At 42.6% G+C, this 70,006-nt stretch overlaps 2 protein-coding genes and 2 long non-coding RNA genes across 8 annotated transcripts; all 4 read right to left on the reverse strand.

Annotated features, from left to right (window-relative positions):
* Positions 1-21,094: 21,094 nt before the first annotated feature.
* Positions 21,095-22,924, reverse strand: LOC136538517 (uncharacterized). The gene is made up of 3 exons (XR_010779359.1): positions 22,841-22,924; positions 22,073-22,678; positions 21,095-21,988 (listed from the first exon to the last, which is right to left on the reverse strand). It is a non-coding gene; the product is annotated as an uncharacterized lncRNA (long non-coding RNA).
* A 90-nt stretch (positions 22,925-23,014) lies between these two features.
* Positions 23,015-24,216, reverse strand: LOC136538518 (uncharacterized). 2 transcript variants are annotated; one of them, XM_066530479.1, is made up of 5 exons: positions 24,115-24,216; positions 23,875-24,042; positions 23,733-23,795; positions 23,505-23,591; positions 23,015-23,221 (listed from the first exon to the last, which is right to left on the reverse strand). In XM_066530479.1, exons 2-5 carry the CDS (start codon positions 23,981-23,983, stop codon positions 23,094-23,096), a joined length of 387 nt encoding a protein of 128 aa, XP_066386576.1. In that variant the 5' UTR covers positions 23,984-24,042; positions 24,115-24,216; the 3' UTR covers positions 23,015-23,093. The 2 variants fall into 2 exon arrangements, with proteins under 2 accessions (XP_066386576.1, XP_066386575.1); XM_066530478.1 differs by having other exon boundaries at positions 23,709-23,795.
* A 3,151-nt stretch (positions 24,217-27,367) lies between these two features.
* On the reverse strand, positions 27,368-46,774 carry LOC136538519 (uncharacterized). 2 transcript variants are annotated; one of them, XR_010779360.1, is made up of 5 exons: positions 46,529-46,774; positions 30,105-30,229; positions 27,985-28,878; positions 27,752-27,807; positions 27,368-27,558 (listed from the first exon to the last, which is right to left on the reverse strand). It is a non-coding gene; the product is annotated as an uncharacterized lncRNA (long non-coding RNA). The 2 variants fall into 2 exon arrangements; XR_010779361.1 differs by lacking the exon at positions 46,529-46,774 and adding an exon at positions 30,528-30,816.
* A 5,254-nt stretch (positions 46,775-52,028) lies between these two features.
* Positions 52,029-56,399, reverse strand: LOC136538520 (uncharacterized). 3 transcript variants are annotated; one of them, XM_066530482.1, is made up of 7 exons: positions 56,149-56,399; positions 54,428-54,495; positions 54,246-54,347; positions 53,739-54,164; positions 53,542-53,646; positions 53,273-53,444; positions 52,029-52,257 (listed from the first exon to the last, which is right to left on the reverse strand). In XM_066530482.1, the coding sequence occupies exons 4-6, from the start codon at positions 53,988-53,990 to the stop codon at positions 53,301-53,303; spliced, it is 501 nt and encodes a 166-aa protein (XP_066386579.1). In that variant the 5' UTR covers positions 53,991-54,164; positions 54,246-54,347; positions 54,428-54,495; positions 56,149-56,399; the 3' UTR covers positions 52,029-52,257; positions 53,273-53,300. The 3 variants fall into 3 exon arrangements, with proteins under 3 accessions (XP_066386579.1, XP_066386577.1, XP_066386578.1); XM_066530480.1 differs by having other exon boundaries at positions 53,273-53,450; XM_066530481.1 differs by having other exon boundaries at positions 53,273-53,450; positions 54,417-54,495.
* Between the last annotated feature and the right edge of the window lie 13,607 nt (positions 56,400-70,006).

Here is a 70,006-nt window from a genome sequence, read left to right on the forward strand (position 1 = left end):
TTATTTGCTGTTTACGGGTGCGGCCGGCCAGTCATTTATATAGCAGCTTGCAGAGTAGCAGTAGCTATAGACATGCTTGCCAGAGTCATTGTTTTCTTTTGTCTAAAACATTCTGGATTCATCACAATGCTATAGACATGCCTGCCAGAGTCATTGGTGGTTGACCCTATCGTCGCGTCAACATCCATCATCACCTCAAGTTTTTCCGATACAAAATTTGGAATACTCACTGACACAGTGAATTGCTGAATCTCTGCACATCACAATCGCCCATGTCGTGAGCATATTTGTGTAAACTTGTAATCCTCTTCTTGCGAAGAAAAAGAATTGAACGTTGTCCATCGCACCACTCGCGAGCTTCTCATGTGTGCGCATCGGAGAATGGATGGACCAATTACACGTGAGATATCAAAAAGCAATATGTTTTTTCGTGATTTCACTGTAATTTGGCAGCGTATTTTTTTTTCTTCCATAGCTCACCATCATAAAAGCTGTTGGATTTGATCCACGACTGTTAAAATCAGCACATTCTGTTTGTTTCTTGGCCTTTTGTCAACATCGATGGTGGTACCAAAACTTTTTGGCTAGGAGCACGGCAAAAGAGCGCCACAACAATGTTAGAGATATTGTGAGAAGATAGGATGAGATGGCAAAGCATAGAGTACAGGAGAAGGTGTAGTGGTGTGAGCGTCCAAAGTGTTTTGGTAAATTTTTTTTGGTGTGTTAAGATATTGGTATCTGGCTTGGGTAGCTATTTTATATATACATGCAATCCCTTCTTTTGAACTCTGTTTAGCTTGGATAGCTAACCTAAACGCTAAATAGTAAACAATCGATCACCTTTTATTTAGCGTCTAGACCGTTTAGACAGTGTTTAAACGGAGTTAAACGACATAAACTAGTTTTGAATAGTAACATTAAAATATACATTTATATATGAAGAAGTCAAATATGCTAGAAAGTATACATATTTATGTATGTAAAAATAAGTATTCTGACAAATATTTTTTTGGAACAAAATTAAATTAAATCTCAATCCATCTCATATACTTACTAAGTTAGTTGCCAGTTGCCAATGGGGGTAGTTGTAATCCCCTATTGACTAAATGGTGAATTAAAGGACAGTTTATCTCATTTAATCACGTTTAATTCAATTCTGTTTAGATCGTTTAGACAACTTTTTCATGGTTTAAATGGGTTTAAACAGTCCAACCGTTTTTCACCGTTTAGAGTCTAAACAAGGTGGTTGGCTTTCGTTTACTGTCCAAACGACTTGAACAGACTAACGGCTGTTTAGGTAAACAGTGTATTATATGCTAACTTTTTATTTAGATATTTTCCAACATATATGAAAAATCAAATAACTACTTTTATTTAGGTGTATGCAATGCAAGTTAGTAATTTTTTAATTTTGTAATTCTGAATTTAACTATATACTAATAAGTATGGACTCTTTGGTTAAACCTAGACCGTTAGACCATCATAAAATTCAACCGTTCATACTCTTGTTTTTTATTAGTCTCGTAATTTTTAGGCCAGCTCACGAACACGAGGGCTCCTTTTAACACTATTGTATTAATATGAATAGATAGATAGATCAGATCCTTTTCAAAAGAAATATATATCAACTTGACTAAAGAAGGATATATTTTGTAGAATTGTCCGAGGCCGCCGTGTGTTGTCCCATAAAAAAAAGAATGGCAAAAGAACAGGACACTTCAACTTGCATTGTTTGAATAATTAGTTAGAAATCGTATGCTGTATTACACAAGACAAGACATCCGTGAGACAAAGCCACTAATGATACATTCCCCCCCCCCCCCCCCCCCCCCCATCAGAAAACACCTGACCCAAGCACTACTCAATCTGTTGACTTGAAAAATAAGCGTAACTGTATCAGTGGCATTAGTTTTAATCGAATATAATGCTAAACATCTACGGAGTATTTCTCCAGAATCGTTGTGTCGTCACAATTGATCCTTGGAGGTACTGAATCAAGACTGACCCGGCCGTTACGGTCCTAGGTGTGTGAACTGACTTGTTCAAGCCAAATATATAAGCATTTCTTCAGATCATGTGAACATCATAGATTTACGGCGCATAGTAAAAAATACTGTAGTAGGCAGGACTCCATTTAGAATAGTGCAACTTGGCACCGCATGCAGAAAGCGGGTGAAGCTTTGTTTGAACCAGAACTTATCAACTGCAACTATACAGCCAGCTGCTGGTTGTGGGTAAACTTACAGCCAATTTATCAGTCTGTTTATACAGTAGTTAGCACTACTTCAACAACATTTTTCAGCGAACGAACAATGTTTTCCTCTCACAACAAATCAGCATAAGCCAAGTTTCAGCGAAATGAACAGTAGCTGGCTATAAGATTTCTTAGTTCTTGTGTATAAGCTGGCTATAAGTTTACAGCCCGCTGTTGACTGTGTAATTTGGCTATTTAATTGATATGTATATGATCAGCCAAATTATTTTAGTGGTAGCTGGTGGTTAGGTTTAACAGTCAAATTTTCTTTAAGGATTGTAACAGGTTGGAGGAACGGTCAACTTTGATATTTGTGGGGCAGGAAGCGAGATATATGAGATAATTGAGAAGCAACTTGTTATTTTTCATCAAGCCAAATGACCAGCGTATACCTTGCTTCCGTGGAGAGGATTCCCAGTACGTGATTGATGATGAATGGAGGCTCAGCCAGTAATAATCATGGTAAGAAACCAGGATCGTGCGTATGAACGAATCTTCATGACGTGCTTACTGATCCCTGACGTACGAGTTTATTTTGTTTGGTTCTAGTGGAGTAGGAGCTGGAAGTATTAGTCATAGAAAATAGGGAGATTATTTGTTTGGCCGGGTGAAGGGAAAAGGACTTCTACTCGATCGTACTAGATCGAGGATGATATCATGTTCATTATAAATATAGTGGGCAAACGGCCGATTGTCTCTCTAGCCAATCGACATCTACTATTTTTCATCGTTATTTTTCTTTCTTCTACCATTGGGACAATAGTACATGCCGAACCCTAATCTCTATTAGGGATGGGCTTTGTTGTGGTACCTCCAAATGACTATGAGTCATTCATTTAATAAGATTAGATGGTTAGGATGATCTTTGCCGTTTTGCGCTGAAAAACGGTCAGCTCTCCTTCACTGAAAGCAAGGAATCATTTGCTAGTTTGTCATGGATTTGCTATTTTGCACTGAAAAACAGTCGGCTCTCCTCCATGAAAGCAAGGAACCCCTTTGCTAGTTTGTCCTAGAAAGTAGTCGTCCATCGTCGCGAAAGAACGATGTTTATCGTGGTGTCGCGTGATCAACTTTTTGCGGCAATCCAATTGGCGACTCCGCTGGGGACGAAATTCTTCATCGACAAACAAGAGGCCGATTTTAACATTGATTCAGCCATCTATCAAGATGGCACGAGCAATTTGATCAAGGCCAATATCCAAGTTTGGTTAAATATTCAACACATCGATTTCAAGGCCGGTTTCGTACCCTAGGTTCGTTGGACTGACGCTTTCTTCAGCTAATATCACCGGCCAGTGCTTTTGATCTGCTTTTGGTTCTAAATATTGAACACATCGACTTCAAGTTTGCTTTCTTCAGCAAATATAACTGAAGTGTTGGCTTTAGTTCTAATACGTACGCAACAACCTTGTTATCAAACAGTAGCACATAGTACTCCACCTTCGCCACCTATAGTTACCGGTTCCAAATGCGTATTTAATATATCTCTGCAGCATTCGTCGCATGCTCAACCCTCTTTGCCAGGGTTACAATTACATACATATGTTCCATATGTGCCACAATCTAATTGTCTCTAGCTCTCTTTATTTATTCCATGCTATATCACCTTATTTAATGCTATGACACTCTCATGATACTTCCATTGAAATTGGCCTAATAAAAATAATGTATCAAGAAAAGTCAAAACAACTTATAATTTGGAATAGAGGGAATACTAATCTAATCTCTCTTGGAGATCTCAATTCCTAAATCCTAACATAGTGCTCTCATATGTGAAAGATAGATTCTTCCTAATTATTGTATTCTAAATTGCTTTGTTTTAAGTTAAACTTTCTGCTTTCACGACAATAGCTTAAAGCGGTTGCGGAACTGATAAATCTCCATGCCTAGGGCCATTATCTAAGTGCCTAAACAACTCATGACAGGCCCACTTACTGATAGTCAACTACTTCACATTTGGTGTACAAAAGAACCAAATAGTTATTTAATCTATACTCACATTTAGTCAACTACTTCACAGTTGGTTTCTTCCTACCTGAACTTGCTTGGTGTTTGTACGGTCACCTAAAAATGCAATACTACAGATTCTGGCACTTGGCAATCTGTTAGGGTTTTGAGCAGGATGTGCATAGCTGCATAACACCTTTCTATATGCTGTCAATCAATCAATCAATTGTGTTTATTGATGTTAGTTTAAAGAGAATTTGTGTGAATCAGTAAATCTCCCAATGTTTCTCTTTGGTAAATACTGCAAGTCTGCAACAGGGATTTTTTGTGCTCCTGGCTTTTATTTTGGGGGAATATCCTCTAGGTGCATTAACACCCCGATGTTGATTCTCACTCGAACACTTCGTTAACATTCACATGACAGCCTAGAATCCCTGGGACTGGAATCTCCTACATATCGTGGACATTCTTAAATTGAGTTCATATATAATTAAACTGTATTTTTTTTCATTTTAGTAGTTTCAACATTGAGGAAATAACTAGATAACTCGAAGTATCAGATTGCACACCCAGTTTCTATGTGGGACTGATATACAGACCATTGTGGTCACTTATTACAAGAAATGCCAAACCTTTCATCTTCCAAATTAACAAATGTGTTTACAGCAAACTAACTGATGAAAGTCTGTGCTCATAGTTTTTCTGGACTAGATTTCTATAAACCAGCAACCCCCTAGTGTATACCATTCTTCAGCACTAATCTCAAGTGTTGTTAAATATGTGGACCATGGGCTGCGTGTGCTTTTCCTTTATGTTACCCTAGTACTACAACCATCAATTTTACATAGGCCTTGTTTAGTTCCCTTCAAAGTTCCAAGTTTTTTCACTCTCTCTCCATCACATCAATTTTTGGACGCTTGCATGGAGCATTAAATGTAGGTAAAAAAAATAACTAATTGCACAGTTTAGTTGGAAATCACAAGATGAATCTTTTGAGCTTAGTTGGTCCACGATTGGACAATATTTACCAAATAAGACGAAAGTGCTACTATTCATCGGGTTGAAATTTTCTTCAATCTAAACAAGGCCATAGATGAAATTTGAAAGTTCATGTCGATCGGTCACTTCGTGTTAGTGTTACTCATGCAGCTACTTTGCTATGTAGTTTAGTATCCAATTTTTTATGCCCCGTACTAGAGGTCATAGCTTTTCATCTTCTGTTACCCGTTTAGTCCATGTAGTGTTAGTCAGGCAGCTGCTTTGCTACTATCAAGGACAAAAATGACCTCTCTGAATAGTGAATACATTGTGTTCATAACCTGACCATGCTAATCTCATTCTCATATACTAACATTATTTGGTTCGTGGTTGTTGACCTGTGGTGCTGTGGGGTGTACGACCCCGGATACCCACGGCAGGCCACATGGGCTGCGCCCCTAGGGGTGGCCCAGCCCACAAGACGAAGCCTTGCGGGGCACGACTCTGCTCGGCGCCTCCCGCAAGACACCGGGAAAATATCCAGAAGATACTACGAGATCTGTTAGGATATGTATGATCCCAAGATTCCTGTAATCAGTTATTACTTTCCGGTTATCTCTCAGATCTAACCGACTTGTAATCCTGCCTCCCGAACTATATAAGGCGGGCAGTGACCCCCTCTAAAATCACGGCATATCATACGATAGCTAATACAAACCAACAGACCACAGGAGTAGGGTATTACGTCATACTGATGGCCTGAACCTATCTAACTCGTGTGTCTCTGTTGCCTTATTGTTCTTGATCTCACGCTCCTCTGTCGATCAATCTACCTTCGTGGGATACCCCTCGGAGGACTGCCGACGATATTCTGTCGACGGTTGGCGCGCTGGGTAGGGGGCGTGCGCTTGATCCATGGCGAGCCAGATGGACCTCAAATCAACAGCGCGTTCTCGTCATCAATCTCATGGAGATCCATGCCGGTCCACGACGACGATTCATCGCTGGCTACTTCAGCCCCCGCAACAGCAGATCCGATCTCGGAACCACCTCCGAGGTCGTCTTCACCAACAACTCACCGCCTGTCAGGTGCTCACCGCCAACGCCGACCAGATAACGCCATACGTCGCCGACCAGACATTCTGTCTAAAGCTAAGTCACGCTTTAATATTTTCCTAAATATTCTCCAATCTCCGTATGTCGCCATGATGTTTCTCCGAACTGTTTTCTCCATGTCTACTCTCCAAACGATTTTCTGAACCTCCGAACAGTCATATTGATGCTCGGACACCTCTAGAGATGGCCATGTCTCCAGCTTCTCCCTACACGTGCACGAGCGTCTGCCCTCTGCGTTATGGGTGGTCGGTAGCGGCTCCTTGGTGACGCCTGTTTCTCCTACACGTGCATGGGCTCCGCGCTCGATGTTATGGACTATGGGCTAGCTAGGGCTGGAGACTCAGCTACACACTAACTGTTCGGGCGGTTTATATTAAACATAAATATATTTTCATGCCAATTGATCGCTGAACTGCATACGCCGTTTCATCACCATTGCTGATTTTTCTCCAGAGTTCATTTATTTTTACATCATGTACAACCCGTTCTATATGTTTGTAATGCAGGATCATCGTCCAGGTGATCGGACCACCTGGTGCTCGGACTTCTCCACCGATCAACTGGTCAGACCACTTGGTTCATGGACTCCGTCGCCGACCAGTTGATTGGACTGTTCGCCGGTCGCTTCTACTCAATGCTCACTTCACAGCCGACCAGTTGATCGGACTGTTCGCCGGTCGCTTCTACTCAATGCCCACTTCACAGCCGACCAGTTGACCAGACTGTTCGTCGCTCATGCTTCATCGCTAGCTACGCCGGTTACTCCTCGGCACACGGATACTTCGTGCTCGAGGACTAAGTGGGCACACTTCACCGCACGGATGTCATCAGCTACGTTGGTGCTCGGACCTCGCCGCCTACGCCGGGGACTCCTCGGTGCTCGGACCTCGCCGCCTACACCAAGGACTCCTCAGTGCTCGGACATCGCCAGCTTCGCCGGGGACTCCTCGGTGCTCGGACATCGCCGCCTACGCCGGGGACTCCTCGGTGCTCGATCATCGCCGGCGACGCCGGGGACTCCTTGCTCCTCGGTGCTCGAACATCGCCAAGATCACCGGGGACTCCTCGCTCCTAGGTGCTCGGTCATCGCTGGCGACGCCGGGGACTCCTCGCTCCTCGGTGCTCGGACATCGCCGCCTACGCCGGGGACTCCTCGCTCCTCGGTGCTCGGTCATTGCCAGCGACACCGAGGACTCCTTGGTGCTCGGTCATCGCCAGCGACACCGGGGACTCCTCGGTGCTCGGACATCACCAGCGACGCTGAGGACTTCTTGCTCCTTGGTGCTCGGTCATCACCAGCGACGCCAGGGACTCCTCGGTGCTCGGTCATCGCCAGCGACGCCGGGGACTCCTCGCTCCTCGGTGCTTGATCATCGCTAGCGACGCCGGGGACTCCTCGCTCCTCGGTGCTCGGTCATCGCCAGCGGCGCCGGGGACTCCTCGCTCCTTGGTGCTCGGTCATCACCAGCGACACCGGGGACTCCTCGCTCCTCGGTGCTCGGTCATCGCCAGCGACACCGGGGACTCCTCGCTCCTACATCGCCGCCTACGCCGGGGACTCCTCGCTCCTCGATGCTCGGTCATCGCCAGTGACGCCGGGGACTCCTCGCTCCTGGGTGCTCGGACCTCACCAGCGACGCCGGGGACTCCTCGCTCCTCGGTTCTCGATCATCGCCAGCGACGCCGATGACTCCTCGCTCCTCGGTGCTCAGTCATCACCAGCGACGCCGGGGACTCGCTCCTCGGTGCTCGGTCATCGCCAGCGACGTCGGGGACTCCTCGCTCCTCGGTGCTCGAACCTCGCCAGCGACGCTGGGGACTCCTCGCTCCTCGGTGGTCGGTCATCACCTGCGACTCTAGGGACTCCTCGCTCCTCGGTGCTCGGTCATCACCAGCGACACCGGGGACTCCTCGCTCCTCGGTGCTCGGTCATCGCCAGCGACACCGAGGACTCCTCGCTCCTACATCGCCGCCTACGCCGGGGACTCCTCGCTCCTCGATGCTCGGTCATCGCCAGCGACACCGGAGACTCCTCGCTCCTGGGTGCTCGGACCTCACCAGCGACGCCGGGGACTCCTCGCTCCTCGGTTCTCGGTCATCGCCAGCGACGCCGGGGACTCCTCGCTCCTCGGTGCTCGGTCATCGCCAGTGACGCCGGGGACTCCTCGCTCCTCGGTGCTCGGTCATCACCAGCGACGCCGGGGACTCGCTCCTCGGTGCTCGGTCATCGCCAGCGACGTCGGGGACTCCTCGCTCCTCGGTGCTCGGACCTCGCCAGCGACGCCGGGGACTCCTCGCTCCTCGGTGCTCGGTCATCGCCTACGACTCCAGGGACTCCTCACTCCTCGGTGCTCGGTCATCGCCAGCGACGCCGGGGACTCCTCGCTCCTCGGTGCTCGGACATCGCCAGCTACGCCAGGGACTCCCTTGGTGGTCGGATCTTGCTACGTCTCGTCGGTGTGCTATCAAGCTGCTCCATGCTGTTCGGATTAGGTGCTGATCTTGGGCAGCACGTCTGGGGTCTTGATACGCACATGTCGGACGACATCGGAGAGCTTTCAGACTTCTTTTTCTTTGACCCTGCTATAAGATTCATTCTTCATCTTCCTGGAGGCTCGGGGACTAAGTGGGCACACTTCACATTGCGGTGAATGTTCTTGTTCTTATCTCGAGGCTACGCCCGGGGATTGGCTGCCTGCTCGGTTGGTCTTCTACTTTCTGACCCTGGCACCACGTGACTACATCACCTACTGTCAGGCTCAGGGACTAGCTGTGGGGGTATGGCCCCCGGATACCCATGACAGACCACATGGGCTGCGCCCCTAGGGGTGGCCTAGCCCACAAGATCCAGGCGTGCACGGCGCTGCTCGGTGTGCACCGCAAGACATTGTATAGTACCAAATAGGATACATCACGATCCATCAAGATCTATCTACTACATCTCAATACAATACACCAAAGACACAGGACGTAGGGTATTACGTCATACCGACGGCCGAACCTGTCTAAATCTTGTGTCTTGGTGCATGTATTATCATCTCGCTCCTGATCTCGCTCACCTCTACGACAAATCTACCATCGTGGGATACCCCTCGGTGGACTGCCGAGCATCTTTTGTCGATAGTTGGTGCGCCAGGTAGGGGTCGAACCTACGGCCTTCTGCTTAGGAAACAGACCCTGGCACCACATGACTACATCATCTGCTGTCAGGCTCGGGGACTAAGTGCTAGGCTTAAATTACTGAACTTTAGTTTTTATTGTTTCTTTGTTCTTGACTTATATTTGGATGAAGCCATTTCTCTTTAGTACTATCATCTTAAGGAACTAACTGGAATGGTTGTCCTCCCACAGTACGTGATGGTTGTTCTCAAGGGTTCGGTGCCTATGCCATTTGGAGGTACCCAGGAGCCCGCAGCTTACGGTGAGCTGGTTTCCATTGGAGGCCTAAACCCTGATGTGAATAAGAAGCTGAGTGCTGGCATTGCTTCTATCCTGGAGTCAAAGCTGTCCGTACCCAAGTCGCGCTTCTACCTCAAGTTCTATGACTCAAAGGTAAGCAGCCACTTGTACTTGGTTACCATATGTAGTTTGGCTGTGGCACGACATAACAAGAAGTCTGATACTCTGTGGGTTACTTCTAAGATCTGTTACATCCCAACAACCTGTATCATATGCATTCTGTACCGTCTTTAGAGACCCACTTGTACTTGGTGCCATCGAGCTAGTAGTTTCTTTCTTATGTTCTTTGTTAGTATATGGCCATGATAAGTAGCAATTCGGTACATTTGGATTCCGCAAACCCAAAATTCTGATCCATGTTCCTTCTCTCTTCAACAGATCGTTCTTATGTATAGAAGCAGTGGAAGATGATGCCCTACCGATCAGAAGGCGAAACATCTTATCTAACTCGAAGCAACCTGGCATTAGTTGAGCAAATATACTATGCTTTTCATCTAGTCAACTACTTAGACGAAATCAATAATATTTATATCCTGTAGTGAAAGAGTATAGACTTGTTGATTGTGCAGGTTTACAATGTTTACAGGCATGTAACTTTGCTTCTTTTGGAAGCAGTGTTTATATGCATCTAAAATGGAGTGATTCCTACTTTTGTAATAATACATTATACTGAAGCATAGTAACTTTATCTGATCATGGATCTATGTTTCAGGTTCATGAATGAATCTATTTGTATGAGAAATGTGCACAATGATGTTACTTTTGTATTAATTTGCAACCAAATGGCCTTTTATTTTTTTAAATGCATTTAAATGATCTCATCAAACCATCAGTCGCTAAAAACATTTGTAACTTCAAATTGTCTGTTGCTATAGAGTACTAGAAGGCTGTCTGACGCTAAAGAGTAGCAGCAGACTATCTGTCGCTAAAAAAATTCAGGGCAATGGACTGTCTGACGCTAAAGATTTTTAGCGACAGGACTTACAGCGTCTGCAGAAGTCTGTCGCTATAACTTTTTAGCGTCAGATTGTCTGTCGCTATAGCCGCTTTTAGCGTCAGACCGTCCATCGATAATCTTGGTGTTGTGGTGTAGTGAACTTGCATTGTTTGAATAATTAGTTAGAAATCGTATGCTGTATTACACAAGACAAGACATCCGTGAGACAAAGCCACTAATCGTATGCTGCACTACTCAATCTGTTGACTTGAAAAATAAGCGTAACTGTAACATCAGTGGCATTAGTTTTAATCGAATATAATGCTAAACATCTACGGAGTATTTCTCCAGAATCGTTGTGTCGTCACAATTGATCCTTGGAGGTACTGAATCAAGACTGACCCGGCCGTTACGGTCCTAGGTGTATGAACTGACTTGTTCAAGCCAAATATATAAGCATTTCTTCAGATCATGTGAACATCATAGATTTACGGCGCATAGTAAAAAATACTGTAGTAGGCAGGACTCCATTTAGAATAGTGCAACTTGGCACCGCATGCAGAAAGCGGGTGAAGCTTTGTTTGAACCAGAACTTATCAACTGCAACTATACAGCCAGCTGCTGGTTGTAGGTAAACTTACAGCCAATTTATCAGTCCATTTATACAGTAGTTAGCACTACTTCAACAGCATTTTTCAGCGAACGAACAATATTTTCCTCTCACAACAAATCAGCATAAGCCAAGTTTTGGCGAAATGAACAGTAGCTGGCTATAAGATTTCTTGGTTCTTGTGTATAAGCTGGCTATAAGTTTACAGCCCGCTGTTGACTGTGTAATTTGGCTATTTAATTGATATGTATATGATCAGCCAAATTATTTTAGTGGTAGCTGGTGGTTAGGTTTAACAGTCAAATTTTCTTTAAGGATTGTAACAGGTTGGAGGAACGGTCAACTTTGATATTTGTGGGGCTGGAAGCGAGATATATGAGGAGATCATTGAGAAGCAACTTGTTATTTTTCATCAAGCCAAATGACCAGCGTATACCTTGCTTCCGTGGAGAGGATTCCCAGTACGTGATTGATGATGAATGGAGGCTCAGCCAGTAATAATCATGGTAAGAAACCAGGATCGTGCGTATGAACGAATCTTCATGACGTGCTTACTGATCCCTGACGTACGAGTTTATTTTGTTTGGTTCTAGTGGAGTAGGAGCTGGAAGTATTAGTCATAGAAAATAGGGAGATTATTTGTTTGGCCGGGTGAAGGGAAAAGGACTTCTACTCGATCGTACTAGATCGAGGATGATATCATGTTCATTATAAATATAGTGGGCAAACGGCCGATTGTCTCTCTAGCCAATCGACATCTACTATTTTTCATCGTTATTTTTCTTTCTTCTACCTTGGGACAATAGTACATGCCGAACCCTAATCTCTATTAGGGATGGGCTTTGTTGTGGTACCTCCAAATACTATGAGTCATTCATTTAATAAGATTATATGGTTAGGATGATCTTTACCATTTTGTGCTGAAAAACGGCCAGCTCTCCTCCACGAAAGCAAGGAATCATTTGCTAGTTTGTCATGGATTTGCTATTTTGCGTTGAAAAACGGACGGCTCTCCTCCATGAAAGCAAGGAACCCCTTTGCTAGTTTGTCCTAGAAAGTAGTCGTCCATCGTCGCGAAAGAACGATGTTTATCGTGGTGTCGCGTGATCAACTTTTTGCGGCAATCCAATTGGCGACTCCGCTGGGGACGAAATTCTTCATCGACAAACAAGAGGCCGATTTTAACATTGATTCAGCCATCTATCAAGATGGCACGAGCAATTTGATCAAGGCCAATATCCAAGTTTGGTTAAATATTCAACACATCGATTTCAAGGCCGGTTTCGTACCCTAGGTTCGTTGGACTGACGCTTTCTTCAGCTAATATCACCGGCCAGTGCTTTTGATCTGCTTTTGGTTCTAAATATTGAACACATCGACTTCAAGTTTGCTTTCTTCAGCAAATATAACTGAAGTGTTGGCTTTAGTTCTAATACGTACGCAACAACCTTGTTATCAAACAGTAGCACATAGTACTCCACCTTCGCCACCTATAGTTACCGGTTCCAAATGCGTATTTAATATATCTCTGCAGCATTCGTCGCATGCTCAACCCTCTTTGCCAGGGTTACAATTACATACATATGTTCCATATGTGCCACAATCTAATTGTCTCTAGCTCTCTTTATTTATTCCATGCTATATCACCTTATTTAATGCTATGACACTCTCATGATACTTCCATTGAAATTGGCCTAATAAAAATAATGTATCAAGAAAAGTCAAAACAACTTATAATTTGGAATAGAGGGAATACTAATATAATCTCTCTTGGAGATCTCAATCCCTAAATCCTAACATAGTGCTCTCATATGTGAAAGAGAGATACTCTCACCGTTTTAAAATAAGTGTGTATTTTACTTCTCGAGGGGTCAAACCTTTTTAAGATTAACAAAAAAATCATATTTATTATTTGTAGTAAGTATGGAATAAATTTTTATTATAATAAATTTATCTAGAGATACAAATATTGATAGTATTTCTATATACCTGGTCAAATCTAAAAAGGTTTAACTTCTCGGAAAACAAGATGTAGACTTCTTTTTAGGATGGAGAGAGTAAACATCATCGTGTTGCTTTTTTTATATTCCCGTGTTTTCCATAAAATTCAACTAAGAGGCAGTTTGAATCCTTTCATTTGGAGGAATTAGAATCTACTTAATAAACTAGGCTATTTGACTTGGAATTTAACATTCAACTACTTTTTAAAGTTCACATATAAGCCTATTTCAAATTCATAGGGTGAAAGATGAAAATTGATTTTGTAGATCACCATGCTATATTTTTACTTTGCAACTTATAACACGCTCTTCAACTCGCTCCCCTACGATAGAAATGCAACACATAAGTATCTCTTTTGTATAGCCAACAATAATATATAAATATAATCCATATATAATTATATTAGCTTAATTAATACTCCCTCTGGTTTCCTAAAGCAAGTCGTTTTTGGATAGCGACACGATCTCTAAAAAGCAACTTTGACCATTACTTTTTGCTATAAAATATTTATAAAATATAGTCAATATATACTTTTATGAAACTATATTTCGAGATGAATCTACTTACATCGATTTCATATTTTCAAGCTCAACCTAAAAATTTTAATTGTAGTTAAAGTTTAAAATATTTAACTTAAGATAACCTTAAAACGACAACCTTTAGAAAACCAGAGAGAGTACGTGTCTAAATTAGGATTCTTAAAATGTATTCAATTCCAACTATCTAAACGGTCCAGTATCTATTAACTTCTTGTACGTTGCAAATTCCCACGTACCAAACATACCTTTAAGACTCTGCTGCCTACACCTTATACGTACTACTGGTGTATACAGATTTTTGGAGATGTGTATATGAATAGTTGATTTTTTTTTTACAATACTACTGTGATACTCTCTCTACTTATTAGGAACTAATATCTCAAATAAATATGAGCCATTAAATTTTTTAGTTTTTAAAATTAGTAAAATAATTAACTTAAGGAAAGAAAAACGAAATATTGTCAAATCTCCTCGGGAGACGCAACTAGCGCGAGCCCCTTCCTTCTTTACCGTACATAGCCTTCCTTCATTTTTTTCCCTTGTCCTTCTTTTCCGTGTGCACCTTTCTTTTTCCTTTTATAAATTTTAATTTATTTTGACAAATATTATATACATTGGAATACTTATGTATATTTTTAACGATTTCATCATGTATAAAATGTGATAATATTTTTGTATTAAAATTGGTTAAATTCTTTTATGATATACAATCATATTAAAGTCGTACACTAGTCATGTTACTACTCAGTTACAACTTAGTGTATTTTGTAGTTATAATATATTTTTTGTAGAGAGGAACAGTTATATTGTCTCAAAATGTGTTTGTGTCAATCCAGATTAGATTTTTGTGATTGTTTGACAATAGAAAGAATTGTTTTTTTGTTAATTGTCGTTTTTGTCCATACAAATCATGTTTTTGTCATTGCCTGACTATAGAAAAATTTATGAATTGTTAATTGTCTCTTTGTCAATGCAAGTCAGATTTTTGCCTGACTATAAAAAGATTGTTATTTCTTAGTTATCTTTGTGTCAATATATATTTATCATCGTGTAACTATAGGAAGAATTATGCATTGATAATTGTCTATATGTCAATATGTCAGGGTTATGATACCCCGGTATTTCAAGACACCGATTAGATTGCAGCTCGAGCAGCCCACGCTGGCCTAACTAGCAGGAGCCCAGCAATCGCAGCTCGCCAAAACTATAAAGGCCCTGGGCCAAGCATCAAGTCACAAGGTCAGCCACAACCCCTTCTTCCTTCCACTGAACGCAACGCAACACAGCACGACCTCTCCTCCATCCCGACCCCTGGGAAGGAATGGGGAGAGGTAGAGCTACATCAGATACGACAACCCTGACAGGGGCAGGCGTACCTCACTCACTCTGCTAGGACTGAGGTGATAGCTATCCCTTCAGTTAGGACAGACGTCATGTCTGCGCCACGCTGCACAGACAAGACAACACCGCCAGGCGGTGACGACCGATACGGCGACCCACCGTCCAAATACGGTCAGACAAGACAACCGTATGACCCTACCCACTACGGGATGGGCGTACAACCCCGGCCTTGACTTCCAAGACCGGCCAAGCCACCAAGGACCTCGAACCCGTGGCTCGGGATCGAGGCCACCGGCACCACGACTAGCAAAGGTGACTAACGACCCAAGGGCGGCTACCTGCTCCCCACTGTCGCCACGACGCCACCGGGAGAATAGGAGATGATGATGAAGGCCACGAGAAGCACCACCGTGCTAATAGTGCCGTTACAACCGGCACTGTAACATCACGCCACGACGTGGGCACAAGAACATGACAACAACCACACCTGGATGTACGCTAACGGCATGACAAGACGGCCTTCTTTGCAAGCCAAGTTTACTAGTTTTCCCCTCTCTCGGGCTTACGATCACTCAGTCAAGAGAACCCATCTCTATTTGTAACCTGGCCCCCAGACTCTATCTAAGGGTGGCCATGCCTCCCATCCAAGGGGACGGACTCTCAAGATTTCATTCGGGCAGTCCCTCACCTCACTTCTCCTACCTCTCACCCTCTTCTTACACACCCCATTGTAAGAATTTCATAGCATTCAACCGATGAACACACACTCGATCTTCACTGAGACTAGACATAGGGCTCTAGCCTGGACAAAGGTTGAAAGGAAAAGCACCTCGAGCACATGTCAATTGTTGGGAAGATCACTTGTTTCATGGTCATCAAAGAAGCAAAATAGTGTTGCATTATCAACCACCGAAGCTGAATACATATCCGCCGGTAGTTGTTGTGCACAAATACTTTGGATGAAGGCCACTTTGAGTGACTTTGGAATCAAGTTCAAGAAAGTGTCATTGCTATGTGACAATAAGAGTGCAATCAAGTTGACCAACAATCCGGTTCAACTTGCAAGAACAAAGCACATTGATGTCCGCCACCATTTCATAAGAGATCACCAACAAAAAGGGGACATTTGCATTGAGAGTGTTGGCACCGAAGATCAACTTGCCGATATATTCACCAAGCCATTGGATGAGAAAATGTTTTGCAAGCTAAGGAATGAGTTGAACATATTGGATTTCTCAAATATGTGTTGATGCATCCCCACTTATATGACATGCCTCTCCTTCGAGTAATCCAGATAAAAGTTGATTGGCATGGCATACATCCTTACTAAGGACATGTTTAGTGCATCTAGACATCTTTCACATTTAATAGGCTCATTCATGAAAATCAAATGAATTTGATGATTATATGGTACCACTATTGATTCTATGCTTATTTTGATCTAGTGGTAGCATATGACATGTTTGTGGGCTTGTAAACCTAGTGTTTGATCTAGAAAATGAGTTCTAAGTGTTTAACTCAACATGGTACAAGATAACCCTTATTTGGAGGTATGAAGAAGCTTGTCCTTGGATCAAACCGAGTTAAATATCTTGGGTAAATGATCTAGATTGGACCAAATTTGGGAAAATGATCCTCACCCCATTGATTGACATTGATAATCCTAACCTATCTATATTTTAAGCCTTTGTGGTCATTGATGAGAAAGGGGAAGAAAAACAAAGATATTAGTGATATTAGTACATGGGGAGAAAAATAAAGATATTAGTGTACTAATATAATGAAAGACAACAAAGTGGGAAAACTTAACATAAGGGGAGAGATATGACAAAGGAAAGGGATCAATTAAAATTTTGAGCACACAAGTAGGGCGAGCAAGCTCATGAACTTGTATGGTGCATTTGAATGTGCATTTCATATGTTTGCTTGCATGGCACAAGTTTTAAATTTCAATATCCATGCTTGTGTGGTGTATGCTAGTTGTAGGTTTGAATGATGAAATGGAAATCTAGCATGCATAAGTTTATCTAGTGATTTCATTTCCAAGTGTTTCCAAGTGGTATCGAGCTAACCATAGTGCTAAGGATGGTATAATGGTGCACTCCGATTGGTATCACGCTTCAAAGGTCCATCTTTTATACCTTAGCATCATTTGGTAGACATTGTCTCCTATATTTCCTATCTAAGCATATGTGCAAGCTACGATCCAAACTCTTAGCACATATGTAGAGGGAGCAATTGCTACTATTTGGGGTTCATGAGACTTGTCCATATCCTTTTACAAATGGTAAAAATGCTTGGGCAAGCAACATGGATTCAATTGAATTTCAATTCATATCTTTGTGAAAGGGTTGTCATCAATTACCAAAAAGGGGAGATTGAAAGCTCTAGTTTGGTTTTGGTAAATTGATGAAACCCTAAGTGCTAACCTAGTTTATCAGGTGATCATGAGATAGGTAGCACATTCCAAGTGGTGAAGCAAATGAAGATCATGACATGATGATGGTGATGCCATGGTGATGATCAAGTGCTTGGACTTGAAAAGAAGAAAGAGAAAAACAAAAGGCTCAAGGCAAAGGTATAAATGGTAGGAGCCATTTTGTTTTGGTGATCTAGACACTTAGCGAGTGTGATCACATTTAGGTTCGATAGTCGTACTATTAAGAGGGGTGAAACTCGTATCGAAATGCGGTTATCAAAGTGCCACTAGATGCTCTAACTCATTGCATATGCATTTAGGATCTAGTGGAGTGCTAACACCCTTGAAAAATGTTTGTGAAAATATGCTAACACATGTGCACAAGGTGATACACTTGGTGGTTGGCACATTTGAGCAAGGGTTAGGAACTTCACCGGTGGAGTGTCCGCCCGTAGAGTGCGGATAGTCTGACGGTGCCACCGGCGCCCTAGATAGAAAAGATGGAGGTCACTGTAAGTGACCGGACGCTGGTCTCGGTTGGACTGGGGCGTCCGGTCAGTGACAGCAAAGGGCGCGCAGCGTCGGTCTTTGACCGAACGCTGGGTCACTCAGTGACCGGACGCTGACAGGGTGTGTCTGTCCTACTGATGTGGCAGTGGACAGAGGAGTCACCAAGTGACTAGACGCTGGGTGTGTCCGGTCAAGCATGACCGAACGTGTCTGGTCGTGAAAAGTCATCTCTAGATGCTTATTGGAAACGACCAGACGCTGGGGTTCAGCGTCCAGTTACTTTGAGCTACTGCGTCCGGTCGTCACTTAACCATTGAGATCGGGCGATCAACATTTGAAGAGAGGGGACACCTAGCACGCATCGCGTGACTGGACTCTGAGGTCCAGCATCTGGTCGATATGACCGGAGCGTTCGGTCACCCCGTGTTGTGCCCAGTAAAGGGGTACAACAGCTCTATTTCGTGGGGGCTTGTATTTAAGCCCCATGGCTGGCTCAAGCTCATTCTCTTGGCCAATTGCATTAACATAGCAACCTTGTGAGCTTAGCCAAAGCCCTCCCACTCATCTCCATCATAGATTCAACATCTTTGTGAGATTGGGAGAGAATCCAAGTGCATTGCTTGAGTGTTTGCATCTAGAGGCACTTGGTGTTCATGTTTCGCTATGGGATTCGCTTGTTACTCTTGGTGGTTGCTGCCACCTAGATGGCTTGGAGCAGCGAGGATTGTCGAGCGGAGGTTGGTGATTGTCTCCGGCTCCGATCGTGGTGATTGTGAGGGGTTCTTGACCTTTCCCCGGTGGAGAGCCAAAAGGTACTCTAGTGGATTGCTCGTGGCTTGTGTGATCCTCATCTTGTGTTGGTTGTGCGGCACCCTATTGAGGGTTTGGCGTGTGATGCCAATTAGCTCATGAACCTCCAAGTGAGTGAATCGCCACAACGAGGAGTAGCTTGCCGGCAAGCAAGTGAACCTCGGTAAAAATCATTGTGTTCATCATTTGATTCCAAGGTGATTGGTCTTCATTGGTATTCATTCTTGTGATTGATTGGCTCCTTCTTCGACATGGCGGTATAAACAAATTGCTCACTCTCTTTACATTACCGCAAACTAGTTGTTAAGCTCTTTAGTGTAGCTAGTTGTGAGAGCTTGTTAGTTTGGTTAGTGTGGCTCTTTAGTTAGCTTTTGAGAGCACACTAACTTAGTGTAGTGTCATAGCTATTGTGTGGATAGAAACTATATAAACTAGAATTGTGGTAGGTGGCTTGCATTTTTAGTAGGCTAGTGCAACACTTGCTTCGCCTTATAATTGTCTAAGCGGTTTGTTAAGTGTTGTTGTAGAAATTTTTAATAGGCTATTCACCCCCCTCTAGCCATTAGGACCTTTCAGAGTGTCAGACAAAAAGGGCGGTGACTGGGAAGTTTATGATTTAAGTCAATGCCTGACCCTTTCACTGTCTGGAATGGAGAGAAATGATTCACTCCTAATTGCCGCTTCTTACTTCTGGTCCAACACCTTGAATGCTTTCATCTTTGGTCACGGTCCAATGACTATTACCTTGGCCGATGTTTATATGTTGACTGGCCTTGGAATAATAGGACTAATGCAGCCATATGAACTCTTAGGTGCTAGGTCAAAGAAACGAGCCAAAATATCGGACTGCACAGGATGGGCAAGCTACATTTAGAACCACATCGGGAATGAATCGACTGTTAGTGAAAGAGAACATGTGGCTTTTATGAACATGTGGCTAGAAAGATTCATCTTCTATGGTTCATCTTGTGGTCTGACTTACAGTCATAAACTCATGGTAGAGCATCTAGCAGTAATCGTTGAGATTCCTCTTGGAAAGTATCTATTGGGATAAACTTAACATTTGATGCATCAGGTGGCCACTCAGCTACTGAAGAATGAAGCAGTGCACACCATCAGCGACCCTTGGTGGTTAATAAAGATGTGGTTAAATTTGTATATACATAAGATTGTAAAGCCAAATCTCCAGAATTTGAGCTTTCCCTCCTCCAACTTTGGTGAGGAATACAGAGGCGAAGAAGGAAGAACCCGTCAGTGCATGAACTCTGTTGAAGCTGCATCGGCCATAACAATCGTTGTCGATGTTGGCCATCTCTTCAAGAAGTTTTATAGAGGGTTTGGTGTAGATATTCTGACTTGGGTACCCTATGATGAGGATGAGAACAATGAGTTGGTCTTCCCATTCAAATTTTGATTTGAATCAGGCTGCTCAGACGACAGCTGCAATTTCAATTTCTTCATCAAACCTTGCGTTCTTCAAGCCAAATTTTGTCATGGCCGTGGCAAAATGTCTACCGATTCTTTCCTTCTAGGAAACCTTCTAATCTATGAGTTTTACAACCCTTCTTTCGTAGCTCGTCAGTTTGGGCTTGTGCCCACCGGGCTATTTTTCAAAGATATACTAAAACCGAGAGAAGGCATTAGTGAGGCAATAGAAGCTTCTAGGGTTTGTCAGTTAGGATCATATCTTCCTTCCCTCTATTTGCATGAATGGACGAGAGCCTCTTTCACTTTCCATTTATATGATCTCTAGTGGCAAGAATGGCACTCCCACCTGTTCTGCGGGCCAGTTCATCCTAGTTGCATAGCTCTGGATGAAGATTTTGCTTCTGACAGTGAGGTTACTAGCTAACTCCTTTTCTTCCATAAAGATCATCTACTAAAGTCCCTATGTCAACTTATCTAACAACACTCCCTTGTAGAATGCTAAATTCAATCCCTCAGTTGTGGACAGAAAAGGGCATGCCATAGAGTATTATTCGCCATGTCCAATCTCGAGACTGGGATCAACTGCACCTCCGCTGAAGAAGCTAATGAAAACCCAGGTTGCTTCTACAATTGTAACATACCAATCTTCAAAACGCAAGGGAGCCCAAGGGACAATTATTGGGAAAAGACTTTGCAGAAGGAAACCATCAACTGCTCAGGTAAAACAATTCATCCTTTTCTCAAAATGATATTCAATTTATAATCCTCTTTTCTCATAGTTATCAACCATTGCATCCCAATCTGCTCTGGGTGCGGAACTATTGTCCCAGGCATTTAAATCAGCATCGACTAAACCTTCATCGGTCGATCCTCAAAAGGAGCCAATTTCGGTTGAACCAACCGATGCTTCTAAGACTACAGAAGATGAGAACGCTTCCACTTCACTTCCTAATGTTGCCAAGGTATCTCCTCAAAACTCTTAATTCTTATTCAATTTCTACCGCATCAGCGTTCGAGCTTGACCACAACCTCATGAGCTCTAGTGGTGTCTCATGAGTTGAAAGATGAATCTTTCCACCCCGACAACAGAATCCGGGCGGTTCACCCTCAAATTTCTTTGCGTTGCAGTGCTCGCAGTTTGGCACCGATGGTAGCATGTGCGACTCTGGCGGGACATTAGTGTAAACCTTGTTGTATGGATCCGGGACATCAGGCTCACTATTGTCTTGCTCATCTGTGTCGAGATTGTGCTCGACGTCGGCTCCCTCCTCGTCATCTTCTAACAAAATGTTGTTTGTGTTACGCGTTGAAAGAAAGTCTGTGACAGAATGTTTTGACTATTACGTGGTGTACCTTGTCCGGTGAAAAAGTATGCCTCGTCCTCTTCCTCATCCTCCTCAAATATGACATCCTCATCATAGTCTGTGCAACACGTCCATATATGATGAGAGAAACATAATGGCATACAAAAAAGGGATAAATTTAATGAAGAAAATACCATCCTCGACCATAGAGTCTGGCGTATGAGCTTGTGCACTGGATGGAGGCATTGAAGAGGTACTATCAACTACAGACGGTTGTGTCTGTGTACCTGTGCAATTATTAGGTGGTGGAATTGGAGGTTCCTAGGTGACACCACCTGTAGTAAGAAAAGTTATGAGTTTTTGGAATAGAAGAGCGAAGGTGAAAGTACCAACAATATATAGTGATCAAGGCTAATTACCGTTATAAACCACACTCGGTTGAGTTAGGTCGTTCGAATCATTGCACTTTCCATCTGCACACCATCTATCCCTTCTTCCAATGTTTGCTTCAAAAGCCTAATTGCGACAAGATAGAAGGGCATTTCTCTCTCCAGTGGTCACTCGCTGCCTATGTATGGTCTGTGCCGTAGCCAATTTAGGGGTCTAGACTTTTGGATTATGAACTACAGATGGCGCAATGTCAACAGGCGTGCCCCTCAATTCGGGTATTTCCATATAGTGTGAAGGCGCTTCAGGCGATTGAGGTGAAGAAGGGAAAATAAGCTGAGGGTTAAAGCGAGGGCTCTCCATGGCGATTGAATCCGGATGCAGATTGTTGGCTCGGCGTTCTCTCATCATCGTATTGTATTTTTTATTGATCTCTTTTCGTTTCAACTTCTTCTCTTGTGGAGTCATTTGCAATTTCCTTGCAGTATTTTTTGTCGCATACAACTCACGCCGCCTCTTGTTTATTTGCGCCTTTTATTCAGGAGACATTGCAGACCTTCGTGCTCTATCTAGCTCATGCTTACGCTCTTTTGGACATGTGACAAAATTGTCTATGGAAGGGGATGCATTTACAACACCTATTTATTAATAAAACAATGTTCGGTCTCAATGTTTAATCGATGAACAACACACAATAATTGAAATTGTATAATAATGAATTTACGCAACAATGACAGCTACGATGGTGTTCAAACTCTTTTTGTAATTAAAAACAAAGCCACCATTCTATAAAGGCATACCTGTTTCTCGAAAAGTATCGATATCCGTCTTAGTTAAATTGTTGTCAATATCATCAGGTGCTCCAATGGTTAAAGGGACAGCACCATCTAAAAATTTATTCATATAATAAGTATCCTACAACACCACGATAAGATATTGCTATGGAGAAATCAATATTATTTACACACCTGTTGGCTGGGCAGTCTCCTTTGGAGTCATTTGTAGCATCATTCCTGTATTTTTTGGTGTATTTTTTGTTGCATACAATTCACGTCATCTCTTATTCTGTAGCGCCCTTTGTTCAGTAGCTATTGCAGCATATCGTGCTCTGTCACGATCACGCTTACGCTCATTTGGACACATGACAAGCTGGTTGATGGGACTGGGTGCATATCCTGAACCTATATATCATGGAATGACACTTTAATCAACGCACATCAGGATGGTGTCTAAGCACAATCGGAATAAACAAACACAGGCATGATTCACCAGAATTCCAAGCAATGGATACAAAAGTGTACCCGTTTGAATGTCATCCACATAACCAGTGCCACCAATGTTGCTTAAAGGTACCAGATCATCTACAAATATAACCATACAATACAAATTGAACCATTCCATAAGCAAACTATGTCACTTACAGTTGCCACACCAATAAATACTTTTAATCTGCTAATAAGTAACCTGATAATTGTTGCAAGCCATTACTATAAGTTGATTGCCTATGGAGCCGGTCACTGTTTTCGTCCATTTCATTTGTTGTATTCCCATCTGCAAGTTCAAACATAGTTGATTGTTATTAATTAATCCATACAATAAGCAAACTATGTCAACACGTTAATTGCAGTCGTCGCACCAATAAATACTTTTATTAACAGAATAAGTAACCTAATAATTCATTGGCGCCATTACTGTTGGTTGAGTGCATATGGAGTTTGTCACTATTTTCGTCCATTCCATTTGTTGTATTCCCATCTGTAAGTTTGAACATAGTATAAATAAATTGTTATTAAACACATGGCTTTTAAAGTGACACTCAGCAACACCACCATACCTGTTGAATGAACAGCCTCATTGTTATGGGAATCAACACGACCTTGGTTATTCATCTTATACCTCTCATGACGTTTCTTGTTTCTTTCACTCCTCTTTTCATCAGACATTGTTGCAAACCGTTCTCTATCCCTCTGCCTCTTCTGCTCATTAGGTCACGTATGATTCCCTTCAATAAATTTTTGTGAGTTGCAAATATATGAACATAGAATATGTAGAGATATTTTAAAAGTTTATTTACCTCTATGTGTTGTATTTGTAAGGTCCCCCAAAGGTACCCAATCACCGATTGGCATTGGCGTGTCCATAACACTACCTATCACTTTTAGCAATGTTGTGCCTGTGAAATAATATGCCCAATAAATCTTATTATTGTCAAAAAAAAAGTTAAATAGGTCGATAATATGTAACCTGAACGAACTGAATAACACTACGAATAAAGCTGGAGTATGCACAATGGAAAAGATGGTCATGATCGGATCACCAAGACCAATAGGCCACATAGATTGCCATCAATGTATTCAAAGTGCACATATGAAAAATGAATCTTGATTTCAAACTACATTCACAATTATCCTTGCAAGATAGCATGTTCACATTTTCATAGTACAGTCATGTATAAATTCAAAAAATGTGGAATGGCACATTGCTAAGAAAAGCATACTATCAGCCTGTGCATCCACCAATTTATTTACAATATATGCCAAGCACTCAAGAAGAATAGTAAAGTGCCTGCAACGGTAGGGCCAAGCTACTAAAAAATCATCAGGACCTACGAAGTGACTACTGAAAGTTTCACTATGTTTCAGAGTTTCTGCCCTGGTCTCTCATTCAGGTAACATCAATTATCAAAACAGTTACTTTAGTACAAAAACCTTGATACGGTTGATCCAAATGATTTGAACCGAAAGCATGCACAATTAAACCTTTTTTAAGTTCACAATTGCTTACTCAATTTACTGGATATCAAAATCTTTTGTCCACAAAAATTATTTTGGTTGTATTCTGAAACATTCTCCTAACAGCATGATTTTGATTTTCCTTGGCTCTTCATTTTCTCATCCAAAACCAACGTTTAAATAATGTTGAAAGTTTTGTGCTTTTCGTGTTTGTGTAAGCCAAATCATTGTATATTGATCAGTTGAGCATCCGAAGCTACCTACAGCAATCTCTGCTCTTCTGAACCTTGCAATCTCTGTTCCTGTGCTGTTTATCTGAAATTTGGAGATACCTAGACTTGTAATTAGTAATAACTAGTCATATGATTAAATGATTTGAATATGAAAATCAACTATCAATATGAAAATCAACTATCAAACCAATCCTGGTTATAATTGCCGGATAATGAACATTAGATAGGAGTGAAAACAATATATTTTTACAAATAATGTCAGTACGTTGCACGGATCCTGTAAATTTTATCTACACCTATAACGATGCATGTGCTTATAGCTTAGACAATAGAAATTTACAAATCTAATTTTATTTTAAAAATATAAAGCCCGTCTCATGATCTTTATGACCTATGTCGTATAGATTAGTTTATACAAAGCTAATAAAATTAGTTTCTCTTTTTTCCATACTATTTGTATCACCTGTATCATTCAACGCGGACTCCGCAACAGAGCCAAAGCGAGGTGGTGTAGTTTTTTTTACGAACTCTACACTGTCCGTGGATGGACGACGACGCGGGCTGGGGCTTGCCTATGCAGGCCTTGTGCATCACGGCGCTGTGTTCATGCAGGGCTTGCCCATCGTCGTCGACACGGACTCGACCAACGCACGCCGCCACCACCCATATATGTCTTGCCCAGCGATGGAGCCTCTCAACAGCTTAGCAAAGAATTCACAGATGGTTGCAAGTTCTGACTTCTGAGGCACAACCATTGCATATGCTTACCATTACATTACATAATCTGAAATTTGGTAGTTTGAGTACTTGCAAATCATGTTTTATGTGGTCAAATACTCAAATGCAATGGCTCCAAGCCTCCAATCAAGAGACCGGCTGTAACAAATATGCAACTCTGAATATGTTTTAAACAGGACAAGCAAGAAACAATGAAGCAATCAAAATTTCATATGGCCGCCGTGGAAGTACCTGCGGAGCAGCGGTAGGTCCTTACGGATGAATCGGTCGGTTTCAACATTGACGACAGTGGCGGATTCAACGGTGGGGGGGGGGGCTCGAGCCCCCCCCTACCAATGCTGGAGCCCTGGAGCGCCCTTGGAGCCCCCATGAATTTTTAGGCAAAGTTCTATCATGTAGGTGGGGCTGAGACTTAAGATCGAGCAGCAGTCAGAGGTACGTTGCTGTCGCACTTTTGTTCAGCCCCCCCTAAAAATTTTTCTAGATCCACCGCTGTTGATGACAAGCCGCGCGTCGCTCTGTGTGGAGCAGTGGCAGGTCCTTATGAATGAAGCGACCAGTGTCGACGTTTACAAAGCATCGCTCCGGTGGATCTCGTATCTACGGAGGAAGGTGATGAAGGACAGGTAAAGGAAGAAGGGGAAGGAGAGGTATGCTCTATGAAGGACAAGTAAAGGAAGGGGAAGTAGAGGTGGCGTGATATACGGGTTTTCTTTTAGGATACAGAATTTGACCAAGGAACGAGCGGAGCTATATGGAGAGGCAATGACTATACCCTTACATATTTTTTAGGATACGGAATTTGACCCAGGAACAAGCGGAATACGACGTAGGCAAGGGGAGGGGCAAACCAATGGAGCGATGATTGTCGCACGAAATGGTGGTCTTACTTTCTTTCTTTTTAGTTGTCAACCTCGACGTCCTTGTCTAGCCTCCATGGCTCCACCTCGCCCGTTGCACGTGCGGCGGCCGGTGGGGGCTCGGGACTGGCGGAGCAGGGAAATAGGGAGGGCGACGTCGGGGGCCTTGGTGTGGGCGGTGGCATGGTGTGGCCTGGTGAAACGACGAGGTGAGCGATGGGCGCACACAAAGCGAGGAGACGGGAACGGGGAGGTCGTGGTGGCGGAAAACTGGTGCGGAGCGCCACCAGTCGGGAGGGGGCCGCATGCGTCGCCACCGGCCAAAGGAGTGGGCCGCGCGCACCACTGTCATCATGAATCACAAGGTGAGAAGAGGGTTGCGGCTAGGGATTGAGGGAGGTAAGGCGCTGGGCGACTGGGCAAGGATTGTGTGTCGAGGCCCTAGGGGCGGGTCGCCTGTCGCGTGCGGTCTGCAAGTTTCCTACAGAGGGTGACGTTGCTTGCGTGACTTCCGTGAGTTTCCTTCTGACTCGATCGCGGGGAAGCGATCGCACCACGAGGCAGACCGACGTAGAAGATTAGGACGCGGGTATCGCAAGGGGAGGGGCGGATCGACGGAGCGATGATTATCGCACGAAACGGTGGTCTTTCTTTCTTTTTTAGTTGTAAGAGAATATGAGTGGTAGCCATAAGAAAGTTTTTGAAGGTATAATGCGCATCACTTATTGTCATTGACTTATTGCACATATGGCTACTATGCTTATACATAAAGGATTTGTTTGGTACCCTGATCTGACTTGGAGCACAAATATTTTAAAGCATGGAGATAAACATGTAGTGTACACAGGAGTGACAACGTTTAAAAGTCCACAAACGTGTTGCCATGTCCTGTTGGTGCACTGAATATAGCATCGTTCATGTTGCAAAATGATGAGCCATTTTTGTTCATCCATATCTGTAGCATTAGGAATAGGGTCATTTTGATATTATTATCCATATTTGAAGCATTAGAAAGAGAGCTATTTTCATATTGGTTCCAAATATGCATACTTGTTAACAGGCAAAGAAGTTGTTTACTATGGCACTGTGTAAGCAGAGTCAAATAAGAAGAAAAACAATAAGTGATAATGTAGGAAATATGAGTGGACCTTTGGTTACTTCTGCTGCTGGTTGGATATGGTGTTTAGGTTCTACGCTCGTGGCTCTGCAAATGATGTATGACACGATGAAATATATAGGTAAAAAAATTCCTTTTGGCTATGGATCTATAAATGATATGTAAAATTAAGAACCTCCACATAGAAGTAAATATGTTTCTTTGTGTATATGTTTGCCTGTACCATAGGATGCAGTTGTGTATTATAACGTTTGAGGATCTTACTTCTTCGTGGGGGATTCTGTGACGGAGGCATGGTTTTTTTAGGGCGCGGTTTGGGTAGCCTTTGTTGTATACATTTCTTCAGCGCTTCCTTTGTCCTGCATAGTGGAAATAGGATGTTTAGATTAAGTGCAGACCATATAAAAACACAGAAAAGGAGAAGGAAAAAACTCTAAAGCGGTCACATCTAAATAGGCACATTATTGTTGGACAGCAAATGTGCTGAACTTTGAAAAAACAATAGTGTGGGAGTTGATTGGATTACCTGTTCACTGTTAGATATGATAAGTACTACCATTTGTACTCTCCTGTAAATATAGGAGACAGGGTTTTCTAAATGGTTAGCTTTCTGAAGGCATTCCACGTAGATTCGTTGTATGTATGGGACTATCAGTGGTTCTCTTTAACAATATGTGGTTGCCAAATAGAAGCTATTTAGTTTTTTGTGCACAGATCGAATCATTAACAATCTGTCTTAACATGAAATTGTAGACAGTCTGTATCGAAATTCCAGCAGAATCGATTGTATCGTTGATAGAAATCATTTGGCTGGTTTTTTGCAAAATGACCTTAACCATCTCTTATGCCAAGTACAGGTGCTGGAGTAGCTGCAATCTGTCTGGTTGTTTCAGCAGCAGAAGCTTTGCAGTGGAAGGAATTTAGCAAATAAATTGTGCCACAAAGTAAAAACACAAAGGAATTAGCAAAATAGGCCTCACTCATGCCAATATTCATAAGAGTTTGGTAACCCTCTTTTTTCGCTACCTAGGTAGTGAGTGACCTGTAAGGAGATAAAGCAGGACAACAAAAAATCATACAACTTCAATAGCAAGCATTGCAGCAAGTTCTTCGACCTTGTCTGAACGCTCATTCATTGTTGCCTTTGAAAATCTTAACCTACAGGAATTGACGAACTAACAAATATTTAGATGTTGCAGGCATAAGTGACGACAAAAATAACAGATGTAAGAATTACTACTCTATATTAGCAAAAAGACTATTGCTACTATTCTGAATGATAGAAAGTTTGGTGATCTAGGGCATGTTATCTATTACAGGACATAAATCAAAATGTGCAGTCATTTATGAAAATAAGCCTAGCATTTCGGTAAGCAGCACATTGGAAGTCTAAAGTTGGGATATTTTGTTGTGTTCATAAGGAAACAAAGGTGACACTTCAAGAGTTCAAATCCAATCTTCCTTTTTTGAACTGACTGATTAACATACGGATAGTTTGCAATAATGTGTAGCAGGATGGGTAATGTCTGAGACAGTTGACAGGTCACAATAGGTATGAATCAGTGAACTAATATGGTGGTTTTGCTCTGCATAGTTGAACTCTAGAAAGATCTACTTTAGGTGGTTATACCTTACTCTACGTCTTCATGAAGGCACTGCATACGTCTCTAAAATTAAATCTTAGATATGGCCTTTGTTAAACTGTCATAGTCACATTTGTATCAAACACATCAAGTCGATGAAGGGAAATGGAAAAGGCCGTTGTAACCTTGACCTGAAACTTTTTTTTGTACCAAAAGAAACACAGAAAATTCGGAACATAACTCTCACACAAGCAAATATAGCATTAACACTAATTACATGAAGGTAAGTGCATATCGACAGGCTGTAGGGTCTGTCATGGGCAGAATGATGTATATTAATTATTGATTTAGAAGATAGGTATGTCGAGCTGTCTCGCTAAAAAAAGGAACAGAATTACGCAGAGTGACTAAAGAGGTAAAATACGAAGATAGACAAAGAAGTAATTGTCCTCCTGATGCCTGCAAGTAGCATGAAGGCAACACATTTGAAAACTGAGACAGAAATACCAAACATTTATCTGAGTTTGGTTACTGCCATTTCCTATGATATATAACTATCCTACGAACACCATGGGGAGATGATTTATGTCATGACAAACAGAACGAACCCGTGACGGGTTCCCAACCCATAGCTCTTACGAAATTCAACAATTATTTTGTCGGCAGTTTCACATGCACTTCTAATCATGTCTATTCTAACCTCGAAGGAACGATGCCAGGTTCATTCTAATTATAGATAGCTGAGAAATGAAGCTGGCAACACATGCTATAGGTTTTCATTCTTCATAATAAATTGGTCACCTTTAATTTTTGAAACTGTGTAGGCACCGGTAGATTAGTTATTCCAGTCAAGAGTCACTCCCAGTTCGTAGTTACGTCAACTTCCATCTCAGCGAGTAGTTTTGATGACAACAATACAGGTAGTACTGCAATATTCATACTGAGCAGATAAGGATCATGTTGCAACATTAATAGCAAATAACTGTACAAACCATTGAAAGCATGCCAAAATGGGTACACTAAATTGCAATGGACAACAAACGATTAGAGCGACCATTTCTATATTCTAATTTTTTTTTTGTTGGAGCATTTCCATTGCATTTACCTATGTCAGAAAAACCTGCTGTGAAATTAAATGGAACAAAATTGAGTTAGGAAAAAAGGAAAACACGCCTAAAAGTAAAGTTGATAAAGCAAGGCACGATTGAGAACCAAGAGGAGCACCTGACATGGCATCATTTCGTTCCCCATCCACACCTCGATTCAGAACCAAGAGGAGCACCTGACATGGCATCATTTCATTCCCCATCCACACCTCTGCTGGACCCATGCTCGGTTTCAACTTCATGTTCTAGACCCATGCCGTTGTCCATGAGCACACATAGTTCAGATACATCGATTCAACCAAGAAATTGGCAAAAAATTTGTGGGAAATTTTTCCAAAGGAATCCCCAAAGCAGGGGCAGGACAACAGGCCAGCCGACTGCAGGAAACAGGGCCAGAGGCACCGCACGCGGAGGCTGCCTGTTGCTATCGTCCGCCTACTGCCTCCTCGCGCTGACCAGGCGCGCATAGCGCACTGGCGGACAGGGGCCAGCGGGCAAACGCAGGCACGCAGCGCAAGCAGCCACACGTTGTAGGCCAGCCACGGCAGCATAGATGCCTGCCGCAACCCGCACGCCGGCAACTGCCTGTCCACGAGGGAGAAGAGAAGGGGGTGACGTACCGCCAAATCGAGATGACGAGCTGAGACGACGCTGCCACCGTTGGCAGCGACAAAGGAGCAGCTTGGGTTTCGTCGAGCACACGCGGACCGACGGGAGGAGGCAGCGAGGGGGAGGAGGAGGAGGCGGACCGAGGGGACACGTGCCGGCGACCAAGGGCGTGAGGGGGAGGAGGAGGAGGCGGAGGGGAGCGCGTGATGCCGTATCGCAGGGGGAGGGGCGGACCGACGATTGTCGCACGGAATGGTGGTCTTACTTTCTTTCTTTTTAGTCGTATATGTATAGGAGATCATGGTGCCCTAGTTCGAGCCCCTCTCAGGTGGCTTAGAATTTTTTTATGTTTTCTTCCTGTGACTACTGTGGCAAGAAGGGCAACCGTGGTTAGATATAATTAGACCGAAATTGATGGGGACACGAAAATAGGCCGGATTTAGCGCACATAAAACCGAAACACAGAAGGAGATTAGAGCTGGACAAAAAAACGTATAGCAGAAATTTTGCCTCTTTAGTATTAGGTAGGTGGTAGATATAGATAAGCTGTCTTATTTCTATGTTTATTTTTTTCAATTTAAATTAGGATTCCTATTCATGTTGTTCAAGATCAAAGAGATCTATTTGATTAGTATTCGTAGCTATCTAGGACTTCATGTTACCTTATCTATGTGCTTATATCATATATAATATGGGAGACTTGACAATTTTCAAATTTATAGAGTTATTTAGGGAGTGCCGGACAAAAAATATGTGAAGAGAAATTTTGCCGTTTTAATATTAGATATAGATAACTTAAAATTATATAAGACGGCGGATGATCTTTCCTCCTATGAGATGGGCAAGCTTACAATGTCTCATGTAGGTCTCGATCGGACTCCAGTCGTACATCCATCGACTGATGATTGACGCCAGTTCATCACTCTCCTTAATTGCAATTCTGTCCGCACACGCTAACTGCTCACCACGCCAGATAGCAAGCCATATCATCACATTTGAAACCATCCAATCATGTGGCCATGTGGGGTCTTCCATTGGAAAATATTATATTTCCTTTTCTTGGCACCGCGCCGAACAAAATCTTGAGTACGTAATGCATGCTTGGTTGCTTCTCCTCTCCTACGTTTCTTGACTGCCGTTTCATAGCGTGCAACTTACAGCGCACGCAATCCATATCTGAAAATCTGTTGTACGTATATATACATGCAATCTGGCTGCATGCGTATCGTAGATTTGCCTCACCTTTAATTTTATTGTTTGTATGTATATTTGTACTAATAAATATATCTCAGCACTCAAACAGAGAGACCAGGTAGCATTAATCAACTTGGACTCAAGCTGGTGCAGTATAAAGCAGTCAGTCAAACGTGCTCCCTTCAATTTTAACGTGCTGACTTTCCAATGGACACACGCCTGCGTACTAATTACTCCCTACCCCCAGAAAGAATGTAATTATCATATTTCGAGAAGTCAAACATGTTCAACTTTAACTAAAATTATATGAAAAAGTACTAACACTAATGAGACAAAATAAGTATTATTAGATTAGTTATAGAATATAGTCCCTCCATACTAAAAAAATAAAGTCGTTTTGGACAAGGCTTAGGTAAAACATTGAGAATATAAATCATGAATAATTTTTAAGTTGTTAGAGTTTGGAAATGTGAAAACCATATGTATAGATTTGTCTTGAAAAATACTTTCACAAAAATTTACATATATCACTTTTTGATAAATATCTTTATAAACATAAGTAGTCAAAGTTATGCTTTGGAGACCATGTCGCTATCCAAAAAGACTTCATTTTTTAGTATGGATGGAGTATTTTCATAATAAATTTATTTCGAGACATAAATGCTAATAATATTTGATATAAACTCGGTCAAAATTGGGTTAGTTTGACTCACACGTTTCCCATAATTACATTCTTTTATGAACAGAGGGAGTAATCCAATTAATGGATCACGGCGAAATTCTGTGAAAACCAGACAACAATTTCTTGGAGTCGCTGGAGACGACAGACTGATCGAACAACAAACATGGCTTGCCTATACAGAAAACATGTATTGTTGTATCATGCTCGTCTCGCTCAGCAGATCGAACCTCCTGCAACGCGTGTATGCACATAATCATTCTTATAGATGAGTGCCTGTGCGTTGCAACATGTGCAACATAAACTGAATGAGATGTTTGTTAGCCAAGTCAAAATCAAAATTATATCAATTCAATTTTTCACGTGTATTATACTATGATAATGTCTAGAAACACATTCATTATCGTAATGAATCTAAAATAAAAGCTAGGCTTAGAGCTTGTTGTCTGAAAGTTACGACAAACATCAGTTGCCTCAAAGGCTAAAAAATTATTGCTAGGCATCGAATTAAATGTATCCATGCTCTGCCTTGCCCAAAACATGTATACTCGGAATTACAATATCCTAGCCCGCATGAGGCATGACAACAATTCATTTTTGTCAACACACAACGCGAAGGACGACGAACGAGATTTGGATCACGATCATGATCATTGCATGGTGATATTCTAATAAATTCTTTTCTCTTCCCATAATTCTCTTTCCGTTTTATTCCATTTTATTTACTTGCCTTCCGGTGTCTCCAAGCGGTGATTATGTGCCGGCCGGTGGACGTTAACATTTCCCTTATTGTTGATTTTTTCCGTGATCTGTGCTTTCTGGATTTGCTGAAAAGATAAGAATATCGCGGCTGCATGTTGGAGCGGGGTGCACGTGCATGCATCCATGCATGGAAAGACATGAAGGAACCTGTGAGGGAGAAGTGCGGGATAGAGCCAGGCAAAGCAGCCATGCAGGGGTTGGGGGGATTTCCTTTTCTGCGTCGGGTAGTCATGGATCGTAAGGAGATTTTTTTATGCCGGATAGTCATGGATCGCATGAGTGTTTTGATCCTGCCGGGTAGATGTTGACAATCCGTATGTTTTAGTTGTAGAGATTTCTTCTCTTGCTTGTCCATTATGCTAATCAATCAATATCACTACCTAATGAAGCAATCAATTATCGGCCAAACACTTCTTAATAATATTATTCTGTAGCCAAATTAATCAAACTAAAACACCCATCACCAAAATAATTTGTAAGTCAAATTTGGTAGGTTGGTGTATACCTTAATGTGATCCTATTGGCGTATTTAAGCCGAGATGTCCCACAGAACATCTTACAAGGAACACACCTACATCTATAAGATTTGGTGATCACTCTCATGAAAGGTCCTGGAGTTTGACTTGTATGCTCAAACCAGAGGGATGCCTTTTGCAACCTAGTATTAGTAAGGGACTTAGGTGAAACTTATTTCGCACAAAATGGTCAACTCAAGGCATAGTCCATTGTTCAGTTGTGAGAAAGTGTAACCTCTATTCTAGGTGATAGTCTCCATCAAAACTATTGTGAAACGACACCTATACGCGAACGGACGTCTACAGACGAACAGGCGTCTCTTCACGAGTGATCTCATCCATCAAGCACAGGATTAGTGGATAGGATTAGACAGTTAGTTGTAGTCCCAAAGGGCATGTCTTTTGGAAACAGTCGTGACTCTTCGTGGTACCCCTTCACTTGTATAAATATATTTTAGAGATCAATGAAAGGAACAGTTCTCCCAAAATCTTGTTCATTTACATTCACGCTTTAACACGTTATCAGCACTGGAATGCTCTCTCTCTCCTCTCGAAAGGGGACGAACAGAAACCTTCGCAAAGAAGGAGACTTCTCCATCCACGATGAACAAGATCAGAAGGAGAAGAACGGAGGATGAACAATAGGATTTGTTGATTTCCTTCGGTGTCTCATTTCTGCAATGATCAAGAACTACACCACGGACACCGTGTTCTCCACGGCCATGATCATTGTGGTCCGTTCGGACCCGTGCACCAACGCTGTGAGATCAAGCATGGTCGCTGCCTTGTTGTCAATGCCACGAGCACGTAGCGGTTGTGCGCTGTCTGTGGTGGCCGGCACCATGCCTTGCGCCTCCATCGGTACGGAGGCAGCCGGCAGCGGTGCTCTGCTCGCACGCCCACAGTTGCGGCGGCAAAGCCAACGGTCGGCGCTAGGTTGCCCCGTGCCTGCGGCCAGCGGCTTCGGCTAGGACAGCACGCGACCCCTGCGCTCGTCGTCGCACCCGGCGGCCCGTGGTCGGCAGCGTCCGCGTCTCCATGGTCGGCGGTCCTGCGGTAGGCGGCCTCGAAGCCTCGTGGCTGACCAGCCCAAGCCGACGGGCCCCAGCCCACAACAGCACCCCAACGTCTGGTGCTCCCACGGCTGGTGTCCTGCTTCTCGGCGGTGGCCGGCCTTCTCAAGACCACGCGGCCAGGCGGCACGTGCCAGTGGCTCCCATGCCCGCGGCCTCACGCCGGTGGCAGGCGGCCCCCGCGCCAGCGGCTAGGCGGCTCCTATCGACTTGGCGTGCACCTCGCTGCGGCCTCACGCCGATGGCCGGAGGCTAGCCTGGTAGCTGGCCAACGGTGTCCGCCTCAAGGACCGAGCGACGGTTTTCTCTCGAGGAGAAACCGTCCGTGTGTTTGGATATGGTTATGCACTTTTGCAGAAAAGATCTTGCATTTTCTGTAAAATAAATAATTATCCTTCTAGATAATTATGTACTATACATTTTTAATGTTTTAGCCCACAGGTTAAAACGTTAATCGCAGATCTTATTATCTGTACTTTACAATGTAGTCTTTCGGCTACAATATATTTCACTATGCTTTATTTGCCGCATGCAAATATATATTCTGGATCCTCAGATCTTCAAAAAAATTGCATAAGTGATAAGTTTTGTTTGCTTCTGAGCCATCGGTTCAACGTAAATTTTTAAATTTATAAGCAAATAAAATTGTTGTTTAGTACTGTTCAAAGCGTTTGTCCAAATTAGCAAACCCAATAAACATGTGCTATTAACATTGCATGTTCAAAGTGTTTGTCCAAATTGGCAAACCTAATAAACATGTAGTATAATTATTACATTGTTCAAAGTGTTTGTCCAAAATGGCAAACCCAATAAACATGTAGTATTACTATCATGACCTTAATATTGCAATTACTTTGTTATTTGCAATTTTCATTTCATGTTAAGCCCTTTTATGCTTTATTATTTAAAGCTTATAGTGCTTACATTTTTAATGCAAAATCCATTAAGTGTATTACCTCATTATTTGTATATAACACAAATGTTTCACATTATATGTTGGCCATACACAAGGTAGCGTCATAGTTGCTACTGTGGGATCTACACTAAGTTCTTAGTGACTTTCCTCAACTTGCATACCCAACATCACAAATTAGAACATATGGTCTACATCTTTTCACAAGATGACTACCATTAATCAGCATTCCTATTGGCCATACACAAGGTAGCACCATAGTTGCTACTGCGGGATCTATACTAAGTCCACAACTTAGTGACTATCCTCAACGTGCGTACCCAATTCGTTTGCGGATTAACTAAGGTCTACATCAATCTTTTGATGATTACCTTAAAATGTGTTTATACAAATTGCATACACCACTTGGCATCTACTGTTCAACAGACTATGTCCATATTATTAGAGGTCTACATCTTTATGATGACTGCCTCTAATGTGTTAGCATAAATGAGGTTTACACTATTAGTGAGATAGATCTTGTCTCCTATTTATTTTGCATTAACTAATACAACATCACCATAGCAATTTTAAATTTATCCTTAGCGTAAATTCAGAAAATCTATGGTTTAAACCTTGTTAGAATAATAGCCAGCAAAGAGTTTGATCTCTTGCTCTTGATGGTCACTATTATCTAGCATGCTAAATGGACGTAATGTTAAACCTGATGTTCTATGGATTCATATCAATATTTGATGCTCCTCATAAGAGAGCATCACCACTTATGATCAATTTAAATATGGAGTTTTATTGAAATAAAGCACCATATACATCCAGATCACACGTATGTGTATCTCAATGGGTGCAAATCAAAGCACTATATGGCTAGCTCTTAATGGGTGATATGAACAACACAAGGCAGTCATTCTACCCAATGCCGACTAAGTTTGGCCACAACTTTATCTCTAGGATCTTAAGTCCACTTGAGAATAGAATTATGTTGTTCCCAAATATCCTCTATATTGCGTTTTGCGATTCCCGCGACTTACCATATGTATTCTAGATTAATTCTTACATTACTTCAGGTCTAAGTGTATGATAAACTCTTATCGAGGAATCATCATTAGCATTATAGTGATGCTCTATCATCTGAAGTACATTGAATTTTCAGAATCATAACAAGGTCGATGCCATGTAATAATGCCATCCATAGAACTTTAATGGTAAGATTTAACGCAAAAAGAAGTAGCAGCCCCGTGCATTCTTTAGGGTCAAGGCATTTCCCAAATATGATAGAACCATATTTTGTCCCAATTATGTATGTTACAGCCACACAACTTGGAAATGTCATGCCTTGAAACATTTAATTGATCGGTATTACAAATCCATTGGACATAAATATCTGGCTCAGTAATAAAGATACGAAGCACACTTCTATCTTCAACCTGACACCACCAGGAAGGCCAGTTGTTCACAACAAGTTTTATGAAAAAAACAAGTAGCAACCAAACACTTTAATTAGTAAGTGGGTCTTATGAGCATGGAGATCACGATCATCGAATTTACTTCGCTTGATCCATTTTGGAGACCAAATTTATCTTCCATTTACAAAGATACCTAGTATCTACGCCCCATTTTGGTGTTGTAATATAAAATGTTGTCATCAATTTCAATTGAATATCACAATAATGTGCCATCACATTTGATATTTCATTAATTAACTTGTATGTAATCTATATATCTGCAAAGAATATCATTATATTCTTCATGCTATATATAGACTTATACGAGAGTCAATCCAAATGCAAAGAGGAATTTTGCCTAGTGGATAGTTCAACCACAAATTCTATATATAGGGAAGCAAAATATTCCTAAACTCTTACATGGAGACAAGGAAATATTTTGTAAATCGCTTGACGTGATGTCATGATAGTGGGCTTTGATCGTGCTACTATCATGCTCCCTATTGGTACTCAAATAATAATCATGAATTCATTCTTGTATTCTGATTCCAAAATATACCCAATTAAAATTATAGAGATATCCGTCAATGTGGTTTTCATATGGAAACCCCAAGATGACAACTAAGAGTTGTATTTTTTTCTTAACAACAGATATGGCAATACTTAAACAAAACATCCTCAGTTGGATTTGACTACATATACATAACCTGTATCCAATGTTGCGTACAAATAATTCTCTCTCTTGATGTCAACATGACTTGGCACATTTGCCTTAGTTATTCAACTATAGAGATAACTTGAGAATTATTGTCAATTCTATTGGTCATAGCATCAATATGAGCCACTACATTTCTTGAAGAAATTCAAGAACATACATGTGACTCTATTTACCATTTTATGGACCATAAAGATACTATGTAATGCACATTTATGCATCCATCATATAGTCCCAGGTGTGTCTCTTAGTCATGAGAACTATCACTATACCAAACTCATTGCTCGAAATCTTCAATTTAGAGCAAATTATCCTAGATGTGGGATCAAATCCATTTTATATGGAACAGTTTGGTTTTTGGGTACTATATATCAAGTACCTTATGTCCATACCAATAATGGTTTTTATTGAGTTTTTTATTGAGAATCAAATTGCATGACATATTAAAATAGAATTGTAATTTACCAGAACTAAGTTGTTTTCATGCGGCCTTACACACCGTATCGTTAATTCAAATTCATCAAGCTGCACTTATAAAACTCCCTCCGTTGCAGTATGTACGTGAAACTTTGGCCGCAGCCAAATATTTCACATCTACGCATCGAGTATGTTTTCACATACCCATATCACCACACCAACATACCAATGGGTATTAGAGATCCCAAGAGGTAACTCTATAGGGGATTTATAAATTGCCCGTATGTTGATCATATTTTAGGATAATTCTAGGCATTAGGGGGAGATTTATACCACATTAAGAATGCCAGGAATCAAAAGAGCAATCCTCACATCCACGTACCAAAAATTCTAAACCTAATTGTTTAGAATATCTTATATTTGCATCATATTGCAAAGAATCTGCCAGAAACATTTACTAATAATAAGGGTGTCACAAAATCCTCTTATCATACTTATAATACGCCCGAAAGAATGGAGGTACCAATTAAAACCATTCAACTCCCACTTCCAATGAAGAGGGGGAGAAGTACGGCCGCTCCTAAGGATAATGCTCCAAGTAAGCGTCCGAGGATACCAAGGATAATATCCTCCAAATTAGTAAATCCAAGCCAACGTCAAGTTGGTAGACACCCAAAATGGATGAGCATCCAAAACCCGGATCAATGGTGCACCCAAATTCCGATCCTAGGACATTGGAACACCCTGACTCCATATGGGAAATGACTCGGAGTCCAAAAGGGTTAATATTTTCACATGCTATATTGATTTCAAGAATCAAATCAATCATTTAAAGACTACAAATTGTCACGGCATATACTCCTCAAAGATTGCTTTTTTACCTTACTGGATCCAGACCAGAAGTCCTAGGAAGAGTGTCTTCACACTCAAATTTGGTCAAACTAAAAGGTGGCAATTAAGGAGATTGCTCTTGTTCAATGATGAGAAGTATTACTATAGTAATATCTTCCCTCATAGAGTTTCTTTTCAGAAGCAAGGTGGTGAACAATAAGAGCTTGTAGCATATGGTTTCACGCAGAGACCCAGCATAACATACCCCATGGTATGTGTGAAAATGAAGTTTTCCAAATTCAGTAATTGGCATATCAAATGAATTTGATAGATTCGGACATATAAGTCCCAATGGACTTCATATTCTAAATCCAAATACAAATCGCAACATACATTGTGTATAATTAAGCATGATTGCGTATATTGGTTATTTTGATATCATCATGATATAGAAATAATTATGCAATCATTTGAGATACAAATTCCATCATGTGGATTCAAGATGGAGGATTTGGGTAAGATCAAATATTGCCTAGGCTTACAACTTGAGCACCGACCTTCAAGGATTTTAGTGCATCAATCAGCCTATATCCAGAAAATATTGGAGAAATTCAATATAGACAAATCATATCAAAACAAAACCTCGATGGTTGTTCGTTCTTTAGAAATAGAGAAAGATCCATTTATACCACGAGATATTGGAGAAAAGATATTGGGACCAAGGTTCCCTATCTTAGTGTCATTGGAGCACTTATGTATCTTGCAAATTGCACCAGGCCTGATATCGCATTTGCAGTGAACATACTAGTTAGACATAGTGCAAATCTAACTCACCATCATTAGATGGGAGCGAAGCATATCCTCAGATATCTTAGTGACACAAAGGATCTTGGTTTATTCTTTAAGAGAAATCATGATCCCAATATGATTGGATACACGGATGTTGGTTACTTATCTGGTCTCCATCCCAAACTGGATTTGTATTCTTACATGGAGGTACAGCTATTTCATGAAGTCTTCTAAATAGACTCTGACGGCGACCTCTACTAATCATTCTGAAATTATTGTTCTATACGAGGCATCACGAGAATGTGTATGGCTTCGCAGAATGATTACCACATACAACAGTCATGTGGTATTAGTTCAATTGAATCACCTATAATTATCTATGAAGATAATTCCGCTTGTGTTACACAGATGCAAATAGGTTACATAAGGAGCAATATCACTAAGCATATTGTTCCAGAATCAAGGGGAGACATCTCCTAAATGTTGACCTGTACCAGCATCATATTATACTCTTTTCTTTCACAAGTTTTACTTACAAGGTTTCTTGTTAAAGTGTTTAATGAGGTAATATTAACATAAGCATGTGTCATATTTCCTATTTTCCCCACCGGGGTTTTTATGGGAAATATCAAAGACACATATTGCCCTCACAACTCATCCATGGTTTTTCCCTGAAAAGGTTTTTCATGTGAGTTATCCAAGAGGCAATACCAATAATATGTCGTCATATTTTCTCCTAATTTTTCCACTAGGTTTTATAGGAGTTTTAGCGACATATCATTTTATATTGCTCCTCATATTTTTCCTGAAAGGTTTTTGGGGGAGTTATCTTTATGTCGTATCTCCAATATTTTTCTCTATTAGGGTTTTTAATGGGATACCAATGACATAGTGGTTTATTTAAATCACAAATAAATATGCTATTTTCTCCTTATTTTCCAATAAGGTTTAAAGGAGTTTTTATGGCATATCATATATTCCTCATATTTTTCCCATAGGGTTTTTCGAGGAATTTTAGCTTACAGCTGCATTGATCTCAAGGAAGATTCGATCAAGGGGGAGTGTTGTGAAATGACACCTATATGCGAACGGACGTCTACAGACGAACAGGCGTCTCTTCATGAGTGATCTCATCCATCAAGCACAGAATTAGTGGATAGGATTAGACAGTTAGTTGTAGTCCCAAAGGACATGTCTTTTGGGAACAGTCATGACTCTTCGTGGCACCCCTTCACTTGTATAAATATATTTCAAAGATCAATGAAAGGAACAGTTCTCCCAAAATCTTGTTCATTTACATTCACGCTTTAACAAAAACACTGGTATATCAAACAATAGAGAATCGAGAGCATTTCATATGCGCCCTATAGTTTGGCAGGGATTGTTAAATTTAATTTGGGTTTGGCCCATTTTTAGTTCAGTTAAATCAAATAAATTATAAGGCCCATATTAAATACAAGGTGCAATATAGTTTTAGTTCGGATTTTGCTTAAACTCAACTTAAATAGGTGGCCTATATGTGGATTTGTTGTGAAGTTGAGAGAGATGAAGGGTGTGCCACACGGATGTGCGCGCTGCCACTAAGCCAAGTCACGTCATGCCGTGTCATGGCGACGTGAGGCTTGAGCGTGACGTGATGTGATGTGCACAGCAGCACAGGCTATACCACAACATAATGTGGTGTGGCGTGATGTGCTCGTGCCTGAGCTCGGGTGGGGTCATGCCACAACATGATGTGGTGCAGGGCGGGAAGGTTTTGCCACTTGGGTCGGTTACCTAGATCCTTTAAGGGATTAATCGGTATAGTCGGTGTGGGAATTTTTGTCTATAACTCTTAGCGGTTACTCCATCTTGTAATTAACTTCACGAGCTCTAATGTTGTCATCCAGTGCATCCTCCCGACACTGTCTAGCTCGCTCCCTCCACTCAGATATAAGTTTAGGACGTCGTTTAGATCCTCGCGCATACAACATAGAAACAATTGCACCTTCTCTGTTCTTGCTACTCCTAAACTGTCCCCATTCCAATCTCCTACGCGCACAAAGGGTTTGAAGAGCAAACCTTCAGAACCGACGCCCATCTGCTACACTTGCTTGGGTGTGCGGGCGAATCAGTTTTTCATAGAGCGCAAGGATCTTGTGTGACTGCTGCTATACGTCTAATTCCTGATATTCATCTGCATTGTCTTCTTCCCAGTGCGAACCAGTAGCGGTGCACATCTTCTTCCTCATGGTAGTTGACGGGACTGCTCTGCGAACCCTTCTTGCATCACCTGTGGTCCACTACTTCGATCAGCCCACTATGTCGAGTAATGAGAACGGTGCCATCGGTGCCCTTAGCGCTGGTCCTAGCTCGGGGTATACTCTTGTACTTATTGAATTTGGTGTTTTCAGCACTATTTTGTTATGATCAGTATAATGTGTCACTACTATTTTGTCACAAATTTGTTAATTTTTCTAACTCTTGAAAACAATGTTACATTTTTGGGTTGTCAATGTAAGATTTTATCATTTTTAATGGTTGCAAATACCTCTTGCTCAACAAAACATACCATCCTATGATTCAACCACTCATTCCCTATTTTATTTTGAGATTTGGTCTTGACAAACTTCATAGCTAACAAAATCCTTTCTACTGTGGCGGTTCCAACTAGTACAATCAAGGCCAACTCAATGGGATATGCATGACCTTTTGGATGGCATGGACCTAACAAGGCATACTCACTTTTTGCATCATCCATAATGCCTGGATACATTTCCTCCAGTGGCTTTTGAAGCCATGGACTTCAATAATATCTTTAGGATCATGCACGTGATTGGAACCGCCCTCCACCACAAAATCGACATTTTCATTGCTAGTTTATTATGTGGCTGATCAACTCAACTCTACTATAGTTGTAGGAAAACTAGTTGTAGTTGTAATTATTTCTTCTTGTGCAAAGGTGTTAGGTTAGTTCTGTGTTTGTGTAGCACTAGCTCTGGTCCTTAATGTTTCTTGTTCTGAACCTTGACATGGCTATGGAGGAGGTTAGATGGTTTGTTGTTCAGGAACTCAAGAGAAATTTTATGTTAATGTCCTGGTCCTCTTCATTTTGTATTTTGTAACAACCAATTACTGAGAAATCTATAATTTTAGATTCTAATTGGAATCAAAACTCTACAAAGGATTGAAATTGGAAACTTGGAATCAAAATTAGCATAGAATTAGAGTCAAGGGAAACACCTTCCAAAGAGAGAGGGGGTGCTCGCCTACTCCTGTGTCTAGGCGAAGCAAGTAGGCGATGGCTTGGTTGAGTCGTGCGATGATGCAACTACGCGGGATGGTGGCCTACAAGCGACAATGCAGGCGCATAGCTGAGTAGGGCAGCACCCGACAGGGCCAAGCGGGCAGCACCCAAGGGTGGAGGCCAGAGTGGAGGAGCGATGCTCTGGCCGTCTGGCGGTGTAGTGGCAGGTGAGGGATGACAACCAACAACACGATAGCTATGAGCAGTGGCATGAGTGAGAAAGGGGAGGCGGCGCGAGTGATGAGCGTTGGGTAAGGCGTGAAGAGTCAAAGTCGAACGCATGAACAAGATCGAATGCTTGTTGGGCTATTGCGTTGCCCTTCAGGGCAAAATTTATAGAGGTGTTCCTAGGTTACTTAGGCCACGTGGCCCTAGTGGCCCAAGGCCTAGGCTTGCCCCAACACAGAACCAAGATAGCATTGTAAATCTAGAAGCTAAAGGGTAGAGAATACAAACTCCTATTAAGAGCTGTCGGGTACCATAAAACGGGGTACCCCGAGCGTATACCGAAAGAATCACTTAAACCCCCATCAACAACAAAGCCAAAAGGCAAGCCATTGGTTAAACCCCGGCCTCGTCCGAGCCCACCTGCTCTCCGCCTCGCTCGAGGCCTCGCACGGAAGGCCTCGACAGGGAACTAATTCTCCGTCTCGCCCAAGGCCCCGCGCGTAAAGCCTCGGATAAGATGTCGATTCTCCGTATCGCTCGAGGTCGGCTTGGCAATAACCCGCCGCTCCTGCCTCGACCAGTCTCTCCGACCGGGCGTCACGTCCCATTAATGCGCCAACCACTCCCGCGATATCAGCCGGACGGCGGCTCGACACTGCGGAGCGGCCGACGAGACGGGAAGTCGCATCAACGCCATATCGTCCAGGACAGGACAGGGTAGGGGTTACTGACCACTGTGCTCTGGTGCTGTGCCCATGATCAGCGCCCGCACTACACTATGCCACCTAACCCCTGCCCCAGGAACAACGTGGCGTGGGAAGTTAAGTCCAGGTCACCATAGCCTCGGAATCAGCGCGCGGGACCTACTGCTCCCCCCGAGCCTCGGTAATATACTTTAGGGTCTCGACAACCTAGAGATTCACGCCCGTCGAGCCTCCCACGATGGCTCGGCCTCGGCACCAACTGAGTCTCAGCTTCTCACGCAGTCAACCCACAGTGACCGGCACGTCGACCGCCACGCCCCGCTTCAAGATAACACTGGAGCCCCACGACGCACAGGATCGGATGTGACCGGCGCGTCGCCCCAGTACTTCAAGGACGGGACCACTCCGTCGACCACACCGCCACAATAACAGGCTACAGGGCTTGGACATGCCACCTCCGTTCGCACGACGTCGTGTAGCTAGCGCATGTATCACCCTTGTCCCCCCTTCAACTATAAAAGGGAGGGACCAGGGCCGTTTCGGGAGGGAGGATCAGACGCTTACGATTAGGCCTACGCCCACGTGACGAACTCAAGCATAAACGCACAGACGAACACACGAGCTCCCCCGCTGCTTGAGATCAACATCTCAAGCAATCCACGCCGCTCCACGCAGAGACCTGGGACTAGCTCCCTCTCTCGCCCTGCTTGTAACCCCCTACTACGAGCATTTTGGTGCAAAGAATACAAGATCGAACTCTCAGACTGGACGTAGGGCACCCACTGCCCGAACCAGTATAAACCTTGTGTCTCTTTGCATCACCATCCGGGATCGGGAACACGCAGTACAAATTTTCTAGTTGGTTGAGGGCCCGCCGGTGCAAAACACCGACAAGAGCCCTCAATTTTTACGAAGGTATAGAGAAGTTCACGGTTCCCCCCTGTTGGAATGTGATCGGTTCGGCTAATCCCAAACTTAATTACAAGATTAATTAAGCATTAACCTTTTGGTCCACCCACTCGTCATTTATTTTCAACTAAATAAGAACTGCCGTGATCGGCGGCAACCCTTAGAATTCTAAGGGTTCAGCCCCCTGGCCCACAACGTGATTATAAATAAGAGAGGCACCCCTGGCATCATGATCTCTCTAATCCCCGTGACTATTCACATAACCGATCGATTAGGCGCTGGAGGGTGTAGGAAGGCCGTCTACCCACGTCCATCTAGGTATTGCAAGATATACATCGCGTTCTTTACCAACTAGGAGCATCAAGCCCCGATCTGGTGAAGACTAAGACCTACTTCATCTACATCAACTTCACATGTCCAGCGACACAGATGGCGTTCACAGGCTCTTGTTAGTATCAGATTAATTTCCGCATAAGGTTTAGTTAGTGATCATGTTTAGGCTAAGATAAGATCATGTTTATGCTAAGTTCTAATTCAACAATTGGTATCAGAGACTACTTAGACCTAACATGATCCTAGGCCAGAGTTAGTTCTGTTTTATGCCTCTGTTAAGATTCGTTTAAAGTTCTTTGTTCCGCATCTATCAAGTACGTGTTGATCCTGCTAAGTTTTGGGAAATCACGTGCTACCTGTTCTTTAAGAGTTTAGATCAGATCGTTAGTTCACATCTAAGTTAAGTTTTCAGATCAGGTTATGCCTTTATTAGATTAGATCGGATCAATCCATTATTTTTAAATTAGCACTGTTTTAAGATTAGATTTGTTGTTAAGGTCAAGTCTAGATCAGTGCTATCAGATGCGTTCAAATTGATGACAATGAACAATTAGATTAATTAAGCAATTAGGGTTTTACTGTTAATTGAGATTAAGTTTTCATACTAAGATCATTGTTTGCAATCAGAGGTGGTTTTCACCGCATCAAGCCGACATAAGCATTTAGAAGGAGATGATTTGGGCAAAACCCGTCAAAAGTCCCAAAAATCCCAATATTTTTCCCCAAATCAAGGACCCAAACCCTACGATTAAGCATTTGAGACTGAGATTGAGATTGCACCTGTGCGGCCCGTATCTGGTTTCTAGGCCGGGTCGGCGCTGTCGGTCACGCGTGGCTCGTACCCGACGGCCTTGGGTCGGGTCGCCACGACCATGCGGTTGTGCTGCAAGCGGGTGGCTCATACCCGACACTTAGGCCAGGTCGCCACCGCCGTAGTAGGGCTGGGCCAAGTCGGCGTCAGGGCGCCTACACGTGCAGACCGCTCAGGGCCCGCCGCCACCACACGGATAAGGGCCGTGGGCTGGGGCCACCGCCACCACCGTGAGCTACGCGTGCGCCCTCGGGGCCGCGCCGCCCACACGCTGTGTCGCCTCGCGTAGATTAGGGCTAGTGTTTCCACCGCCCAGGGCCACGCCGCCTCCCTGCCACTGTCCCCGCACCACGTAAGGGAACCTAGGCTGCTAGGCTTGACGGAGCCACGCGTGGCTTTGCCGCACGCGCGCACCGACAAGCCGAGCGCCGAGGTGCTAGCCATAGCGTGCGTTCATCCGGGACACCGCCGCTCTCTGTGTGTGGCTGCTACGTAAGGCTATCTCCAACAACAACACCTAAAATACAAGATCCATTCGTCCTTTGGGTAGCGCTACAGGAAAAATGTTCAATACATATTTGGCATCTTCTCCAACAACAAGACCCAAAAGAGAATTCTTTCTGTAAATGGGTTTCCAGGAGAGAGGATACTCATATTTGGGTTGTGCCTCTTAGGTAACCCAAAATAGATCTCCCATATAGGTACTCTGTTGGAGGCTAATTTTGGGTCTCTTGCTACCCATTTTGGGTTTGGGTCTCCTTATTGGAGACGGTCTAAGAAGCAAGGGAGGGAGTGGATGAGATGAGTACTTACGGTTAAGCTTTTTACTTTTATACGAAGGGTTTTCTAGTATGAATGTTTTGTCATCGTTGGATTCAGATTGATGGCTCACGTTACTTTGAGCTTTAGGGTTTTGCTGAGTGGGCTGCTGATGGGCCTTGGGGAAAGTCGAGCGGGCTTTTAAGTGAAGAACCGCATGGGCCGGCTCGGCCATGAGCAGGCCATGGCCTGGTGCTGTGTTTTTCGGCTGCTCCGTGCTGAGTTTATTTAAGGTCGAATTGAGTTTTATGTTTTCTAACAGGTTTAGCCTATCAGTAATTTATTACTTTTATAAGTTGAGTTCTCATTTGTTGCTCAGAGGCATACCGCACGATACGTTCGGGCAAATGTGCACTGCTTCTGCCGCAAATGTTGGCCCATGAGTGAATTAAGTTTTTTTCTGGGCTATATTCTGATCTGTATATAAATATATATTTATTCAGATTTAAGTTTGCTTTACCATTTGCATAAGTAAATTAATTAGTGCTTTATTGCAAATAAATTTATGGCCCACGTAATGTTGCATATTCCCATTTCATATAAAGTTTAAGTTGCCTTTTTTCCGGTGAGCTTAAAGTTAATTTTAAGTACGTTTTGGGAATATGTTGCTAAGAATGTTTAAGTTTAAGAAATTTTTCTTTAGTGCAATTTACTAAGTTAATTTTTATGCACTATTTGAATAAGTTCTAAGTCTCAGTTTTAGCTTCAGTTCCAGTATCAATTTATGTTTTCATGATCATTTTATGCCCTAAGATTAGGTTTTGCATGAATTTGCATTCAATTAAAAGTTTTCATATATATAAATATATCCACTACTGTATAATAAGATGGTCTCTGGTTAAATGGAACTAACGAGAAGTTTAACTAGAGATTACTTATAGTTAATTTCTGACCAACGTTGACTTTAATTATGAGTTATTTAAGACGAATTTTGGTTTGCTTCTGCCCAACGGTGATGCAAATTAAAGTTCTTAAGCATGCTGTTAATACTAACCAACGTTGTTTTAACTTCATGCTTTAAGTACATCTTATATACAGCTTACTAATTGAGACATTATTTTGCTTCAATTTTTTTAGTAAATTATGCAGACTATATAAGTACCATAGAACCCCTAAGTTGCACTAATTTTTCTACTTAGAATAATCAGGTGCATGCCATTCTCAAGGAGTTGGACCTTGATTATGCGTTTAATGAGGAAAAACCACATGCTCCTTCTCCTATTTATGAGTACTATGCTGAGAGGATGAATGAGTACATCCCAAAATTAGAAAAATAGGAGAAATCCGACAGGGTTGCTAAAATGATAATAAGATGCTCGCTCTCAGTTAACATGATGAGGAGATTTTTTTCAAATGAAAACAACACCGAGGGATTAAGTGTTAAGGATCTTCACAACTCTTAAAGCACATTTTAGAAAGGTTTTCCTCTTCGACAACTTACTTAATTCCCATTATGATGGGATAAGTGGTCTGGGTAACCACGTTAAAAGCTTGTTTGATATGACTTATGAGTTGAAGGCACTTGGAATAGATGTGTCCAATGAGTTTATGGTAAATTGCCTTATGAATTCTATGCCAGAAAACCATAACAAACATGCTCAAAATGATAAGTTCTCAATAGTCTGCAAATTTTGCAAGTTACCAAATTGATAATAGGTATAAGAATGGCTTTGAAAGACACGTAACTTAAGTTGTCTCATAAGTTTTTTACTTAAGATATTTCCCCAGCATATGGTGGATTAAGTAAGGTGCAATAATGCATATCTTAACTTCTCCTTAGGTCTTGCCAAACCAGGGGAGCAAAGTCTAAGAAGCCATTGATGGAATAAAGATAAAGTCGAGCCTTGGAGCTTCGCATTAGATTAGTTTTAAACTTAGTTCTTAATGATGCTTATGTCATCTTAGTATGAGATACTTTGTATTTTGAACAAATGTTCTTGAGTTTGGAGTTCATGAATACATCAAATTTATTCCATTATGATTTATCTTATTAGTTGGCAAAGAGATTTATTTCCTGTAATATGAGTTTTCTTTATGTCAGTTTTATCTTTAAGTTAATCATTAGTCAAGATGATGAGACCTTGTCGAAATTGTGTCACTATAGTTAACCCACATTTCGAAGGGGAGAATGGATTGTCTCATCAGGAAAGAGATGCTCTATTCAAATAAAATTATAAAGCATGGGACTTAAGAAATAAATAATTGATACTAATTTTTGTCCCTAAGCCCACATTAGTCTCTAATTGAAGTATGACTTGTTTTCACTATTTCTGGCCAACACTGATTAGTGTTTGCATATCCACCAAGTTTCTTGTTCTAGTTTATTCTGGCCAACACTGATTAGAATAGTTCATAGAGCTTGTTTTTGGAGACTTATATGCCTTATATTTGTCATTCTGGCTAACGCTGATTGATGAATATTTGACCATAAGAGTTCTATTGGGCAAAACATCAGCAAGACATAAGTGTAGTCTAGCTAAGGATAAGAAATGATATTCTAAGTAAATGAGATGTCCACATGGCACCCTGATTATGTTTCTAGACAACACAGAAATCAGTGGGAGCAAAGTCTAAGGGATTGCTTTTCTACTATTATAACTTATAACTATTTCACTAAGTTAAGATTTGATGAATGTGTTCCTAAAGAATGCAAAAATTAGTGGGAGCTAGTGGGAGTTCATAGAGGAGGAAGGTTAAATCTTAGAGAGTTAGTTTTCTGTATCAATGACTCAAGAAGACATCTTAGTTTGTGTCATAAGTCATTAGTATACCTCCATTTAAATTACTACAATTTCTATTGTGGATTTTCAAGAATCAATTAGTGTGTCACAACAGATATATGTAGCAACCATTAGTGGATAATTAGGCACATAAGTAAACCTCTATTGTTATTAAACTGCTTGTGATTCATGATAAATCTATAAGATGGTCACATCAGAAGAGGAATTTTGTTATTCTAAACTAAGCTATTTTATGAGCTTAGGTCCATAAGTATATATAAAGTGTGGGTGTTAATAAGTTTCCTAATTAAGTCAAAACAGTAGGCTACAAAAGGGTCTACAATTCTAAGCATGGCTTCAAAGGGAGTTTTGAAAGATTTAAACTAAGAACATAGCCCACCATGGTTTAGAATTTCATTAAGTGGACAATTATGTTTATAAGAAAAGGTGAAAAAATTTATTGTCCTAATACTCTACATGGGTGAAATTGAGTTAATAAGTGGCAATAGGAATGTCACATAAGAATTTTCTATTTGCCCAAAATTTTAATATGATATATTTTGGTGAAGCCTCTGAGTTTTCTGGGCATTAAGATACACCGATACAGGACCATTTGAGTACTAGGACTATCACAAAAGGCATATCAAATGAATGCTTAAGTGATAGAGTTTGAATAAGTAACGCAACGCCTGTCTATTTGCATAGTACAGTTGCACAACACAGTAAGATTAATTTTCCCAAATAATTCTAAGAATAAGTTAGTAACAGTTGAAGAGGAAGACGTTCCATATGCTTTGGTTGTTATTAACTTTAAGAATGCTCAAGTCAATACTAGTCTAGACTTGGCATCGGGATACTTGACAAAAATATTAGTTTCTTAATCCAGAATAGGTCCATTGGAAGGTCCTAAAGTATTTTAAGTTATTGATGAGGCACCAAAAGAATCATCATGTCACTTATAAGAATTAAGAATTAGTAGATTGTCAATTCTCTTGAGTATGTATAAGAAAGTGCACAATTAGATTATACCTACTCTTGCAGAAAATGACAATTTTACTGAAAGCTCTAAATATAATTAGTTTTTAAGATGAGCTAAATTAGTGGCATGAATACGATGGGCCATATGGCTTAAGAGATATTATCTGAAGATTAAGTATTGACATACTGCTACAGGCCTACAATTAAGCTGCAGTATTATTTTGAGTAACAACATATCAAATGATGATGCCAAGCACACACTGCTAACTTCTAACCCTTGCGCAATGACGAAAAAACGTTGCAACAGGCTCAATTTGGTTGCAAAAGGTAGATGTTGCAACCAAATCACGTTCGGTGCCAATGGTTGCAAAAAGTCACGTTGCAATAAGGTATTGCAACCGTTGCTAGTTTGGCGTTGCAAGTGTTGGGGTTTCTTGCAACCATAGGCGTCCGTTGCCAAGCCTGGCAATAGGACATTGACGCAACGTTCACGGTCGTGGGAATATAAGCACTTGCCACGCCCGTCTTTGTAGCAAGAGGTGGTACATGCAACGATCGATAGCGTAGCAATAGAGACAATTTGCCACGAACAATGTCGTTGCAATAGTCTGTATTGCCACGCTAGAATTTTGTTGCCTAAGGTGTTATTGCCACGACCGTTATGCCGTGGCAAGTACACCGTTTGCCACGCAATTTTATTCATTGCGAGAGATCATACGTTATTGCCACAGTCGTTGTGCCATGGCAATAGTATCATTTGCCACGTAATTTTATTCGTTGCCATAGATCATATTGCCACGCAAGTGAGTTCGTTGCCATATATCATATTGCCACGCATAGCTGCTCGTTGGCATAGTTTGTATTGCAACGCTAGTAGCATTTGAATTGTGGTTTAATAAATCATCATTGCAAAAAACAATAAACCATAACAAAAGCAATTGCACTCACATATATTACTTATTACCAATCATTCAATAAGTTGACAAAGCATTGAAATAGTAGCTAAAATCATAATCGAGTGTACAGTTCACTCATTATTTCACAACTTTTTAAAACTTGCAGCAGTACAAGAGTTCCTAACATCTATGCAGCACCTCGAGGTTTTCCTAGCAGCAACATGTGATCACCTTGGCTATGTCCTCGTTTGATTATCAGCCTCCCACTTAAACCTTGTCCACCTACTGACCAAAAGAATAAGATTGGGATATTAGCAAAATATTAGGTTTACTACGTCATGCACAAAATGTAAAGAGATTCAGATAGAACATGATTGTAATTAAGCAAAAGAAGAATTAATCAAAACTATGGAAGGAGTGCTGTCAATTTAATTAAGCAAAAGTTGAACTAAAAATTAAGAAATGCTATAGATACAACCATTTTGCTGTCAAAGTATCTTAATTTTTAAGGCAGCAGTAGTACAGTTGCTTAGAAAAATTATAACTACAGTTCTAGACAACGAAAAATTATATTCTTTAACAATACGGAAACCCCATGAAATTATCTACATCATTCTAGTTATTTGTAAAATCAGATTCTGAACTTATCAAGGTCGAAAATCAAAAAGGCCCACTGCTGTGCAGAGGAATTAGGTCAAAACCTGGCAGGCTACATCTAAAATTCATAACTCCCAATTCTCCAGGGCTAAAATCATGAACTTTCACGACGACAAACATCTCTAAAGCCTCTACAACTTTGGTATTATCAAGTATCACAGAAAAGGTAATTTACTACATGGAATAATTCACCCAATCAGAACTGCACAAGCTGCTGTTTTCAGCACGTATGATAAATGTATTTCCTACATTTCCTAGTTCTACAAGGAAGGTCGCATTTGATAAACTTTCAGAAATTGATGCAAGAGTGCATGACATCTAACAGAGTTACTAACTAGGAATGGTGAAACAGAATTAAATCCTTAACTAATTATTTACATATTTGGTGTAGGTGCAACCTTTCTTGCATTAGATGTGTCTAATAAGCATGCAGGGACAACAAAGATAAATGCAGACCAATGTCACAATAAATTGCGGATTGGTGCACTCTGTATTTAAGAACACAACAAAACAAGAATTACATCCAAATCATATCTATTTCTCATGGCATGGTAGTGTTAGTGCAGGTCTGTCCAGAAAAGAGTTATGATAAAATGAGCACAATTTAGTTTCCAATTAGCAGATAACATATTGTAGTTGTTACCTTTTTTTAGGATTTCTTGTTCTATTCATCAGCTGCTGTTGAGTGATATATGTCTTCGGTGCTGCCACATTTGCAGCGTTTTCTTTGAAAAGATTTCTGCTGACAATAGTAGTATTTTTACTGGAGTAGTAGGTGGTGCTGCATCTTTTTGTACGGTGACAACGCTTCCTGGCTGTGTCTACAAAGATTAAATTGTTCAATCTGTTTTACCTAGACTTTAAGGTACATAGCTCAAGAATACTTGGAACATAGTGCAATAATGTCATTACCTGCTGTAACGCATCTTTATTTTCATCATTTGCATGTTCACCAGTCTCATCGTCCTCTTGTGTGGTTGGTGCAATTTGTATGTTGTCATTGTTTTGTGGGGTACTCTACACATACAAATATTGAGGTAAAAGATTAGGCATTATAATCATAAGTTTATTAAAAGGACGAAGGATAAAAAATTATTCTAAAATATTACCTGATTCATAGTTCCTGCTTTGTGCTGCGCTAGCATATTAAGAAATTCTTGCTTCATTTCTTTTTTTAGTGCTATCTTAGCATTTTCCATATCCTCTTGCATCTGTCTCCTATTTTCTTCTTTCTCCCTTTCCCTTTCTGCAGCCTCGTGCGCAAACTGATCTTTCAGCTTCTCAACCTCTACTTCATAAGCAATTCTCTTCTCCTTGGCTGCAGCTTCAGCACGTGCATGTACTTCAAGGTTCTCTTTCATAAGTTCTCTGTGAGTTCAATACTTAGCCAAGTATCCATGCCCATGTACTCTGGATGATTTGATCTGTGTGGTTTCTTTGTAGCATGACTGGAAAATCATGTTCTCCTCAGCAGCTGAAAGTGTTTGTCTATCAGGTTCTAACTCAATCTCACCCATTTTCAAGGCTATGTTTTCCTAAATGGAATAACAGAATCCGTTAGAGTTGCTTGACACAACCAGCAGCTATAAAAAAGGCTTGACGAAAGATTTACTCACATGTACTGCAAATGACGCAAAATTTGACCATTTGCCCTGTTTTGTGTGAGTGGCCTTCTAAAGAAAATGATCACTTGGCTCTTCACCAGTTTCTTTGTCTCTCTAGGATGCCAAAATATAATTCAACACACAAGTATTGCATCATACAACGGAAGGACCAGATAAGTGTACCTAATGATTACCAGCTTGAAGCTACACTGGAAGTCCCCTCTTGCAATGAACATAAAGAGTCCAGATCTCACCCGTGGCACTGCATACATAGGACAATGGTTGATAAATAAACATGTTAAAAAAGGTGAAGTATTACCCATTGGCACAATCTTAACTTAAGCAAGAATAAACATGTTGATCTTGATAGCAGCTCTTTTAATTTTTCAGATCAACTAGAGTTCAACAGATCTGAAAACCTCACAAATATAGCATTCTTAAATTTCACTTTGTCAAATCAAATCAAATGAACCAAAAGAAAGAAAGATTCAGTTAATCAGAAGTTGAAATTTTTAAGGAAATTATAATTCAGGAGAATTTATGCTCATGCTTTTTTTGTCAATTAAAAATAACAGGTGTCTCACTTGGCTACTTGTCAAATGCTAAAATTCTTTTCTACTATATGGTTACAGCAACATCAAGGCAAGAACTGATTCACTGATTTGGCATATAAAAGAACAGCAAGATTAATAGAAGCATGATTACTAATTTGGCAAGTTTCAGAATATAAAAGAAAAGGTAGTACTAGAAAAAAAATAGCTAATGGATCTGTCAAACAGCTCAAAGCCTCAAACAGAAACTAAGTTTTCCAAACAGTATCACCATCCAATGCCGCGACCTGTACAAAGTGTGGAATCTAATAAACTAAGTACTTAAACTGGACTAAAGCTAGGGATGCAAGCAGGACTACCTGCAGGCGGCCCGCGGATAACTGCATCAGCCGCTAGTATATTTTGCTACTCCTGCAGGTTCCTACTAGTATACAGCTCACTGCCCGCATCCACCTGCTGGGCTTAGCAGCAAAACACATGCAGGCTTGCAGACACCCGCCGGAAGCCTGCTTTCAATTGCGAGCAATGGAAGACCCTGCAGAGGACACAGCACGCTTTGCTTTCTCCGCACCACTGTCTTGTCTGAAAGAATCTAGTGACTGATTTATAGTAGCAATTTCACTGGGCTCCTGATTTGATTAGAAATGCGTTGATGGTTGTCAGGAAAATTTGCCTACGCTTAAGGTTTACTATTGCAGTCCAAAACTAACTTTTATCAGTGCTAACCGACTGCTAATTTTCTGGATCAGCCACTGCAGGCATGGGAGGCTGAGGGGGAGCAAGCAAATGAGGACCACAACTCCACATGTAAAATAACCAATGTTAAGGCCACAAATTAGGAACTTCACATGTAAAATAACCAATTACAGGCCTCTAACAAAAAGAAGCCACTCTGGTCATGACAACGGCAACGGCTGAAGAAATAAACAAGGACAGAAGCACCAACAGAACTAAATTAAAGAGCAATGTTTCTAACAATAAATGTATAGCGCATCTAGTCAATCAGGGCTGCATCCAAACTGTACAGTCCATTTACATGCTAGTCCATATCAGAAAGTTCAAGAACCACAAGAGATCACACGCAACAGCAACACTACAGGATGAAAAGCAAACCATCTGGGAGATCAAGGAAGACTGCTCAGTGGGCTTAAGCCTAAGAGGCATTACAGGTTACTCCCGCTTAAGCCTGCTAGGCAAGCGCAGGTTCCCGCGAAGGATTTTTTGCAGGCTGGATTTAGCAGGTTGCAGGCAAACCTACACCCGTTTGCATCCCTAACTAAAGCCCCAACAATCTACCTGGTGCTAACAAACAGGAATCTAATAAACTAGATTTCTGATGACAGCAGTCAAAGCCAACAATCTACCTGGTGCTATATGGACGAGAGAACCCATGTTCATCTTCTAGTTCGAGGGTGGCTTCAATATATCGATGGGCGCCCAAGGCGGTGGCGTTGTTGCTGGCGCTGATGCCCTGAGGAGGAAGCGACGTCCTGGCTGGAGGCGACGTCGGCGGCGTCCTGGACGCAGGCGGTGTCGGGGGCGTCCTGGAAGGAGGCGGCGGCGCCATGGCCCTCATGGAAGCGGCGTCGGGGGCTCCTGGACAGATCGCGATCTAATTTTGGGGGAGGGGATACGAATAGGCAGGTACGGGGGAGGAACCGACGATATATGGCGCTTTTTTCTTTTTTTCATTTGTGCGCAGAAATTTGGCGCGGTGGGAAACTTTGGAAAATTTTGGGAGGAAATCAAGCACGTGTTGTGGTTTTGAGCCTTCGTTTTGGCGCCTTCACGTGGGTTTTAGGCGGTCTGGCATTTTTGATACACACGATCGTTTTTCAAATAAAACTTTACATACATACCATTTATATATATATATATATATATATATACACACGTAATTTTTTTAGTAGTACACACAATTAAATTTGGAATTTGTTCCAATCACCAGAGCTCTGCAGCAGCGTAGCGCAGTCGTGGCGGGGCAGTGGGCGGCGGCGGGGGCGAGTAGGACGATGGACAGTGCCATCGGAAGGAGGAAAAAAATCGAGTAATTGCTCACTCGGGTGAGGAATAGATAGATCCTAAAAAATATTAGCAGTATGCCCGTGATAGTGCTACGGTAAAACCTAAAACACGATCAAATTCATGTCATAATTTTATATGGGCAGTTTTTCAAATATAACTTTTGCATACATACAATTTAAATATATATTTACGTAATTTTTTCAGTAGGAGTACACACAATTCAATTTATAATTTGTTCCAACCGACACAAAGAAATTCATTTAATCTATGTCTTTTGGGAAAATTTAGGAGCCAAATTTCTCTCGAGAGGGCTTGTCTCTATAACTAAAAAATGGTAAAAGCCACGGGGCCAGGTCGAGGAAGAGGGAGGCCGCGCTAGGGTTTCGCCCGAGCTCGGCGGCCACGTATGCCAGAATCAAAATCGAATGCACAACATATGTATGCCAGGATTAATTTATTCGTACATGACATGAGGCTTATATCAAGGATAGGCTAACTTTGTTTGACACCGGCGCCTAAGCGACACGTTCTAATTTCCTTAATTCCTTTGCACCTAATTACTAGGTGAATTCTGCCTTCTCCTCAGAGAACCAAACCAACACTTGGATTCCATCCAAGCTCCCAACTGAACCAACCATTCCCTTACCAAGGGAACCACCCAAAACGAACCTGAGCCATCTAATCTTGAAGAAGTCCAAGTCGATCTTGTCCGTGAGCACGACTGATATATTGGTTTTACACTCTACAGAGATTGCACACTTTCACCATGAGTCATGTTTTCCACATCACGGTTCACACTACCTAGGCGCTTCGCGGGGTCACACTACAAGGCTATTACAAAGTCCTCCAAGCCTCTTTTACACCCCTATAAGGTTTTGCCGTGGGTACCAACACCACTGCAAAAGTAGTAGTAGCACTAGAAGTAGTAAAAGTAGTAGTTGTTGGAATATTATATTAAAAAAGTTGGAATGTTCAATTTAAAAAGTTAAACAAAAAAGTTGGAATGATATAAATAGGTTTTCAAAAATTTTAAATGTTGTTGTAATGTTCAATTTTAAAAGTTAAAAAAATATAAAAAAGAACTAGAAGTGGTAAAAGTAGTAGTAGTTGGAATATTATATTAAAGCCAAAGGGCGCCTAGCTCAAACGGTTAGGTGACCTAGCGGCACTCAGGTTCTGGGTTCGACTTTCCGTGGGAGTGAATTTCAGGCCGAGGTTAAAAAAAATCCCCTCGCCCGTCCCCATAACCAAAGCACTTGGGGGGCACCGGCCCAATTCTCACTTGGGCGACGGAAAGCCACCGTGTAAGGGTGGGCGCGGGGGTTCGGGGTTTTCTCGGCCGGGTGAGAAAGTTCTTCTTCTTATTTATAATGCTGCGGCGGCAGTCTTAGCCCCCCGGTCGAGTTTTTTTTATATTACATTAAAAAAAGTTGGAATGTTTAATTTAAAAAGTAAAAAAAAAGTTGGAATGATATAAATAGGTTTTCAAAAATTTTAAATACAGTTAGAATGTTCAATTTAAAAAGTTAAAAAAATATAAAAAAACAGAGTTAAAAAAATTTGCACTGTACGGGCCTACAAAAAGACCAGTCTCCTCACCAGGGAGCTCAGCAAAGCAACCTGGCCCAAGCAGGTCCAATTATGTGCATTTTTTTAGAATGGCGTATGGTACAGGAAGTTTAATGAGGTTCAGGATGTGTTTGGTTGAGTTGTGGCTGTGAGAAAAAACTGCTGTGGGCTGTGAGCTATGGAAAAGCTGCTGTGGGTTATGAGACGTAGAAAAGCTGAAAGTTGTTTGGTTAAACAAATATAAAATATAACTTCTATCTTTATCTCTCTTGAAACAACTATGGAAGAGCTTTTCATTCCACTAATTTCGAAAAGCAGAAAGCCAAAAGTAGGGTCAAAGTAGCTTTTAAAAATGTACTACGAAAAAACAGATGAAAAAATAGCCTCCAAAAGTAACCCCTTTGGTTGGGCTCCAAAGCCAAAAACCCAATTAAACAGGTCCTCTGTCCCTTCAACTTTTAAGCTATGTTTCATCTCCCTACGTTGGCGAGGTGGCACTAATGTACCAACGTTTGGGCAACAGCCAACACACTACGTCAATGGACCGGCCCACTTCGTTTCCTCAAAACAGTCCCACACCGGCCACTTCCTTCTCCCGTACACCCTCCCCATCCCGTGAGTCCGTGACCCCCCGCATTCCCCACCCGTGACTCCCACGAGGCACGAGCGACGGAGGCGGCGGCGGATTGAATCCCCCAGGCGGCGATGAAGGTGGCGGCGGAGTCGTCGACCATGTCAAGCAGCAAGCGCTCAACTCACGCGGCCAGTTCGCCCTGCGCGCGAGGTGTACCTCGTTTGACTACGACACCGACGTCGACGGCGATCCGGCCACAATGCGGTTGGCATTGGAGGTTTGGGCGACCGGAGGAAAGCGCGGCAAAGGGGCAGCGTCCAGCGGAGGCAAGGAAAAGGTTTCGGTCTCCAGCGCGAAGAGGGGCAAATGGGCGCCTTCCACCTCATCGAAGAAGGTAAGAGCGATTTTCCCCCTTTGGTGCGCTGTGTGAGATTTGGATGCCATTCAGAGTTAGAGTTTCGTGGCTTGGGGGCGATGAGCACGGGTGGTGCCCGGTGCTTGGATGGGGACACAGCAGGGTTGCCGTGTCTCGAATAATTCGTTACCAAAATAGCCCTTCAAATTAGTAATAGGTTTCTAGACATTTGTGTTACCCATGTCTGTGAAGTTCTTGTACCACCTAAACTAAGCATTCCATAGCCTCGATGTCAGCAGTTAGCACCTGGTATTAAGCAATTTTCTTTTTGACGTATGGTTGCTAACTACATTAGTTCTTTTCAATTAACTGAAGCAATGCTATGAATCTAGCAATTTTCTATTTGATAGATATGATTTGATATGTCCTTAGATCTCAATGATTATTTGTAGCTATAAGTTTTCTATTAAAGCTTTATGCATCTGTATCCGCAATGATATATCCTATATAAGTTGAAATCCAAAATCATTTGTAGTTTGTAGTTCGGAAAGGAACCACATGCAAGTCGTGTTGGCACTATACATTCATACTGGTGTAGGTTTTGACTAACTGGATGACAACTGTAGAACTTGGTAACTGTACTGGGGTTGTATAGGTTCTAGTGGCTTGCTCGTGCACCTTAACCAAACATACTGTGATGAAAGGAAAATGAGAGTCCTGTTTCAGTCTCAATTTAGTCATGACAGCATACACAACTCTGTTTTATTTTTTCTAAGTGCTTTGTTCAGTAATAACCGTAATTTTTTTAATTGAAGGTTCCCGATGACAGTGTTGAGGAAGACAAGTCTGGGTCATTTGCTTGGTGCACGATGACAGTTATGACCTTTCTGAGTTCGAAGAACATCATCATCCTGAACCCATGGACAAGCTCAAATGGACAATTGAGCTAGCTAAGGACGATGCCAAAGGCTCCATCGATCACTATGCGGACAAGTATGCGAAGAAGGCAAAGCGTGATGTTGAAAACAGATTTGATAAGCTCTACCAGGAGATCAAGCAGAAGTACAAGCCGAGGAACTGAAGTGCATGCTGATATGTAGTTCTCTTTTGGTGTAGTATAAATAAATGCAAGTAGTGCATGCTGATGCTGGTAGGTAGTGTGTTGGTATGTCTGCAACCACTACTACTATGTCGTATTAGTTTATTGGTTGCTCTGATGGGAATATAACTCAGACTTAGTAGTTTGTGGCAACATCTGGCGACACCTGGTAGGTTAGTTTGGAAGAAATAATGTATATTTGGCAAGTGCCATGATGATGGGAACCACTATATGCAATTAATGTCTATGGTGTGCATAACTTGTGTTCAGTTTCCTAAGTCTATGGTGTGTTCTGGAACTGATCAGTGGTCAGTGGATGGATGGATCCATCAAGTGCAAAGAGCAAATCCTCCCATCGTTTGTACCCTTTTCTGCTCCATATAATTACTGTGTTGATAATGTGCCGTCAGATGTTTTCAAGTAATGAGACAGTACTGATGTTGTAAGTTTGTGTTTTTGCAGATTTTATGTGTTCATATATATAATAATATGCTTTGAACATGGGCGTGGAGACCTGCTGTGCACTAGCAGCCCGCATGAGTTTTTGGGCCTGTTTGGATGCTACCCTGGAGTAGTTACCTGGATATTTCACCTGCCTATGAGCTGCCTGTTATTGAGTAGTAGAAAATTGCCTGGTCAGGCAGACTAGGATGTCTGTGTGAAGAGCGGTGAGGGCACAGCGATCCAACGGCACCGGCGACAGGGACACCAGTGGCTGCAGGAGTGCAGGGAGGCCGCGACGACGCCTGGTGAAAGAGGCGTCTGCGACGACGCCTTGGAAAGAGGAAGCGACGATGCCTATAGGGAAGTCGATCATGCACATGTACGTACACCACTATACCAGATCCGATGCTGTTTCAATACCTAAACGGGTTCTACGTTATTTTGTATATGTTCCTGTGACTACTAATGACAAACACATATATGGTGTAGTGGTAAGCACCTATCTTCTGAACTCTGAGGTCCCAGGTTCTGTTCCTGTGACTACTAATGACACAAACACATATATGGTGCAGTGGTAAGTACCTATCTTCTGAACTCTGACGTCCCAGGTTCAAATCCTGATGGTGATTTTTTATTTAATTTTTTTACTTAACCATTGTGCTCGAGAACCTATGGTATTGCAACGATTTAGTCTTTCGTTGCTATATGTACAATCTTTTTGCAACACAAGAGACTATTACATACAACAAAACATAATCGTTGCAACATAGACGTGTTTTTAATTTGTATAAGCTTCTGTGGCTACTAATGACAAGAACACAATTACGGTGTAGTGGTTAGTAGCTTTCCTTTAGAGTTAAAGGTCTCATGTTCGAAACCTGGTTACTCCCTCCATACTAAAAAAATATACGGTCTTCAAAGTATTACTTTGACTCCTTGTTTTTATAAAAATATTTATCAAAAAGTGATATATGTATATTTTTATGAAAGTATTTTTCGAGACAAATCTATTTATATGGCTTCCACATTTCCAAACTCAACAACTTAAAAGTTATTCATGATTTATATTCTCAATGTTTGACCCAAGCCTTCTCCAAAACGACTTTATTTTTTAGTACGGAGGGAGTACACATCTTTTATTTTTTTTTAATTTTTTCCTAAAAGCGTAGTGCTCCTGAACATTAGTGATTGCAATGATTTATTTTTTCGTTGCATATGTACAGCTCTTTTGCAACACAGGCGACTATTACATACAACGAATTATATTCGTTGCAACATAGACGCGCTTTTGCAACCATCAACTAAAGAGTTGCAATATCATCTCAGTATTGCAACGCCAATAAAACTGTCCGCAACGCAAATCAAATCGTGGCAACAGTGACCACTTATTGCAACTGGTTTACCATTGGTTGCGATAGCACTTACTTATTGCAATGATCTTCGCACTCATGGCCACAAAATAATTTGCGTGGCAAAAATTCTACCTATCAGAACCAAAAGTGCAAATGGTTGCGATAACACCCCTTATTGCAACCAAATCTTGCCATTGCGACAAAAAAGCGTGGCATAAGGGTCCGAAGTTAGTAGTGACATTGATTAAATGGTGTGAAAGAAAGAACCCAGGATCAAATTATTAAGCTTGAGAAAAATAAGAACTAAACTGATGCTAGCATATTTGATTATTTGAGGCTTAACATTTATCCCATTTATGAGCGCGCAAATCAATTTAGGATTTAGTGCAGTCTCTAACTTCATTTCTAGGTAATAGGGCCATGTACTCCCAATAAGTAATAAGAGTTCTAACAAAGTATTGCAGTGAACTATGGGTAATGGGGTCCCAGTGGCGATTAATGCTGCTAACGATCCATTGGTTTGGTCTTGCTGTACTACTAAGTGTGAACATAAGTGTAAAGCGAACATTAGTTGCATAATTGCATTAGTCGTTCGATCAAGTGGGAGAATGTTGGAATGTGATCGGTTCAGCTAATCCCAAACTTAATTACGAGATTAATTAAGTGTTAACCTTTTGATCCACTCACTCGTCATTTATTTCCAACTAAATAAGAACTGTCATGATCGGCGGCAACCCTTAGAATTCTAAGGGTTTGGCCCCCTGACCCACAACGTGATTATAAATAAGAGAGGCGCCCCTAGGGTCATGATCTCTCTAATCCCCGTGACTATTCACATAACCGATCGATTAGGCACTGGAGGGTTTAGGAAGGCCGTGTACCCACGTCCATCCAGGTATTGCAAGATCTACATCGCGTTCTTCGCCAACTAGGAGCATCAAGCCCCGATCTGGTGAAGACTAAGACCTACTTCATCTACATCAACTTCACATCTCCAGCGACACAGAAGGCGTTCACAGGCTCTAGTTAGTATCAGATTAATTTTTGCATAAGATTTAGTTAGTGATCATGTTTAGGCTAAGATAAAATCCTATTTATGCTAAGTTCTAATTCAACACCCCTAATCCTCGTTGGAGCCCCTCATAAGGATGCCCTCACAAGGGTCAACCTCCTGGTCGGTTAACTCCGTGTAGCTCGCAGCCTTCCCCACATGCTAGTGTGTCTCCGCTATGCCTTTTCCTAGACCGCTCCCTTTTTGTAAGTGCAATCAAGCCCTATTGTGGATTTTGGTGATATGACCACATATTTAGAGGACTAATGAGATTTATCGAGTTGACAAGCATGTAATAAAATGAAAATGAGGATAGTACATGTGTTCGTGGAGCCCCCAACTACAAAAAGATGTGGTGATTGACTCAATGGTGTTTACATTCAATTTTGTTTCGAATTTAAGTTTAGGAAGAGCCACACTATAAAGGGGGATACAATGTACAAGCTTCAATATGCAACTATGTGCTCAAATACCCACCAAAATGTCCTCAAACCATAGCCAAGACAACAAGCTTTGCAAACCAATCTTTTAATTTGACCTGTCTGGGCAGAGTGGCACTGCCGGGGACTCACGTGGCACTGCTGCGACTTAAACTGACCTGAGGGGTATTTAACATCCCCTCTCTCCACCCCAATGGTCATCTCGACCATTCCACGCATTCAGCAACCATAGCAGTTCCTCTCTCTCTCCCTTGCAAGGCTCCCAAGCTCCCAAGCTTCTCCCCTTTGAATCCTTTGCAAATCTTTGAGAGATTGAGCCTCTAAACTCCATTTGAGAGCTGCTCCACTCGATGTTCAACTCCTAGTACGTGTTTTGCATTCAAGCCAGTGGATTGTGTTCATTACTCTTGGAGCTTTGCTTCTAGCTGGCTAGGCATCGCTTGAAAGCTTCCAACTCGTTGTGGCTGCTCCGGGACGTTTGTAATCACACCCTACATATAATAAGAACTCCTCATCTTAAGAGATTGCTCTCTTGACTTGAGAACGAGGATAGGGTTTGTCAAACCCAAGCCTTTGTGGCTTTCTTAACAACGTGGACTTAGGCAAGCTGAACCATGAGAAAAATACCTTGTCTCTCATGTTCTTGCAATTTGTATTGTGCTACTCTTGTTTGTTGTTGATTTTAGGCTTTGGTCCTGATCTACTTATTCATACACTTCCACATATATCTAGCTGGTGGAATAGGCTCTACTATACCCAAGAAGCTCAGTAATTTACCCAATCTAAAATTCCTTTGGTAGATTTTGAACTGTGATATATGTGTGTCTGTGCAAGCGATAGTACTGCTGCTCCGAGGGGTAGTGCCACATAGGATTAGACAGCAGTTTTCAAGTTTTGTTTTAACAGGCTTATTCACCCCCTCTAGTCTTAGCTTGGATCCTTACAAATGGTATAAGAGCCAAGTTACCTCATTGACGCTTAACCGCGTGAGGTATGGCTAACTAAGGTGAAGGAATGGGTGAAGTGCTACAGCAGATAGTGGATCCACATGATATAGATTTGCATGACACGAACAGCAGCAGTGTGAGCACTTCCACAGCCAACAAATCCTCACTTCCACCCATTCCCATGTCCGAAGGTGAGATGGCAAGAAGAGAAGAAGATAGGAATGAAGCAAAGCAAAGAAGAAAGGCAAAAGAGAAGAGAAGCAAGGCAAAGAAAGAAAGAAGAGAAGCAAAGAAGGGCTGAGAAGTTGCAAAGAAAAGAAGCCTAAAGATTGAAAAGAGAAGCTAAGAAGCAAAGAGAAGAAGCAAAGAAGAAGAAGGAAGATGAGGAGAATTAAGGCAAGCAATGACTCATCAAGCGAAGTATCAAGTAGCACCAAAGAAGGAGATGATTACTCTAGTGATGATAAATCTAGTGATGATTGAAAGGTCTTTGTTTGGTTTTGGTAATTGAGTGACAACTTAGGTGGACTAATTGTGTTTATGTGAGATACACAGGTGATTAGTCCACAGGTACATGTGTATGAGCAACATATGCCATGGAGGTGAAAATGGCTTGGAGATGTTGCAAAGCTCACACATGTGATGATGAAGGAGCTTATTGCACATGAGACATGACATTGAGTCATGTGATCAAGGTGGAGAAGATCAAGACAAGACTTGGCTTGATGGACCGGTTGCAAGCGTGAAGGGCAAGTCAAAGGCTTTGGAGTGATGGACCGCGTGGCGGTGAAGCTTGAGCAAGACTTGGCGTCGATGGACGATAGCAACGGTGAAGAGCAAGTAGAGTCAAGATCGATGAACCAATATGATCATGTGATGATATGAAGTGGATCATATCATTGTTGATCATGTTGGTGCATGTGTTGCATCAACATTGAAGGAGATGGAATGGAATGCGCAAGGCAAAGGTATAACCTAGGGCATTTCATTTCACCGGTCATAGGTGTGTAGAGAAGTTTATGACCGGGTTTAGGATAGATGGCCGTACTATCAAGAGGGGCAAACTTGTTTGCATATCGATCATCTAGTGCCACTCGAGTGATCTAACTTTGCATCGTCGCTAGGTTCGAGTGGCGTGGCAAGTTGAGTGGCTAACATCCTTTGGGAAATGATTGTGAAAATGCTAACACACATACACATGATGGTGTACACTTGGTGGTGTTGGCACATTTACAAAGGAGGTGGTGTTTGCAGGGGTGAGATGGGTTTTGGGTCCCTCTCTCCCTCCCGCCTCACAAGCTCGGCGGGATTCGGCGCTTTCGGGAAAATGGAATGTCTATTTTCTATTGCGCCGGATGCAAATTCTTGTGGTTAGCACACTTGAGCAAGGGTGAAGAAAATAGAGGAGATGCCAGCGTTGGTCAAGTGACCGGACGCTGGATCCAAATGCACCAGACACTGACTGTCTGTGTCCGGTCGCGCTGACGTGGAGTGTAGCAGTAGCTAGAGAGTGACCGGACGCTGGTGCTGCGTCCGATCGCGTTCGACCGGACGCGTCCGGTCATGCTCGGGAGCTTACTGGAAACGACCGGACGCTGAGGGTCCAGCGTCCGGTCAGTTGAAGCTGCTGCGTCCGGTCAAGTCAAGTGACCGTTGGAACCGAGACACGTGGCCATCTGCGGGCGACCGGACACTGAGGTCCAGCGTCCGGTCAACATGACCGGAGCGTCCGGTCGGCCCGACCGTTGCCCAGTGAAGGGGTAACGGCTAGTTTAGTCCTTGGGGCTATAAATAGAAGTGGCCCTCGGCCATGGCTGGTGCTGAGCACCTTGGGGGACTTTGTGTCCATGCTTGAGAGTGCTTAGGAGCCCTCCATCTCACACATACTTGATAGCGATCATCCGATTGTGTGAGTGAGCGATTCTAGTGCGATTGTATCGTGAGGTTGCATCGAGTGGCACTAGGTGATCGAGTTGCAAGCCGGTGGTGCTTGTTACTCTTGGAGGTTGCCACCTCCTAGACGGCTTGGTGGTGGTCTCCGTCGAAGTGCGCAAGAAGCTTGTGCGGCGCTCCAGAGAAGTGCTTGTGAGGGGCATTGTGCTCGCCCCGCGGGAGCCGCGAAGAGCAACTCTAGTAAAGCGTGTCATTGAGCTACCCTCACTCAAGGGGTAGGTTCTTGCGGTGCCCGACGTGCGGGCTTAGCGGGTGATGCTAATTAGCCGCCGAACCACCAAGTGAGCGGTCGACACAACGGGGACTAGCATGTTGGCAAACACGTGAACCTCGGGAGAAAAATCATTGTGTCAACCTTGTTCTTCCCGTTGGTTTGCATCCCCATTACACAAGCTTGCAATTACTTTTATACATATTAAGCTTGTGTAGTTGCTCTTGTAATTAGATAGCTTGTGTAGCTTGCTAATTACCTTCTTGCTTGTGTAGCATAGAAGTAGCTCCCTTGCGTGGCTAATTTGGTTTTAGTAACCTTGTTAGTCACATTGCTTAGTTTGTGTAACTAAGTATTTGCGCTCTCTAATTAGGCATTGGTTGCCTTGTTATTGAGCATTGCTAGTGAGCTTAGTTAAGCTTTGTGCTTTTGCTTACTAGCATGTGTAGGAGCTCCCTTGTTGCTTAAAGTACTAGTGGCATAGGTTTGTGTGACCTTGCTCCTAGAATTGTTTAGGAGAGCTCTAGATAGCCCGGCACCTTAGTTGCATAATTAGTATCTTTGCAAGGTGCTAGTAAACATATATAGAGGGGTGTAGTCTTGGCTAGACCGATTGTTTTAATTCCGCATTTATATCGGTTAGCCGACGCGATTAATTTTAGAAAAAGACTATTCACCCCCCCCTCTAGTCCGCCATCTCGACCCTTCAATGATGAAATTGATCAATTAACTAAAAATTTGGATAGCAAGACCAAACTATTCATCACTAAGCTAATGGAGGATTTAGAGAGTGTACAAGTTGAGCTAGCATCTAGAGAAGATACTCTTATTGTCGGGGACCTAATACCAGGGTACCCTAGAAGGTGGAGCCGATAACCACCGAACGTGAAAAACCTCTGGACGCATAAGGGCGCCATGTCATCCCTTGTTCAAGTGATGGGAGTTCGGTTCCGCCTCGCCCGACACCTTTGGGACGGGCTCGGTCTCGCCCGAGGGTCGAGGGATAAACTCCGTCTCGCCCGACGCCTTTAGGGCGGGCTCGGTCTCGCCCGAGGACTGAGGGATGGATTCCGTTTCGCCCGACCCCGGAGGGGGGAGGGGGTCAGCCTCACCCGACGCCTTTGTGGGATAACCCTGCCTCGCCCAAAGGCTCAAGGCTAATCTTCGTCCCGCCCGACGCCTATAGGGCGGGCTCGGTCTCGCCCGAGGGCTGAGGGATGGATTCCGCCTCGCCCGACGGCCAAAAACGAGCCTCGCCCTGGTCGATATCTGTACCTCATAATAATGGGTACAGGACGAGACAAGACGTTCGGGTCAACCATGGCTCCAAGGACCATGCCCTGCGCCCTGGCAGGAAAAGGACTGCCAGGGAACGACGGGACTGATGCTTTAGACCCTTCCGGGCGCTGTAGAACCCAAAAGGCATTACAGGTGCGTGCATCTCGCCCTGTAGAGTTGTAGGCGCCGCCTTCAGCTCTGGGACACGGAACCCGACGAAGATATACGACAACCGCTACGCTCCAGGAAAGGATTTGCTATCTCCACGAACGACGGATATTCCATCACCACGCTGTGGACCCGGGGGAGCGGCGCCCGCTTCCCGACCCCTCAGGCCCACCTAGTCAGAAGGCCTTAGCCACGGCGCTACATCGACCCCCGACCTCGCGTTCCTCCAATGAGGACTCATGGGAACCAAAAGGCGTGCGGAGCAAGGCTAGGGGAGGCTCATAAGTCAAAACCACTATACTACAGCCCATACCCTGCGTAGGGCAGCGTTCTGTAAACTAACCTGACATCCTACAGAGACATCGACAACATGGTAAGCACTTATCTTCCTTCGCACTGAAGGACCTGACCGGGTAGACGTGAGCCACAAGACTAAGTAGAGTACGCGTCCTAGAGCCCTCACCCTTGTAAAGCTAGCCCCTTCATCTATAAAAGGGGATGCGCTTTCTCCATCAAAAGGGGGGACCCCAAAAAATAAGACCGAACAAGAGAACGCACTCATACGCACAGTCAATCGGCTACGAAGCTCTTGACCACCTTTCAACCCTTCCATCAGAGACTTGGGACCAGTCCCTCTCTCGATAGTTTGTACCCCTTACTACAGACCGTTCACGGTGCTAATAACACGAGCAGCAGCAAACTGGACGTAGGGACGTTCCGCCCGAACCAGTATAAATCTTGTGTCCTTTAGCGCACCATCCGAGCCTAACGCGCATTACTACAAATTTACTTGCCGGTGCTTGTACGAAACACCGACAGTTGGCGCGCCAGGTAGGGGCTTTGCGCGTTCCAAATCAGGCCTCGGATGGCCACCCACGTAATCAGCTGGGTCCCGGGCGCACACGTGCGTTTCGGCAACCTAGATTTCATCGTCACGCTAGGAGGAGAGCTGGCGCTGACTCACTCAGCCGCCCCATCTCCCCCTTCCATGAACCTCAGCCGTCTTAGGCTCGAGGCCCCGCCGGGCAACTCCCGGGGAGTCCCGTCACCCAAGGAGGCCTCTCACAACGCCACCCTATGTCCGGAAGGGTCCGTACGGAGCGCTCCGACAGCGTTTCCGTTCGGTCTCCGCAACGCTGTGGCGACCGCTCGCCGCCTTCCGGTGCTACGTTTGGTTCAATCACCCACGGACATCGAGTTCGTGGGGGCGATTGAGCAGGATACGGAGACCCTCTACGAACTCCTCAACGAGGAACCAGTATCGCTCTCCAGCTCGGATTCTAGTAGGGGGAGCCACCACCCTTCTCGGGAGTGCTTCATGACGTAGACCCCCGAAGGTCACGTCGAAAGTGCCTCCAGGGAAGGGGTCACCCCTACAAACAACCCTGACAGCGGATCCGGAGAAGAGATGACAGCCCCATCCTGCCTAAGGATAGAGCAGTTGAGGGCCCGACAGCAAGAGATCGACGAGGCCGGGCAAGGGCTCGTCCGGGAATATGCGGACATCAATCGCGAGATTGAACGCCGCAAAGACGGGGGGCGCACGCGCGCCACAGCCCGCACCGTACATCAAAGGATCCTCACCGACGATGGGGCCTTTCCTCACTTTGCCCGAGCCAGCCAGAACATCGCCGCAGCAACCGCCTTGCTGCATGGCCTTCCGGAGGCCGTGACGTCCGAGGATCGACGCGCTTATCGGGAGATTCGCACGTTGCTCGAGCGTGCAGCAGCGCAGCAGGCGGAAAAGTTCGTTATC

Source organism: Miscanthus floridulus, chromosome 2 (genome assembly GCF_019320115.1).
Source record: "Miscanthus floridulus cultivar M001 chromosome 2, ASM1932011v1, whole genome shotgun sequence".
In the NCBI taxonomy this organism is placed as follows: domain Eukaryota; kingdom Viridiplantae; phylum Streptophyta; class Magnoliopsida; order Poales; family Poaceae; genus Miscanthus; species Miscanthus floridulus.

Excerpts from the sequence above, each read along its gene's own strand:
- LOC136538518 (XM_066530478.1), bottom strand. The coding sequence starts at position 23,983 with ATGTCTGATGAAAAGAGGAGTGAAAGAAACAAGAAACGTCATGAGAGG. Across the intron at positions 23,796-23,874 it reads TGAGGCTGTTCATTCAACAG|ATGGGAATACAACAAATGGA; the intron begins GTATGGTGGTGT and ends TCAAACTTACAG. Across the intron at positions 23,222-23,504 it reads TGGCTTGCAACAATTATCAG|GTTCAGGATATGCACCCAGT; the intron begins GTTACTTATTAG and ends CATGATATATAG.
- LOC136538520 (XM_066530480.1), bottom strand. The coding sequence starts at position 53,990 with ATGAAAGAGAACCTTGAAGTACATGCACGTGCTGAAGCTGCAGCCAAG. Across the intron at positions 53,647-53,738 it reads AAGCAGGAACTATGAATCAG|AGTACCCCACAAAACAATGA; the intron begins GTAATATTTTAG and ends TTGTATGTGTAG. Across the intron at positions 53,451-53,541 it reads ATAAAGATGCGTTACAGCAG|ACACAGCCAGGAAGCGTTGT; the intron begins GTAATGACATTA and ends TAATCTTTGTAG.